Genomic DNA, 72,089 nt, shown 5'->3' with positions numbered 1-72,089 from the left:
TTGAAACAAGGTAAAGAGCACCTGGTCTATAAGTTGAATAGGTCTCTTTATGGTTTAAAGAAATCCCCTAGGTAATGGTATAAGAGGTTTGATTCTTATATGTTGAGGATTGGATATGTTAGAAGCAGTTATGACAGTTGTGTTTACTTCAAATTGCTTAACAATGGTGTATATGTGATCCTTATGCTATATGTGAATGACATGTTGATTGCCTCTAACAGTACTGATGAGTTGAATGTGTTGAAAGCCAAGTTACAGGATGAGTTTGAGATAAAGGATCTTGGTGCAACTAAAAAGATCCTTGGCATGGATATCATGAGGGACAGACAACAAAAGAAGCTATGGTTGTCACAGGGTAAGTATATTGAGAAGGTGTTGGAAAGGTTTAACATAGATAAGGCTAAACCGGTAAGCACACCTCTAGCTGCTCATTTTCAGTTGTCTACTAAACTGTGTCCTTCTACTAATGAGAATAAGTTGGATATAGCTAGTGTGCCTTATGCCAGTGTTGTAGGGAGTTTGATGTATGTTATGGTATGCAATAGACCAGACTTGTCATCTGCAATTAGTTTGGTAAGCAAATATATGACTAATCCATCTAGAATTCATTGGAATGCGGTGAAATGAATTTTCAGATATTTGCGTGGCACTTCTGATTATGGTATCCTATTTGAAAGCACTGATGATTGTAATGTTTAGGGTTATGTGGACTCTGATTATGCAGGTGATTTAGATAAGAGGAAGTCTACTTCTGGCTTCATTTTTACCATGGCTAGTGATTCCATTAGTTGGAAGGCTATGTTGCAACCTACTAAAGTTTTGTCTACTACAAAAGCTAAATACATAGTTTTGGCAAAGGCAGGTAAGGAGGCTTTGTGGTTAACTGGACTAATTCAAGAACTTGGTGTTATGCAGGATAGGTTACACATATTTTGTGATAGTCAGAGTGCGATCCACTTGGCAAGGAATCAAGTCTACCACTCTCGCACGAAGCATATTGACGTATGGTACCATGCAGTTAGAGGTTGGGTTGAAAGTGGTAAGTTCCAGTTGTTAAGATCCACACGAATGGAAATACTACAAATATGCTCATGAAACCTATATTACATTAGCTAAGTTCAAGCGTTGTCTAGGCTTAGTTAATGTAGTCTCTTATTGATTGTTGACAGAACATCCCAGAGCGTGGGGATGGAATGTTGTGTTTGGCTGTGATTAAAAGCCAAGGTGGAGATTGTTAAAAAATATGTTTATTTTTATTTATTTATTTATTGTGCCTTTTATCACAGCCATTGGATCGCCTCTAAATCCAACGGTTGTGTGGTGCATATACATGTTTGTAAGCCATGGGAAAATATAGGGATTGCTTAACATTTTGTGTAAGGAGAGCTAGAGGTGGGTTCTCTCTAGGAAGAACTTTTCTTCACAGGGTTGAAGGTGAAGGGGTGTACAGGGGATCTGAGATCAGGGAGAGACTGATCAAATCTTGTACTACCATACTTTCATAGTGAATTTTTCTCCAAGTATACGCTCTGTGGACGTAGGCAACCTTGCCAAACCACGTAAAATCTCTTGTCTCTATTTTTTTGTAAATGTTGATTTATTTTGTTGATTGAAAGATTAAAATCGTCAAGCATCTTCTGTCCCAAGCTTGTTTATTAACAATTAGAATATGTGCAGCAGATTGAATGACATATCAACGGTAGCATTTAGTTGTACCTTGATCCAAGATACATCAAAGACGGCATTACGGTGTGCAACCCACTCACAAAGCCGGGCTTTCTCTGAGTCAACCATACAAAGACCACTACTTAGAAATTTAATAGAAAAATATCAGAAGGGAACTGAATACCAAAAATGAAAACCTAAAACACAAACTCTTAAAAAATAGACCAAACCTGCATTTTCTTGGTAAGATGCAAAAGATGGAAACTTCCGACGACTGTCGAAAATGCTAACGTACCCATCCTCATCGGACACGGAAAGAATATGGGAATTTCTGCTAGACTGCAAAAATTGAAGCTTCGCAAATTTGTTTCCAAAAACAAAAACAAAAAAAAAAAAAAATTGAGGAAAGAAAACAGGCGGGCGTGTGCGTGTTTGGCAGATTGGGGAATTTTCCCTACCTTGCAGAATGAAATGGCTAGTGGGGGACCTGGGGGTGCATTGGGATCGACCCTGTTGTGCTCAACGGCAACAGCTCCAATCTGACAGAATCTGGATGAATCGTTGTCGAAATAGGGTCGTTTCCGAACTGAAAGCGCGACAGGCGTCAATGCGAATAATCTACGAACGAATTGAAAATAATTCATACATACGCATAAACAACCACACCCATAAACAAATACCTCTGAATCCGTTTAGCTCCCTCGAGTTGATGTCTTGGAAAAACGATCGAGGTCTGGAGCTCTCCATTAATGGCTATAGTTGCGGATCGAGAGAGAGAGAGAGAGAGAGAGAGAGAGAGAGAGTCGAGCTCTGCAGACACTTCTGGTTGGAAGTAGGTTTATTTGAAATTTTTGTTCTTTTCCTCTTGGCGCGAAAAATGGCGGGAAACTTTATTTCGTGCGCGTGTTCGAGGAATCACGGCTACTCGGTCAAATGACTACATTGTTGATAACCATTTATAGAACCTTTGGAGCCATAAATTATTTAAGGTAGTGTTTAAGAACATGTTAGATTTGAATTTAAATAAATTTAAATCTAATTTTATATTAGATCTTATCAAAATCCTATATAATTCTTGGGTAACAATAATGTAACGACCTGTTAATAAAATAAAATTTTTCCCTAATTTTAAATTCAATCAGTAAGCTAAACAGCGGAAAGTCAATCATATAAAATAAATCCACACATAAGACAATACCAAAGTATCAAATCATCACACAATGTATAAACATCATTATTCTCTCGAAACTACCCTTACTGATACTAAGGGTTTACAAAACATGTCACCCAAAAATAATATTCACTCTCAAAAATGGCAGTACAACGGCCCCTCTATCTGCAAGTCTACTTCGCTCGCTTAACTGATTCACCTGAAAAATAATTCAACACTGGGATGAATCAACGCTCAGTAAGACGAAACATGTTATTACTAGTGTGTGACTACTGAGTTATATTTTTATATTTATAATCTGATTTAGAATTAATATCATGGATAACTGAAATTGTAAATGTTAGTATAAATAACATATATTAAAAATTTATAAATTTAATTTTCATAATACTACTACTATTTCTGGAAATCTACTTATACCTATAATATTTGAGAAATTTTCCTTAGATGACTGTATGTCATGATTTAACCCCTCATGATAGGGTTGTGTGGCCTGAAGGCGGGACCTATCCTGACTGGCTGACCAGGGTAAGTCAACTGAACTCCGACAGTCTAATCGGCCCCCTCAATCCATATCTGATGGAGAGCTTCTCCCGACGTGAGCACAATCGACCTTTTACCACTTACTATCTGAGTAAAGTGGTTGCACTCTGAACTGAATATTTGTAGTTATGGTACCGTACTCTGCTGTATGATCAATCAAGATCTGATACTATATAGGTAACTGATATTTGTAATATACTGTTTTTACTGTGGTTTCTAAAATAACCATAACCCCATAGAATTTATATGAAATTCTAAATAAACTGATTGAAAATATGTTTTCTGTATAATTGAACTGTTGTCTGAATATCTGTATATTGGGGCGTTATGGTACTGATTAACGTGTTATTCTGAAATTACCAAAACTGCATATTTGTAAGTATAATGTACACTGAAAAATCTGTCATTCCATAAACATGCAAATATCATGGTATTTCTGTTAATAACTATAAACATGATATTCACAAATTCTATAAATATAGTACTGTTTATGTTATCAACTCAAGCCACAAAAGTAAATATTAATATTACCAGACTCTGAAAACTGTATATATAGTTTAAATAATAAGTTAATACAAGCATATAATTTGTACTGAAATCATATATGATTGCCTAGCATAGCATGTTTCCCTTACCTGACTACTGAAAAGCCCCTACGATATACTAGTCCAACACCCGCAGGGCTTCCTACTCAACACCCTAAAAACAACATTCCCTAAAATAGAATATCATTATTTATTTGTCTCCATCATTTCCTACAACTACCAGAAGGTCAAAAACTGAATAAAATGCCTTATTTTGATTCTGGGGAAAAATTCGACTCAATCCCACCAACGATCCGGCTCAGCAAATTTGAAGAGAACTTCGTCAAGAGCATCGTGGTGGCCTTAGATCGTTAATCTGGCGACTGACGGGACCGAAATCGAAGAGAGATGGAAGAGAGGCCGTAGAAGGGAGAGAGAGGAAAGTTGCGTTGATTTTTCTGCGATTAAACTGAGTTTAGGACTATTTATACTACAGGATTCTTCGACGAGCCACATCACCTCGTTAATGAGTCCTATAGAAAGTTCGTCGATGAATTTGCACCTTCGTCAACGAATTTCAAACTTCCCAAAAATCCTCTCTTGGTATCTTCTCGTCAACGAGATCCTTAAGAACCCTCGTCGATGAAACCCATGTGTTTGTCGACGAGTGTTTGGAAAATTTCTTGGGTTATTATATCCAAAATGCAATGTCGTCGACGAAATCTACTGCCTCCTTCTGTTTCCGTTTCCATTTTCCTCAATTTTTATTATTTAAATATCATTATTCTTCAGATTGTTACAAATAATATCAGATTTTATTACATTATTATGTAATACTCTTGTAACTACTCATAATTATCCTACAATGCCCTTATAATTTTTCATAATTATTTATTTAAATAAATTTAAATATCTTTCAACTTCTATTTTTTGTATAATTATTTTTTTAAATAAATATAAATAACACGCACATAGTGTCTACCCATTGTTACTTCTAATGAATTTAAGTTAATTTATAATTTTTTAAAAAAAATGGAATTAATTTTATTATTTTTAATGTATGTCAATAGAAGTGTAACCTAGTATATCTATATATTTATATATTTTTTAATAATATAAATTAAAATTTTAATTTGAGTGTATGTAAATATGAACAAAAGGTAAAGAAAGTACGAACCAATAATTTAGATTAATTTTATAATATAAAAGTATTAAGAAGGAAATTGGTTGAATTGGGATCCATTTTAAAATAAAAAAATAAAAATAAAAATAAAAATTATTCTAGTGAAACTCATTAACACAGGGAGCTTTTTAATTTTTCTTTAAGAGAGAGAGAGATAAGGGTTTTAAAAATGAAACATTTAATAGGATCAAACATGGAGAGAGAGGAATATAAAAAATAAATTTTAAAAATTTAGTGGCCCAAATGTAAAGAGAAATAGGAGTTTAGAAATTGTGAAATGCATCCTAAGGTTATGAATCATAAAAAATAGAGAAAATCAAAAGAAATAACAACAACTACAACAACAACAACAAATTTATGTGGTTCTATAACGTGCTTATGTCTAAAATCCTTACACAATTTTCACTATTATCAAATGAAAAATGTCTTCGGGTTCAACCTCGGACTAATACGCATATATAGTCTCATATGAAAATTTTCAAAATACCCTCGTACAATAATATAATTACACTACACCCTAACTCAAACGTACTGTAACGTACTACGGTTCACTTATAACAAGTTTCCAATGGATAACCTTATGAATCATAACTCAATAAACATTAATTTAAAATTTTTTAGTAGAACCCATAGGAGCTCTTGCTTATGACCTACCTAACATGAGAGTGGGGCGGGAGAAAGAGAGGTAAAATAACCACACACAAAAAAGAAAAAAAAAGAGTCATGCGTTAGTGCGAGAGGAGTTTAAAAATAAATTTAAAAATTTTAGTGGGATCCTTGCTTGCTAGCTCTCTTGAGGTGAGAGAGAGTGGAGTGGGATAGATAGGGGGTAAAATCTAGATGCAAAACAAAACAAAAAAAAAAAATGAGTGTCACATTTTAGCACTAAGTTTACTTGATGCTTCAGGATTAACATATAGTTTAGATGACTAAAATTCTTTTAGCAACAAATTCATATATATTGTGGGTTTTAAGAAAACATTTTTATTTGGCAAATATAAAGCATGAAGTGCACTTGAAATAAATTTTGGGGGGAAGGGGGTATATAGTAGTCTTGCTTTGGTAATTAAAATTTTAAATTGTATTTTTCAAAATCATATACTCTTTATGAAATTGAGTTTTCAAATTTTTGTCCAAGTATCATAACCGAGTTTCCGAACTTGGTTAAAATTCGAGTTTCTACGTACAATTAAGGTTGAGAACGCACAATTTTCTGTGTTATATTGAGTTTTTCAAATTCATTTTTATCTCAATGCAAGTGATTATCATGCGTTGACATCATATTTTGTTTAGGATTTTACAATAATGTAAGACATTTTTTAAGCATTAAAGCTCGAGATGTTGAATGTATTATCTTCTACATCTTCCTTTGTCTATATGTTTTCTCAAAACCACTTTTTTTTCTCTATATATTTCACCCTTAGGCAATAAGTACAAATGATCTAAAGTGATCTATGACATTTGGAGCTTCTATGTTTTTCTCTCACTCTATCTCCTCTTTTATTTCTTATTTTCTCGTATTTTTCATTATTTATTTGTGTAGCTTTTCTTTTTATTATTTTTCTTTCTATTTTGCTCATGTATTGTAACCTTGAGTCAAATGGAGTAGTTCAAATCATCTATAAGCCAATCAATAATCATTTAAGAAATCCCGAGGGTCAGGTTGGCCGAATGTCCAACTGATGCACGGAAGCCGTGTCTGCATTTCGGACTTTACCTGATCAGCGAGACCTAGTGGAAGGACGCTGATTCGTAGGTTTGGTGCCGCACTAGGGGGTCCGAAGGGCTTGTTGGTGGCTGGAGTTCTGACGTAATAAAAAAAATCATTTAAGAAATCCCTATAATTTTTTGTTATATATTATCTTTCCATTTATATTTGTCTATATAAGATATTTTTCTTATCGTTATTGTTAGAAAAGGTGTATTCCCAAGAGGGAGGGTGAATTGGAATTTTAAACTTTCTTCCTAGGGTCAACTAATCCTACAATCAGTATTACACAAGCCTAGGGTCTTTCTATGCAATTCCAAATGCGTAGATAAAAATGATGTAGAAATTAAATCAAATGCATCATTCATACCAAAACATACATGTGTGGTAAATATAAAGTACAGAAATATAAACAAGGCACACGATATGTTATCGGGGTTTGGCCAACTGCGCCTACGTCCCTGCCTCTAGCTCGCAAGCCCGATGATTCCACTAATAGCTCACTTAAGGGTGGAGCGGCACCGTTTACAACCCGGTCAAATTAACACAGGGTTGACCTCAACCTTAATCAGGTCAATTAGCGGGGCTGACCTCAACCTACACGCCTTAACAGGATGGCGCACCTAACTTTCCTAACCAAGTCTAAGCCAATCCGGGACTATTCCAGGGCTAGTCTCCCTCTTCAGGCCCGTGCCTAGATATACAGTAAATGTGTATATAATCAGATGGTACAGTGATTGTGCTTTCGTGTAAAGCAGATAAGTACCTAGATGTGCGCAATAACATATACCACAATATAATTTAATATGTAAGCTCAATGTGGTCTAGATGGTTCAACTCTCAAAAGTATTTTCTATCAGTGTAATGTGTACGTGAGAGTAACAAACAAGCAATCACTGTATCACAAGATATTCAGCAAATAAGTTTACACAAAGATGTCGAGTCTCAAGTATTTCAATCAGTAATATATCTTAAGCATGTAAGTATTAAATGATGTATATGCTTGGTTTGCAAAAGATGTGTAATCTTTGTATTCAGCAAGTAATGTATGGGTGAGTGAATATTGCAACAAAGATCACTATCACAAAAACAAATATCTTTTCACAAATATATCAATATAAATCACACAAGATATTTGAGTATGTTTTGAAAATGATTTTGCAACCCAAAGACAAATACAAGCTTCCTAAGATATTGTAACACAAATGCAATACTCAGAAGCTTAAGCAAGTCTTCTTAGGATAGGCTTATTAGCAAAAGCCCCTAAGAACACTTAGGTTTAGCTCTCGTAAAAATTGAATCAATCAATCAAAAGTGGGAGAGCAAACCTATTTAGACTAACACTCAATCAACTTACAAAGGGTTTACTCAGTATGAGAAGGTAAGTATGAGTGTAGGAGGCTCAAATATGAGTATTATAAGATTTGAAAATTTTAGAGAATTTCTCCTAATCAAAGTGGTTAATCCATCATCATTTTCACAAATGATCTCATATATATAGGCATGAAAGAAAATATGACCGTTGGGAACTTATTGGGTCTTATTAGGAAAGTTTAATGATTTTTAAAGCATTTTAATCCTGTTTAAAAATTATTTAACTGCAATAAAAATCAGGGCAACCCGAGAGGTCTGGTCGACCAAAACAAGTTCGGTCGACCAAGTCTCATATGCTTCGGTCGACCAGGGGACTTTTGAACTGAAGGTTTGGTCGACCAGGAGAGGGCGATTTCTCAATTTTCTAAGGTTCGGTCGACCAGACCGCTGGGATTTTTCCCGAGGACTCTCAGTCGACCAGGTAGTTAGAGTACAAAACTAGCTCGGTCGACCAGATGGTCAAAATGTTGACCCAGAGAGGTTTCGGTCGACCAGGGCTTTTTGAACTACTTGGTTAGGTCGACCAAATGGTCAAACTTTTGACCCAGGAAGATTTAGGTCGACCAGTCCAAAATGAACTGACTGTACTGGTCGACCGAAAGTGCATCATGTGTGCATTTCAGTCCAATCTTGAAGCATACAATCCCTAATGAAGTGCCTAACAAATATATGTGTAAATGTGTGTGTCCTAGGGTCACTTGAGTCCAAAATTAAGACACCAAAAAAGTCTAGTGTCGGTCGACCGAAAACCCTAAGGTCTTTCTAAGATCCTTTTTCATTCACGGTTTGTTTGAACTTACGTAATAAATCATACATGTGATGTGTGTGAGCTTATTACAAACCAAATACCTACTTACTATTACAGACCAATTAAATATATTACAATGCTGAATTATAAATTGGTCTTCAGGCTTTACTTGCATTGTACACATCTTGATCTTAACAGTCTTAGTTCTTGCACAAAAACTCAAACACTCATTAGATACAATGAGTATTTGTCATAATCAAAACCGGGTGTGACCAATAAGGTCAACAGTTATTCTCTCTATTTCACTTCTAAGCTAAGAAACCCCTCTCATTTTTTTGTCTCATATTATCTTTCCTCTTATATTTATCTATCTAAAATACTTTTCCTGTCGTCCTTCTCTTTATTCCACTTCTAAGTGGCAAGTTGGATGTAAATCAAAGTGACTTGAGCCAGCAATTTCCTATAATTATCTTTAGAAAATCTCTCTCCTATTCTTTAACACTTTTCTCTCTTTTCTATATAATAAATTCAAGTGTTATTCTTACGAAAAAACTATAATTGTCATTGATTGTGAACCAATAAGTTTAAAAAGTATACATTCTGTGGAAAATACATGTTTCAAATAAAATATAATTTGCTAATATGTTGAAAAACTAATAGTTTTTATTTTTAAAATAATCATATTATACATTTATGCAATAATTAATTGTAATATTCAATTGGTTTGATTTGGTTTCTCAACTCCACTTATTTTTTCACTTACCTATCGCCTCGTTGACATGGGAATATTTCATCATTATTTATGTGCTATTACTTGTGTTGTTGATACTTTGATTTGTAATACAATTTCTAGCCTTAATGGCATTCCAATTTGGTGCATATGAAATTTTATTGTGGGAATGATTTGTCTTTGTTTATGGTGGACTAATCGATCTTATTTTTCCTATTCTCTCACAGGTTTAGGTTGACTTGTACTTAACTCATCTAACCTTTTTGTTTTTGTTGGTTTAGTTTAGTAAATGTGAGTCCAACTATACCATATGTCTAACAACATTTAGCAGTTTAAACTAATATTTGCTTAATCTGCCCATCTATGATGGTTTAGCTCATTGTTTGATCATATTTTTGTTGACTACTCATCATGTTAGTCATTTAACTTCATACAGATCCTACCCAAATGAAAGCAATGCTAGAGTGTGATAGATGCATATCTTCACTCTTTGATGATTTTACAACAGTAAAAATCCCTCCCTCCCTCTCTCTCTGTCTCTCTCTCTCTCTCTCTCTCTCTCTCTCTCTCTCTCTCTCTCTCTCTCTCTCTCTCTCTCTCTCTCTCTCTCTCTCTCTCGTATGCATAGGTGTTTGGTGTCATGAATGGAGAATGTTGACGCGCAGCGATTTTAATCTCCCGATCAATAAAATAAATCACACAAAGAACATTCACAGAAAATTGGAGACAAGAGATTTTACGTGATTCGGCAAGGTTGCCTACGTCCATGGAGCGTGCACCTAGAGAAAAATCCACTATGAAACGATGGCAGTACAAGATCTGATCAGTCTCTCCCCGATCCCAGATCCCCTGTACACCCCTTCACCTTCAACCCATTGAAGAAAAGTTCTTCCTAGAGATAACCCCCCTCTACCTCTTCTTGCACAAAATGACAAAAAGTCCCTATATTTTCCCATGGCTTACAAACATATATATGACACCACACAACCGTTGGATTTAGAGACGATCCAACGTTTGTGATAAAAGCCACAATAAATAAATAAAAATAAACATATTTTTTAACAATCTCCACATTGGATTTTAATCACAGCCAATCACAACATTCCATCCCCACGCTCTTTGATGCTTTGTCAACAATCAACAAGAGACTACATTAACTAAGTCCAAACAGCGCTTGAACTTAGTTAATGTAACAGGCTTCATGAGCATATCTGCAGCATTTTCATCTATGTGGATCTTCAATAACTGGAACTTACCACTTTCAACCCAACCTCTAACCGCATGGTACTACACGTCAATATGCTTCGTGCGAGAGTGGTAGACCTAATTCCTTGCCAAGTGGATCGCACTCTGACTATCATAGAATACGTGTATTCTATCCTACATAACACCAAGTTCCCAAATCAGTTCAATTAACCACAAAGCCTCCTTACCTTGCTCTGCCAAAGCTATGTATTCAGCTTTTGTAGTGGACAAAGCTGTAGTAGGTTGTAACATAGCCTTCCAACTAATGGAACCACCAGCCATGGTAAAAATGAAACCAGAAGTAGACCTCCTCTTATCCAAATCACCTGCATAATTGGAGTCTACATAACCCTGAACATTACAATCATCAGTACTTTCAAACAGGATACCATAATCAGAAGTGCCACGCAAATATCTGAAAATCCATTTCACCGCATTTTAATGCATTCTACCTGGATTAGCCATATATTTGCTTACCAAACTAACTGCATATGACAAGTCTGTTCTACTACATACCATAACATACATCAGACTCCCTACTGCACTAGCATAAGGCACACTAGCCATATCCAACTTATCCTCATCAGTTGAAGAACACAGTTTAGCAGACAACTGAAAATGAGCAGCTAGAGGTGTACTTACCGGTTTAGCCTTATCTATGTTAAACCTTTCCAAAACCTTTTCAATATACTTACCCTGTGACAACCACAACTTCTTCTGTTGTTTGTCCCTCATGATTTCCATGCCAATGATCTTTTTAATTGCACCAAGATCTTTCATCTCAAATTCATCTTGTAACCCGACTTTCAACACATTCAACTCATCAATACTGTTAGAGGTAATCAACATGTCATCCGCATATAGCATAAGGATCACATATACACCACTGTTAAGCAATATGAAGTAAACACAGCTTTCATAACTGCTTCTAACATACCTAATCCTCAACATATAAGAATCAAACCTTTTATACCATTGCATAGAGGATTGCTTTAAACCATAAAGAGACCTATTCAACTTACATATCAAGTGTTTTTTACCTTGTTCCACGAACCCCTTCAGTTGCTCCATAAAGATATCTTCCTCCAACTCACCATGAAAGAAAGCTGACCTTCTTTCATGAAGCTTGAAAATATTTAATTAACAATACAAAATTGTAAAATTGTATTTACATTCAAGCTTCATACTATAATTATATTTACATCCATTTGTTCCAGATCTAAATCATGCATGACAATCAATGCTAACAAGGATCTAGTAGAAGCATGCTTAACAACAGGAGAAAATATTTCATTATAATATATACCTTCTTCCTGTTTGTATCCTTTCGCTACTAACCTAGTCTTATATTTTATCCCTTCTAATTCTCAAGTAGGTTCTTTCTTTCTGTGCCAGTGTCCCACACCTGGTATCCCTTCACTCCTTCTTGGAAACCAAGAAATACGCACGGTTTGGACTTAAAGTCCAACTTTGATCTATCATGTTCCTGCACATGCACATACGATGGACAACCAAATATTCTTAACACAGAGTAATCTACTAGCTTACCTATCCATACCTCCTCAGGAACCTTTACGTTAATAGCTGTAGAAGGAGACCTGTTTACCAGGTAGCATGCCATACTCACTGTGTCAACCCAAAATGACTTAGGCAGATTATCCTGAATCCTCATACACCTTGCCCTATTTAGTAATGCTCCGTTCATCCTTTTAGCCACCACATTCGGCTGTGGCCCATGTGAAACTATATAATGCCTAGTGATCCTCTCTTCCTTACAGAAGTCAATAAACTGGCTATTTTTGTACACCAGTCCATTGTCAGATCTCAGAAACTTCACTCGTTTCCCTGTTTACTTCTCTACCTGAGTTTTCCATTCCCTTAACTTATCGAATACCTCACTCGTATGCTTCAAAAAATGCACCGAGACTTTCCTGGAAAAGTCATTAATAAATGAGACAAAATAAATAGCACCACTGTGAGACTGTACCTGTACTGGACCCCATATATCTGAATGAATGTACTCCAGCACCTCCTTGCTCGTATGCTTTCCTGTTCTGAAACTCACCCTATGTTGTTTACCAAACAAACAGTATTTAGAGAACTTAAGCTTACAACAAGAATTACCTCCTAGTAAGTTCCGCCTATGCAGCTCCTGCAAACCACACTCACTCATGTGACCCAGCGTTATATGCCACAGAGTAGTATCATTTGTATCTATATCTGAAGAGGTACTAGCTGTAGCTCCACCTATCACTGTGCTACCCACAAGAGTGTACAAATTGTTCCTTATATGACCTTTCATTACTACCAATGAACCTTTAGCCACTTTCAGTACACCATCCCTAGCTGGAAAAAAGAAACCATTACTGTTCAAAGAGCCCAAGGAAATCAGATTCTTTTTCAGATATGGAACATGCCTCACATCCCTGATGGTTCTAACCACACCATCAAACATCCTAATTCTGACCATTCCAATACTAAGAATACCACTGGAAGCATCATTACCCATAAACACCGTCCCTCAAAAGATTAGTTTATAGGAGTCAAATTAGTCCCTATATAGACACATATGATATGAGCACGCCGAATCCAAAGTCTAGGTATCGACTAAGTATTGGAACCTGTAGTAACAGCCAAAAGATCTCTATCAAAAACTGATGAATTGCTCTCCACTATAGTATCCTACTCAGTCTTCTTCCTGTTCTTTTCCTCTAAATCTTTTTTTCTCATTAGACAGTCCTTCTTCATATGCCTTTCTTTCCCACAACAAAAATAACCACTCATCTAGTTCCCACTCATACCCTTGGACTTGGATCGAGATTTCCCTCTATTCCATTTACCCCTGCTAAAACTCCTGCCCCGTTGTTGGCTAGACTCATCCTTAGCCACCAACCATTCTCCATGTCCCGAATGATCTGGTTTGTGAAAATTCTCACTCTCCAAAATGATAGTAGTCACCTCAGTATCAAGTGAACTGGGAAGCAAATACAACAAAATCAGTGCTTTATCTTCCTCCTCAATTTTTACCTCAATACTCAGCAACTGCGTAATTATATTATTGAAATAATTGAGGTGGTCTTTGACTTTTGTGCCCTCACTCATCCTCAACTGATACAACTGTTTCTTCAAATACAGTCTATTAATTAGGGACTTGGACATATAAATATTTTCTAATTTTTTTCCAAAGCTTAGCTGGTGATGTTTCATTCAACACACTTTATTTAATTTCTAGAGCTAAACTCAAGCGAATGGTACTTACCACTTTAATTTTTAGCTCCTCCCACTGATCATCTAACATGGTCTTTAGCTTCTTGTCTTTCCCATACAGTGCCTTAATCAATCCCTGTTGGACCAACACATCCTTCACAGTGCTCTGCCACAAACTAAAATTATTTTTTCCATTAAAGGGCTCCACCTTGAACTTGGCTATCGAAGTACTCGCCATTAAAAAAAAAAATTATTTGTTCTTTTTTTTTTATCTTCTTTGATGTTAACAGTGACGTTAGCACCACTCGGGATGACGTCAGCAACGACGCCTAAGTCAGCTTCTGCGTCAGCGCTCCACGAGAAGGATCTGTGCCTTGACCTAGTGGGTTCCACTTGGATCCGACCTACAACCCGGCCTCTTGATCCGCATGTCAACCCGTTGCGCTCCATACCTAACCTGATTTTGAATCTGGGTCTGTCACCCAATTCAAGCACTGTTCATTATGTTCTTCATTCGCAAAATTTTTTATTCTTCCGAAATTTTTTTGTTCACACCTTCATTTGAAAAATGATCCTCTATTTGAAAAATTTTAGAATAATTTTTCGCCACCTAATCTAAATCTTCACGTGCCTCAATCCGATCTGAACGAATTGCTCTGATCTTAAGCACTCCCGCGAAAAAACTTCAGATCCAAAAAAATTCTTTTGATCTAATCAGATCTGCACCCAATCGAAATTGTGCTCTGATACCACTTGTTGACACGCATCGATTTTAATCTTCCGATCAATAAAATAAATCACACAAAGAGCATTAAAAAAAAAATGGAAACAAGAGATTTTATGTGGTTAGGCAAGACTGCCTACATCCACGGTGCATGCACCTTGAGAAAAATCCACTATGAAACGATGGCAATACAAAATCTGATTAGTCTCTCCCCGTTTCCAGATCCCCTGTACACCCCTTTACCTTCAACTCGTTGAAGAAAAGTTCTTCCTAGAGAGAACCCCCCTCCAACTTTTCTTGCACAAAATGACAAGCAATCCCTATATTTTCCTATGGCTTACAAATATATGTATGCCATCACACACTGTTGGATTTAGAGACGATCCAACGGTTGTGATAAAAGCTACAATAAATAAATAAAAATAAACATATTTTTTAATAGAGAATAAGAAAATATTAAGGAAGATGAGGAGGTGGAGCTTAATTTGCGTGTCTTTCTCATTACTTGGATTGTAATCAACGCTTGCGCAAAATCACAAAAATAGAGAAAATAAGCAACAACTAATTTAGTGAATCCATTTTCTGATTCTAAAGATACAACAATAATTAAAAAAAAAGTTGATATTAAAACCATTAGACACCAAAGCAAAATGAGTAATAAAGTTGTAATTTTAGACAATTTAGATGGGGATCGCAATTTTACCATCTAAAGAGACTATGGTTTTATTTGAAGTTGTGTTTCAAATTATTATTATTTTTCTAAATAACATGGAAATAACATTTGAGGATTTCATATTGAGTTTCACCCTTTCAATCATCACCATATAAATCTCAAGTCTTTATAGAGGTTGTGTCGTTTAAGAGGATCGTATTTATAGGATTTAATTGAATATATTGGGGGAAAAATGATTTCATACTTAATTTATTGTGCATAAGGCATGTAATAATTAGGTACGAATGTTAAATATTTATTTTTAATTATAACTCATGAACATGAAATAGGTCCAAATTAATATATTTTGTTATAGATGGATTTTAAATGATTGTTTTGTTGAAAATTTCACTTGTAATTTTGTTTCATGTTGGAAAAATACAATGGATGATGATAGTTGCCTATGTACATGGTTGGACCCAAAACCTAACAGACTTTAGTTTTTTTGGTCAAGTTGGTGTTCACTCATATATATATATATATATAACTTGTTCATGAGAATTCCCTTAATTATAACAAGTGGTATCAAAGTTGGCCGTTCATAAATTTAAGCAAGTTACATCATAAAGTCAGTAAGTGAAACTAATCCTATTGATATGCTAATAGTTGAAGGACTAGGTGTGTGATTAAGACCAATAACAATTATTTAGGTCTAAAAGATGATTTTGAATAGTATCAATATGTGGGAGGTATAATTGTTTTGAAGTCACCTGGAATACAATTAAAGACACATAAAACATAGGAGTAGCTAAGGTCCACTTAAGCAATTATTGGAGATTCAATTTGCTCCCATAAGGAGATATGATTTTCACTTAAGGGGGAAAGTTTGGATTGAATTTAAGTGTTCATGCATGTATTCCTACAAATGTAGACACATGGAACATGAGCAGTGATGAGTGGACTTCCATGGTTTCATGACCTTTTCCATGGTTTAGTAATGACTCATAGTTGATTGCAAGACAAATAATGACTTTTGTTCAATGGGAGTTTGTTGCATGATAAGTAATGACTTATGTTCAAGGATGTTAGATTACCACTTTATTTAGAAGGTTAAACTATTAGTTTGTGGACCAACAATGTATACCAAGCTTTAACACTCCTCTCGCACGTGCAACTCGATAGCACGTGGAGAGATAAATATACAATAAATTTTTAAATACCACAAAATAAATGCGGGCGACGAGACTATAACCTAGGACCTCTTGATAACCAACTTTGATACCATGTTAAATTACCACTTTACCTAAAAGCTTAAGCTATTGGATTGTGGACCAACAATATATATCAAGTTTTAACAAAGGAAAAGTGGTTGAAATTCACAAGTGAGAGAGAAATTGTTGAGAATTCTACTTATGAATTTATTTTGTGACGACTCGAAAATTTCATTACTCTGATACCACCTGTAATAAATATTTTCATACAACGGAAGACCTCAAATACAAATTATCAGAGTACTAAACTATCTCTTTATGACAATAATATTTCCAGACGACACAATTAACATTCCTAAAATTCTAAACTCTTTACAACACAATTAAATTAATAACAATTCTAAACAAAACCTTCTATCTTACCCACGTTTCCACTGCGCTACTCTGATTACTGTTATGCTCCTTATGACATCTGAAAAATATTAGATAATGATGGGGTGAGACACCTCTCAGTAAAATGGAATATATTATCATAAGTATGTGGCAAATGAGTTTTTAGGTGAGAACATAATACTCTCGCTTATTTAACTGTACATGAAATGATATTTGAAAACTGTACTCACCTGTATAACTGAAAATACCTAAGTTTTTGGATAACATACTTTCGACTCAATATAGCCCATTTACATAAGCAGAACATAATTATTAATTTAACTTTAACTGGAAAGACATTTGTATAAATCATGACCCATACCTATACAATTTAAAATACACATGTTCTACTCAAACATATTTTTAGCTAAATAAATAATTATGTTTTCGTAAATCTACGTATATACATAAAAAAATTTCCCCTGATGGAACTATCATATATCATCATGTATAATCCCCCATGATTGGGTTGTGCGGCTCAAAGGCTATACTTAGTCATGACTGGCCTACCAGGCGAAGTCAAAATTGTTATGTTTGTAGTACAATTGCCCACCCAACCTGGTCCGGACCCAGTGGGTAACCTGCTCCTGCTATACATCACTTCATGGGCCAATCAACTGCCATCCACCTACACTTTATCTAAAAGTGTGGTTGCACTGCATGTAATACTAGTTACGGTACTGTGCTTTAAATCATAACTAGTCCATCAGGGTTCTGATACCATATAATACAACTCATATAATAAAACTGTAACATGATCTCATTTTCATAAGTCTGTATAAAATTTGATATGTTCACAATTCTGTATAAAATCTGTTATATCATATCTATGTATAAAACTATCATTTTATATCTCGGTATAAGTCGTCTGAACTGAACTTGGCATAAATTCGTCTAAACTGAACTCGGCATAAGCTGTCTGAACTGAATTTGGCATAAAGCCATCTGAACTGTCATTTCATACTGAACTTAGCATAAAACCGGCTGAATTATCATATCATAATTCTTTATAAATCTGTCATATCATGATTTTGTATAAAACTATACTTTGTTGTATATTTTCATAAAATATTCTAACATGTTTATTTATGCAATAACATATTCATTACTCATGCCACACAATTTGAGTGATAATTCATATTATAATAATCTGCCTTGGATAACTATATTTTTCTGTTGAAAAATAATGGTATAATCATCTAATAATCTGCTTGGGATAACTATATTTTTCTGCTGAAAAAATAATGGTATAATCATCTAATAATCTGTCTGGGATAACTATATTTTTCTGCTGAAAAATAATGGTATAATCATCTCTAGGGTTTTACTTAAACTCAAATATCCGGTTTTTCTCAAAACATACATATAATAATTTAAAATTTCCATTTCCATATGCTTGAATACTCAGAAAAACATATATATTATTTCTAAAACCACATACTAAAATTTAATCAGTTAAATTTTTTAAAATAGCTAACATAATCTATTCCCCTTACCTTTAGCCCTGGTGCCTACGACACCCAAATGATAAATCCACTTTGATTAAAGTGTTGAGGAGCGGAGTTATGACCTGGATATGATATTTTTTTTTTGATTTGGCCAAGAAATAGCTCAAAATTTTAGAGAGAGAGAGAGAGAGAGCTCGCGGTTGCAGGGGGGTTCCAATCCAATTTCAATCCTAAAGCCAGAAGCTTTAGGATACATTCCTATATATATATATATATCCTATCACCTAATTTACATATATGCATACTATTTATTTTATTATCTTATTTAATTAATCACCTAATTAATTAATTAATTAATCATATTTATTTATTTTTATTTTATTTTTATTTTTTTACACTTACATGTATATTATTTTTGGGGTCTTTACATGTTTCATAATAAAAAAATATAGTGAAAGATTGATACCTATAACATGGTTGAATCCAATATCTAATAGGCTTAAACTTTTTGATCAAAGTGATGCTCACCCATGCATATCAAACTTGTTTATGAGAAAATTTCTTATCCTAATATACTTTGGTGCAAAAATAAAATATAATTATTTTGATAATTTTTTATATATTAGTTATACAAATTTTACATTTGACTCATATCTATACTAAATTTTTGAACTCCTTAACTCTTATCTTGACACCATTCTTGGAAACATGTGAATTTTGCTTGTGTGTTCGACTAGATGCAATTAGGCCTTTGTTTGTTGGGCAATACTATGTGTTGGGGATGTGGCTCATATTTGGAGTGGAACGCATGTACCGGGGAAAGCATCGTGAAGCGAGGGACAAAGAGAGAGACTTGTAGGGTGCAGCTTTGAAGGCAAGCTATCGACGGTTTGGGTGTAACCATCGACGGTCTCAGGCAGTGCTGCAAGTGATATTCTTCTCAACTTCAAACCGTCAACGGTTTCACTCGCGGACGTCACAAAATTTCAATTTGAAAATTAGTAGATTAGGAGTTTTTGGAGGAATTCCTCCGAGGGATCGCTTCATAAGTGTTTTAGATATACTATAGGTCTTTTGTATGCATTATATTAGTATATAAACATTATTATGTAACCCTAGTTGATTAAGTTTACTATAAGCTTCAAGGCTTTCTAAGTTTCATTGAGACATGAAAACAATGGCTACTCCCGTGGATGTAAGCAAATTGTCGAACCACATAAATTCTTGTATTTTGATTGTTGCTTTCATTGATTCTTATTGATTGAGTGATTGATTGGTTAGTATAATTCATCATCGAGTGCTTGCTTGTTTGTTCCATTAATTGTTTAGTGAGGTTGTGTGAGGTATTCCGCTTCTCACACTTGGCACGGACAATTGGTATCTGGAGTGCCAATTGTTGGCACAACAATTGGCATCAGAGTCAGGTAGTCGGGGAACATCAATTGGTATCAGAGCTATTGGTTCTTAATGGCTGAGATTTCTTCTGCGATGTTCAAGGTTGGTAAGTTCAATGGAATGGAGAACTTTGGGCTTTGACATAAGAGGGTGAAGGACTTGTTGGTGCCATAAAGGATGGTGAAGGGTTTATACGAAAATAAGCCGAAAGGCATAGACGATGCAAATTGGAAGAAGCTAGAAGCGAGAGATATATCCATTATCAGGTTATTTCTATCACGTCATGGATGAGGAATCGCCAGCAATGGTTTGGCTGAAACTGGAGCGCCAATACATGTCCAAGTCATTAACGAACAAGTTGTATCTTAAGAAAAAATTATATTGGCTTAAGATGGCAGAGGGTTCAGACTTAACTCAGCACATCAACACATTTAATCAGATCATTAGTGATTTGGGGCGAGTTGATGTGAAGTTTGAGGAAGAGGACAAAGTGTTGTTGCTGCGGAATTTCCTACTTACGTCGCCTACGTACGAGAATCTGGTTACGACACTAACTTAGGGAAAAGAAACCCTGGAGTTGGAGGATATCATGAGTGCATTATTGGGGTTCCATCAGAGGAAGAAGGTCAGCGATGAGGGTTCACATGGTGAAGGGCTTGTGGTGAAGGGTAATCGAGATCATGGGAAAGGCAAGTCTTGGAGCGGTTCGAGTGGTAATAAAACTTAATCGCAATCCAGGAGGAGGAAGGACGTTTGCTGTTTTAAGTGCGGGAAGCTAAGGCACATGAAATCGAATTGTTCGGGTTGGGAGAAGGGAAAGGCAAAAACTTAAGAGGGTTCGTCAAAATCTGCTAATGTAGTGAAAGAAGGGGACTCAGAGAGCAATGATTGTGAGATGCTTTCTGTTTCATCTAGTTTAGAATGCCTCACAAATTCTTAGATCCTAAACTCAGGATGTTATTTTCACATGACGCCTAACAAAGCCTGGTTCACCTCATATAGATTGGTGAGTCATGGTTCCATTATGATGGGAAACGATGCGGTCTGCAATGTTGTTGAAGTGGTGGATATTAGGACAAAATGTATGATGGTGTGGTAAGGACGTTATGTGGGGTAATGCATGTACCTGATCTACGGAATAATATGATATCATTAGATACTTTGGATTGTAACGGGTATAGTTACAAGTCTGAAGCTAAGATAATGTTGGTGTGTGAAGGCGCTTTTATGGTGATGAAAAGACAAAGGATACCAAGGAATCTCTATATACTGCATGGTAACACAGTTGTAGGTGGAGCAGCAGCTAAGAGTTATGAGTCAAATAATGTCGTTTTTTGTAATACAACCACACACAAAATGGAGGGTATTCTTAATTACATTGTTATAGATGTTTGGGGACCGGTGAAGGTAGCATCGCGAGTTGGACATGAGTACTTCATGAGGCTATCACGAAAGGTTTGGGGGTATCTCATGCGGCACAAGTTGGAGATGTTTGCCAGGTGTAACTTGTGGCTGACGTGGAGTACCAGACCGGGAGAGAGTTTCTTAGGTTAGATATTGTAGCTTAGTATGCTGGTGTTCAAGGAGATTTGTGAGCAAGACATGGTGTATGCAGGGCTTGTAAGGAACTTCTTGGTAAAGTCAGTGAGTATGATAGATTACTCAATTAATCGATCGCCAAATGTATTACTAGATGGGGGAGTTGTAGGAAAGGCTTGGACAGGCTATGCGTAGACTTCTTTGGTTTGAGAAAATTTGGAGGTCCAGCCATGCACATTTATAGTGAGGTGGGATCTATGATTGGTGTTAGACGGTACATTTTTATGGTATATAAGAAATATGGGTTCAAGCTGGGTGATCCAATGACAAACATGATGACGATTGGTGGAGACATGATTTTAGGTGTTAAAGCCATAGGACAACGTACTTAGATAGATGAAAAGAAATGGGTTCCAAAAAGCTACAGTAGTAGCAATAAACAAGTTGTGTAGGTGGATTTGGAGACTCAGAGCATAAGTGTAGGGAGTTCTAACTCAGGTGACTTGCAGTATCACAAGATAAACTGGAGCAAAAAGGAGATTGTGATGTAGGTAGAGTTATAAACTCGTGGCAGAGATGACATTGGTCATAATGCAGGGAGTTTAAGCTTGGGAGACCAGTAGGATCACAATGGGCTCAGGGGCACTATCATATCACTACCCAGGTATAAAGATTTGGTGTCTTATGCAACCATGACTACCTTTCAAGAGGCAGTGCACACCCGAGAAAAGGTTAGGTGGATAGGTGCCATGGTGGAGGAGATGTATGAGAATCAAACATAGGGGTTGGTGAAGCTCCTAGAGGGGGAGAGGGAGATGGGCTGTAAGTGGGCAAGTATTATGTTGTTTTGTGTGAGTGACATGCCAATTGCTGGGAAGATTCCAACTGAGGTAAATCAGTCAGGGACTCTATTGAGAAAGGAAGTTTACATTAAGGTTTTAAGTGGTACCAAGAGTATTCATGGGTTGGAGATTCGCAAGGATAAAGTTACAGGGAGATTGAGATTATCTTGGGGTGACTTTGTGGTCATAGTTGTAGGGGGATTTAAGTTATCTCAAGGTGACTCTGTGAATAAAACTACATGGAGATTGTGGTTATCTCGGGTGGATTTTTGGATCAAGTTTTGAAGAAGTTTAGCATGATTGATGTTAAATCGATCACCAGTACACTGTTGGCGAATCTAAGTAAACAGTTTACCGCTTAATACTCAAGGACGGATGGTGATATTCAGGATGTATCAAAGGTTTCCTACGTCACTGCAGTTGGGTACTTTAGCAGGCAACAGAGGGATCCGTCAGTTGTGAGGTTCGTGGATGGAGACTACACAGGGGGCTTGGATGACAAGAGGCTTGCAACAGAGCATGTTGTGGGAAGGCCTAATTGTTGGAAGTCCAAGATATAGTCTCAGGTTGCACTAGTTACAACTGGATCGGAGTACTTGATAGTAGCTAAGACTGCCAAGGTAGCATTGTGGTTTAAAGGATCGTTAAAGGAGCTGTGTGTTCAGTTAGGTGGAGTTCTTGTTACCATGGTCAAGTTCAAGCGTGGCTTGGACTTCATTTACGTCTCTAGGTGTTAAATGGGAGGTGGGTCCTAATATACTGGTCTGAGTGGAGTAGCGGGGTTATGCTTTCGAATTTCACGTTAGTGGTGAATATTCGCCAAGGTGAAGATTGTTGGGGATGTGACTCATGTTCTGAGTGGAATGCATGTATCGAGAAAAATATCATGAAGCGAGGGACAAAGAGAGAGGTTTGCAGGGTGCAGCTTCGAGGGCAAATCGTTGACGGTTTGGGTGTAATCATCGACGGTTTCAGACAATGCTACAAGGGATGTTCTTCTCGACTTCAACCATCGACGATTTCGCTCGCGAACGTCACAGAATTTTGATTCGAAGATTAGTAGATTGAGAGTTTTTGGAGGAATTCCTTCGCGGGATCACTGCAGAAGTGTTTTATATATACTATAGGTATTCTATACGCAGTAGATTAGTATATAATCATTATTATGTAATCCTTGTTGATTAAGCTTGGTATAAGCTTCAAGGCCTTTGTAAGCTTCATTAAGATAGTGAAAATAGTCGCTGCTCCCGTGGATGTAGGCAAATTGTCGAACCACGTAAATTCTTGTATTTTGATTGTTGCTTTTATTGTTTCTCATTGATTGAGTGATTGTTTGGTTAGTATAGTTCATTATAAAGTGTTTGCTTGCTTGTTCCATTGATTGTTTTGTGAGGTTGTGTGAGGCCTTTTACTGCGCACACTCGGCACCGACTATTGGTATCTGAAACGCCGATTGTTGGCACAACAATTGGCATCAGAGCCAGGTAGTCAAGGAACAACACTATTGAATTTAGCATGCATTTTTTTGTGCCGGGAGAGTTGAAGTTATTGTTAGCCCCACCTACAACTTAAGGTTCATCGCTAATGAAAGACATTTTTTATTTTTCATTTAGTTTTATTTAATTGTTTTTCTTTATATGGGTGGCTATGACTTCTCCCTCGACTTTGGTCTTGGATATAGTTAATTTGTCTACAATCTACCCTTTTGAATGTTCCATCTTCTCCTTTTTTGTTTTTTAAACCTTTTCTTTAACTTCTTAACTCTCATTGGACAGTTATTTTGTTTTGTTTATTCTTGCGCTCAGAAATTGAATAAATACTTTAATTTTGATCTTCTTAATTCTCATCTTGATACCTATCTTGAAAGCACATGTGAGCTTGTTGAGCTTGACGAGGTCTTTATTTATTGACCAATACTGTTATATTCAGCATACATGTTTAGTAGAGACAGTTGAAGTAGTTGTTTGTTTCGCGCACAATATTTCCCAAAATTCATCATTAATAAAGGTATTTTTGATTTCTCATTTAATTTTATTTAAAAGTTTTTTTTTCTCCGACACTGGCCGTGACCCGTCTGCGAAGTCCGCTCATTTTCCGGGTTGGCTCGATCATCTCGTGATCATGCATGCGCCTGGGACACACTGCGTCGGACGGACCGGCCCGGCCCCAACCCGTTCGTTGGCCGGCGCGCCGTCTTCCTTCTCCCAACTCCCATCTTAAACCCTTTTAAACCTTTTGAATTCAAAATTCACAGTAGCTTCTATTCAGTTCTCGCTCTCTCCGTACAGCCAAGGCGAAGCATTACAGGCCTCCTGTAAGTTCCAACCGACCGCCATGACTAGAAATTTTTCATATTTTTCGCACGATCAAATTTAGTGCATTGCATGCACCCTTGTTCTCCCTTTTTTGTTTATGTTTTCCCACTTATTTTCTTTCCGTGTTTTCCAGGGAAAGTAAAAGGAAGGGGATCGCAAGCTATTAAATAACTCCAAGTTAGTCTGCCCCTTTTCGGCTCCCTACCCCACCCTCACTGTCTTTTAGTTTCATATTATGCCCATGTTACCCTATTTAATTTTCTGATTGTTTAAGCTCTCATTTTGGGTGTTTATGATAGTAAATTTGTTGGTGGTATTTTTAGTTTTCTAGCTTACCTTACCCAACTGTGATCCGTTTGGCTGCCGGGAAAATATGCAGGAGAAGAAATAAGACTAATTAATTGTTAGTCTATCAACAGATGCTGTTGCACAAGGGGAAACGGAGAATTGATCAAATGGTTGGCTGAGAATTGAAGTTGCTAGTTTTACTTGAATTAGACAATAACCAACACATTGCGGGAGTGTACTTTCTCTACTTCTAAATTTAAAAAACCCACCAATGAGAAGCTACAAACTGTTATGGCTCTTTTGTTTTGCAAAATGGAATTGAAATAGGAGTGTAGCTTGAAGAAGTTATAGAATCGAGACAAGAATATGATCAAATAAGTGGGTAGTTCCGGTGTTTGATTGGAGCATGGAATACCAACTCCACAATGGAATGCTAATTACATTGTAAATATTGTAGTAGTTTTCAATACCCATTTTGACTCAGGGGTTTCTTACTTGGGTAAGTGGGCTTAGGAGACGTCAAAGACTTTGATTGCAATTCAGAGGCCCTTCAAGGGCCTTATGAAATTTTGTGTGTGTTTTGTAGGTTTTAAGAGAGCCCTTAGGATTTTTGGAGCCTCTCAGGGCCCCTCTAGGTCTTTCGTAAGGCCCCTTGTAGCTCTATTAGGCCTAGTTGGGCTCACAGGGCCTCTTTAGGCTTCTCTAGGCTTCTTTAAGGCTCTCAACGAGGCTCCTTGCTTCCTTTGGGAGCTCAATTGGGCTCCAAGGACCCAAGAGCATGCTACTTAAGCTTTAGGGGCAAGGCTGTATTAACTTTACCCCTAGGGATACTGTTGTCCCTTTAATTTTTTGGAGAAACCCTAGCTCCTCCTCTTTGCCTATAAATAAAAGCAAGGAGAGAGTTAGAAAAGGGGGGGACCTCACTTGGGGTGAGCAGAGAGAGTGAGATAGCGAGAGAGTTTGGAGGGGAGTGAGCTAGAGAGGGGGAAAATTTTGGAGAGTTGAGAGAGAGAGAAAAATGAGAGAGTTAAAAAAGAGAGAGAGAATGGGGTGAGAAAAAAAAATAAAGAAATAAAAAAGAGAGAGAGAGTGGGGAGGATATGGCCAAAAAAAAAAAAAAAAAAAGATGAAGGAGAAAAAAATAAAAAGAGAGCTAGGGTTAGAAAAAAAAGGGAGGGATAGAAAGAAAAAGGAGAGAGTGAGGAGGGAGGAGTCTACATCCATAAGAGAGAACAAAAAGAAGAAGAGATAGAGGCCTAGGGCTGCGGCCAAGGAAGGAGAAAGGAAGAGAAAGAGAAAAAGAGAAGAGGAAGAGAGTAGCCCTATGGCCACACCAAAAGGGGAGACTCACAGCACACCAAAAAAACCCTAACGCACCCACGGCCAAAGAAGGAGTAAGGAGGGCCTTCATTCATGTAAAAGTGGCCATCCTAAAGGTAGTTTTTTTTTCTTGGCTTCTCTTCCTTTTGTGCTATGGTATCTTCTTGTTCTTGTTCTTATTGGTTTGATTTCTTTTGTGTTAGATAAATGGAATCATGTTAAGAATGGTTAGAGTAGCAATAGGAGGGCTAGGGGGTTGTTAGGGTTCCCTTTCTAGCTTTGTTTACGTGAATATACTTGGGTTTACCTGCAGCAGCAGCAGATGTGGTGGCTGCTAGGGTTCCTTTTTCTGCTTTCTGCGTGATTTCTAGAGGGGACAGCAACTAAAGTCTTCTTCTTTGCTGTGTTTACGTGAAGGACAACAGCAGCAGGTGTATTGGTGGGTTGCTGCGCTAGATTCAGGCAGCTGTGTTGCTGTGTGGATGGCTGAAGGTAGTGCATGCTGCTGTGTAGGGGCTGGAAAATATGGTTTATGCACACAGCAGCAGCAACGGCTGGAGGTAAAAGCCTTGGCATTGGGGGTTAGGAAGGAGGGGTCTTAAGCTATTCTTAGGGTCGGGATCTGCTGCAAACTTTTGTGGCAGCAGCAGATAGGTCTCTTTTGCTGTAGGGCTGAAAGCTAGGGTTCATGTGAGAACCTTAGCATGCGATGGAGCAAGGGTGAGGTTTGATATAAACCCGGAAGTTAGGATTTTATGCCCTTTAAAATTTTTGTCTTTTTTGATTTGTTTGTTCTTGTTTAAGATTAGTGGTCTATATTCGGAAGTTATGAATGTTGCAGTGAGCTGGTAGGCTGTTCCAATGGGAGGAAACAACCCTGATTTTCTTTTTGTAGCTATGGACAGCATCTGCTGTAATTGGGGATGGCCGAGGTTGGGGTTTGTTGTATTAGGGGGTTAGCTATTTCCTTTGTTTTGTAAAAGATTTGAAAATAGCATGCATATGTTTGCTCATCCATTAATGCTTATGTTAAAAGCTCGTTCATGTATATTGGCTACTTGAATGTTAATTAGAGTCTTTTTATTTTAATACATATGATATGGCTTGAAAAAAATGCTTGTTCTAGTGGAGATTTGTGGTTAGCATGTACATGTTTGCTCATTTATTCATGCTTGTTTTAGAGGCCCATTCATGCATATTGGTTATTTAAATGTTTAACTTGGGTCTTTTACATTTTGATACATATGATATGATATGAAAATGCTTGGAAGGTAGTTCCTTATCATGTATTGGTTTGCCTCTCAATCCATGTCTGTGTTAAAAGCTACTCCATACATATCATTATTTGAATGGTTAATGTGGTTTCAATGTGTCATACATTGAACTGTGTATAGTAGTTTTCTTGGGGTGAGTAATTTTGATTTGACAATGCTCAATATCCCATGGTAAGTGGAATGCCTCTCTTGGAATTTATCTTTTCCATAAGGTGTGTAGTTGCATTATTATGTAAGGACCATGGCAAACATTGAAGGTGTGCTCAAGTTTGATTATGCTTAGGATCATTACCCCCTAATGCTAATTATATTTCCTTACTTATGTATGCATGCATGTTGTTAATTTACCCTATTTACTCCATACCCATTAGGGTTCCCTTGTGTCTCTTGTAGTGTCTCCAAGCTTTGTTTAGGGCCTCTCAACCTAGCTAATGATGGGATGATAGGGGAGATTTCACCATATGGTATCCTCTCCCTTTTCAATCCTAAGCAAGGGACAAGTGTTCTTCATTAAGCCCGTATGGGTGAATTGGAGTCAACGCTTGCACCATGGGACTGAGAAGCCAAGGATAAACTTCGAAATTCCTTTTTTTTTTTTTTCAAAACTTTCTGTTTTAAAAAAAAAATTCCATTCAAATTGTTTCTCTTTATGGCCGATGATGAGTTCAGTAATTTTTCAAAAATCTTCCTTCTTTGTCAAAGCATCTTTCTTCAAATTGGAAACTCTCTTTTTAAAAAAATGTCCAATCCTTTTTCATAAATGATGATTGCCTTAATCAAGGATACTTAATCCAATCAAAGACCATCAAAGGTTTCAAAGCCTTCAATTAGAGAGTTTACTTAATCCTGAGCATTAAACTCTAAACCTTAATTATCAATTAGGGATTTTCAGATCCTCCATCAAGGGTTGACTCTATTTTTGCATTTAAACCCTGATTGTCAATCAGGAATTTCCCAAATCTTCAATTAAGAGTTGACTCTATCTTTGCATTAAAACCCCGATAGTCAATTAGGGATTTTCAAATCCTCCATCAACAATTAACTTTATTTTTGCATTAAAACCTTGATTGTCAATCAGGAATTACCAAAATCCTCCATTAAGAATTGGCTTTATCTTTGCATTAAAACCTTGATAGTCAATTAGAGATTTTCAAAATCCTTAATTAAGAGTTGACTCTATCTTAGCATTAAAACCCCGATTGACTATCAGGGATTTTCAAATCCTTAATTAAGGGTTGACTTTATCCTAGCATCAAAACCTAATTGACAATCAAATGTTTTTTCAAATCTTCAATTAATGATTGACTCAATTAGAATATTAAAGCCATGATTTTTAATTAGGATTTGTTTTTTTCCAAATCTTCTAGAGTTGATTCAATCAGAGGATTTTCAAACCATTCATCATTAATGATTGATCTCAATAACTTTCAAATCCCTATTGCTAGTTAGAGTACTTTGCAAAATTCATTAATGATTGATTTATTTCAACTCTTCATTAAGGCTTGATGTCCATCACAAGAGATTTTCTACTCCATCAACATTGAATTCTCTAAATTTCAATCATGAGATTAGGACCACATTTCCTATTTGTTCAAAATTCAATAAAAAATTCCATCCACCTCATCGAGTCCATGATTGAAATTAGATATTTTGATGTTGAGTTTTTCTAAACCATAATTTGAAAGGAAAGAGTCATCTTTGAATCTAAGGGAACCAATCAAAACATTTTTCATCATCTCTTCCAATTTACCTCTGTTTTTCAAAATTTAGGATAATTTGAGGTCAATTTTCCTTTTCAAACAAGAGTATGTCAGGGCTTTCAGCTTTGTTGTTTGAACTCTTGGACAGTGATCCTTCATTATATGACCCAAAAGGGGACTTTTCTTCCTTTCTTTCTATTCTTTTTTATTTCTCAGTTAGGACACACACACACATAGAGGTAACCATTCTTGGAACGGGTGTTGGCAGACTGACCCCCCTTAGAATGGTTAGTCTACCACCTTCCCTATGCACAAATGTCCTCCCGAACCCATGATCTCTATGTCATATACCTTTTTAGGATTTTTTACTTTATTTTCCCTATAAAAAAAATAATAAAGATGGCGACTCCACATTTTCTATTTTTTGTATTTTCTTGAGTCCATTCCACCCCTGATTTAACTATCTTATTTGGGGGATTGCCATGCCAACACTATCCCATCCGTCGGCATATCTCCTGGAGTAGAATTCGGTGTTGACAGTAGTAAAAGTAGACAAATGGAATAAATCTTTGTCAGAGAGACCAACTATTAGACACTTTTTTTTTTGGGATCAGTAATGATAGTATATATTAAGAAGGCATCAAGGAGATGCCAACCTGAAATACAAGAAATCAACTACTCTGAAGGGTGTAACAAAAATAATAAAGTACATTGAATTTCATTTGCTACAAGTCCACTATGCCAACTAGTAATGGAGTAAATCACAACTCTTTGTTGAGGTTGAGATATTGTGATTGAATTTTAAATACTCTTCTGTTCCTCTCTTTTGAAACACACCAAAAAATTGCGAGAGGATGAGAGACAAAGCCTTCCTTTTTTCTTTTGTTGCTTGAATCCCTATCTAGAACCCATAGCTCCCCTCCAACAGATCTACCGGTAACTTGCTGTTGTCTAATTAGAGTTAAAGCATCATTCCAAAGATTTCTGGTCTAGGGGCAAAGGAGAAGGATGTGGTTTAATGATTCTGCCTCAGCCATGCAAAGGGCACGTTTGTTGGCAATGGGGAACCTCCTTCTCTGCAAGTTGTCTAGGGTCAAGATCTTACTTTGAGCTACTCCCCAGGTAAAAAAGACAACCTTTGAAGGAGTAGCTTGTCTTCCATATTTGAGACGAAGTGAGTGTTGTTCGACTCCCAAAGAAAAAAAGTTTCCCATGGAAGGATTTGACAATCAAGACCCCTAAATAGTAAGGTCAAGAGTGTTTTGAATTGGAACTTGTAAAGATAACTATAGAAATTGGTGAGTTGGTGGAGTTCCCAATCTCCCACATTTTTATTGGTAAAGCTTGATATATAGTATTGGCCCACAACCTAACAATTTAAGCTTTTAGGTAAAGTGGTAATCTAATATGGTGTCAAAGTTGGTTACTAGGAGGTCTAGGGTTCTAGTCTTGCGTTTATTGTGTGGTAGTTAAAAAACTATTGTATTCCCTGTAATGGTTGTTTATGATTGTGTGTTTATCTCTCTATGTGCTATTAGGCTGCACATGCAGGAGAGTATTAAATCTTGATATACATTGTTGGCCCACAACCTAACAACTTGAGCTTTTAGGTAAAGTGGTAATCTAACATCTATAAAAGGGAATGTTCCAAGAAAACCCTTGATATGTTTGAAGGTGTTGGCTTATGCAGGCATCTTTATCACAAGCCATGTTGTAACTTGTAAATGGTTGGAAATAGACACTAGAGGCCTCCATATTACTCCACACATCATGCCAAAAAATAAAGGATAAAAAATATTCCAGCCTTTCCTAATGTTTATCCACACCCCTATGCTGCGTGGTCCTTTGCCAGCCAGGGAGATCCACTCATTGTGCTCAAGCTCTTATTTCATGGCCGTGATTTCCCTCAGAAGATGATCTTTCTTAATCATGAATCTCCACAACCGTTTCCTAAGAAGGGCTTTATTGAAGGCATGAAGGGGCTTTAAACTCAAGCTTCTTGAGCAAATTGGCTGTTTCACCATGCCCCATTTGACTAGGTGGAATTTGAATTCTGTCCCCAAGCTCCGCCGTTGGAACCTCCTTTGAATCCTTTCTAGTCTTTTGGCAACAGAAACTAGGAGTGGGAGGAGTGACATGAGTAAACCAGAAGATTTGTCAAGGTGCTTTTAGTAAGAGTAAGTCTACCACCTTTTGACAAAAAATTCCTTTTCGATCTTGCTAGCCTTTTCTCGAACTTCTCTATAATGGGGTCCCAAACACCTTTATCTTTGAATCTGGCTCCAAGAGGTAGGTGGCTTATAGGGAAAGATCCTATTTGCATCCCAAAAGACCAACTAAGAAAGGTCCTCCTAAACTGTCACCAATTGGAATAATTTCACTTTTTTCCAATATTAACTTCAAACCTGAGACAGCCTTAAACGCTATTCGACAATTGATTTGCATTCAGCAGGAAATGTGGAAAACAGTAGAATTAAGAATCCTGCACACTCGGCAAAATTGATCACCTATTTTATCACAATTTCCATGTAAATCAAGCTACTCATATCTATATTTTGAAATACTGAAATCAATTGAAAGTGGAAAAAGAGGAACACACAAAACTGTGCAGTTACTTGTCAGTATTTCTTATAAATGTTGCAAATAATTAACTTAAGAAAGTGAAATTATTGAAGAAATTACAGTAAGGGGAAAAAAAAAACTCAAGCTTCAACCTTTAATAAAGACATTTTTTTTTTTCTTTTGTTTTGTGAGAACCAAAAGACAAGTTGCTATTCAAGGAGTGGTTGCTTGGGCATATGGGACTTGCAGATGCTGATGGATATAGCTACGGTGTAGTAACTGGTAGCTGTAGAGGTCTTAGTGGAGTAACAGCAGCAGTTTGGCATCTGTTGTGGGTGTGTGGTGGGGGAGGGGGTTGTGCAGTGGAATGGGGCGAGGACAAAGTGGTGTAATAGAAATTGTTGAGGGACCTTTTTGTCTGTAGGAAAAAGAATACTGGAATAGAATGATGATTGAAGCTTTGTTGGGGGGGGGGGGGGGGACGGGTGGACAAGATGTTGGCAAAGTATCAATTCCTTTAGAAATAAATGAATGTTTATTTCATGGAATGGCAATTCCAGAGTCTTTTTGGGTGACCAAAATATGGGTAGGTATTTAAACTAGAATCATGGTTTCATTTCAGCCTCAATTAAATTTGATACCCAAAAATTTAAAGGAATGGAATTGGTTTTTACATGTTTACATGCTCATCATATAATTTTTCATTCAATTTCACTCCCAAACTATTTCAGTCAGTTCTGCGTTGTTCTATTACCTTGCTTATATAGATTAAACAAGTCAGCTGTCTGTTGGTTTGGAATGGTGTTCCCCTTACAGGTGCTTCTGTGTTTGCAACAGTATTTTTCTTGGTCTCCAGGGCTGTCCATTGCTGGGCTTGTTTGGGATCAGCTTGTGCAGGCTGATTTTTCATCAATGGACTCTCAACTGGATGACCATACACCAGCCATCGAATTCTTTGCAGAACTCCCATGTTATTTTCTTGTTTTGCCCCTTCCCTGTGGCTGAGAAATTATGGAGGTTGTTTGGGCTAATCTGATTTCTCAATGATTTCTCTGCTTTTAATCTAAAACATCTACCAAAGAGAAACTATGAACTGTTATGGCTCTTTTGATTTGCAAAATGGAATTGAGACAGGAGCGTAATTGAGGGTGTGATGGAGTTGAGACAGCAACAGAAATTTGCAGGATGGTTCTGGTGTTTGGTTGGAGCATGGAATATTGCCCGCTTGGAATGCTAATTCCATTCTCAACTTTGAAGGAGTAAAACTGGATAAATGGAATAAAGTCTTCGTAGAAGAGACCAACCATCAGAAAATTCTTTTTCCATCCAGCATGAATTGTGGAACACAGTAGGATTAAGAATCCTTCAAATCTCAGAAAAATTGATCACCTTGTTTACCACAATTGCCACATAAATCAAACCATGTATATCTGTGTTTTGAAATACTGATATCAATTGAAGCGAAAAAAAGGAACACACAGAAGTGTCTAGTTGTCTTCCAGGATTTCTATCAGATGCTGCAAATATCCAATACTATCAACTTTGATGATGAAGAAAGTGAAATTACTGTGGAAATCATAGCCAAAAAAGGATCAAGCTTCAAGCCTTCACCCTTAATAAACAACCATTTATTTCTCTTTTCAAGTTGTGTGGGAACCAAAAGAAAAGTTGATATTAAAGGAGGGGTTGCATGGGTATATGGGACTTGCAGATTCTGATGGATATAACTATGGTGGCTTAGGCACAGTAGCAACTAGTAGCAGTGGAAGCCTCAACAGAGTAGCAGCACAGTTTGGCATCTGTTGTCAGTGCGTGAGGGGTGGGGGGTCATGGTTTGGTTGTGCATAGAGATGAAGTTGAGGATGAAGTCGTGTATTAGAACTTGTTGAGGGACATTGTTATCTGTAAAGAAACTTAATGCTGGAATAGAGTGATGATTGAAGGTTGGGTGAGTGGGCGACATAGTAGCAACTCCTTTAGTTAAATGAATGTTCAAGAAATGGAAATTCTCAAGTACTTCTAACCAAATGATGGGAAGGAATTGAAAGATTCCATTCCAGCCTCAATTACAGTAATAATACTAGAAAGCAATCAAACCCTTCAACAAAAAACAAAATTTAGTTAGATCTACCTTGTCCATTCATCTCACTCAGATAGTAAACTAAGTCAGCTGCCTGCTCTGCTGTGCAGAATGGTATTTCTCCTTAGCGGCTTCTGTGTTTGCAACAGTATTTATATGTTCATTATATAATTTTTCGTTCCATTCCACTCCAAACCATTTCATTCTATAGGACCAAACAGTTAGCAGTCAAACTCTTCAACAAATAACAGATTTAGTCAGCTCTGCATTGTTCAATTACCTTGCTTATATAGATTAAATAAGTTAGCTGTCTGTTGGTATGGAATGGTGTTTCCCCTTCTAGGTCCTTTTGTGTTGCAGAAATTAAGTCAGCTCTGCCTTGTTCTATTATCTTGCTTATATAGATTAAATAAGTCAGCTTGCTGTTGGTATGGAATGGTGTTTCCCTTTCTAGGTGCTTCTGTGTTTGCCACAATATTTTTCTTGCTCTCCAGGGTTGTCCATTGCTGGGCTTGTTTGGGATCAGCTTGTGCTGATTTTTCATCAACGGACTCTGTCGGCCCAAGAGTGCGTCTAGAAGGCGGGTGAATAGACACCTTTTGCAGATAATGCAATTTTCTACAAAAACAAAATATCTTGGCAAGATACAAGTGATTTTTATCACAATAAATAGCAAGGTAAATAACACAAACAAATAAAGTAAACGAGAGAGAGAGAAGAGCTTAACACCGAGATATTAACGTGGTTCGGCACCCAGCCGACGTCCACGCCTTGAGACCAACTCAAGGATTGCCAAATCCACTAAACAATCTCCTTTCAAGACGGAGAAACCTTTACAAATTGGGTACCAAACCCAGCTGCTCACCAAGAGCTGAAAACAAGGAGTTCACCAAGAACCTCCTTACAAATGGCTCACCAAGAACCTTCAATCCCACAATGAATCAACAAGAAGAAATGTAGAGAATACAGAACAATGCTCCTTCTTGAGCTGATAATACAAATAAAATCCTCACACTACTCTCTTGAGCAAATGATGGATAACTAGAATAAGATGGCAAGAGAGCTTTGAGCAAGTTTAAACCTAGAATGAATGCACAAATCAAATAATGCTCCAAAAGGTTGTTAAATTCATTTTAATAGCTCATATTTATAGCCAAGAACCCCAGGTAATCGCTATCTGTCCATTGGGTGTGAAAGCTATTTGTTGGCTTGAGAACTAGCCGTTAAATGCCCGTTGTTTTCAGGTGCTTGAGGCCAGTTGTTGACGAGTGCCATCAATTCGTCGACGAAACTCCATCAGTCGTCGACGAGTCACCTGCTTTCGTCGACGAGTCACTTGGGCTGACAAAATATATTTAGCTATTGGAATTTTTTGTCGACGAGCCAAGCCCGCTCGTTGACAAGTCAGCCGCTTTCGTCGACGAATTACATCCATTCGTCGACGAGTCACCTGGGCAGAAATTTAGAAAGGCTATTGGATTTTTCAGTCGACGATTGCACTGCATTAGTCGACGAATCTCCTGTCTTTCATACTTAACCAGCCTTCAAATGAAGTAGCCCATGCTAGGGCAAGTGCATATGAAATATATTTGTTCTAATGAAAATTTAAGCTTGTCCTAATGAGATTTTAACTGAGTATTAGATGTCTTGTTAAGAAATCATGTTTGAAAGCTCATTTTGACATCTTCTGCACTAGCATGACTCGGTATGCATTTCAAGAATTATTTTTGTGTTCTATACTAATCATGAACTATGTGCACATGCATTTGCACAGCTCTTGCAAGGTATTCTTGCTAACATCGCAAGCACAGGAGTTACAAGAAGTTTCCTACCTCACACACAACCCATTATATATAAAACATATACAAGACTTCACACAAGCTCCAGTTGGTTGTGGTTTGGGTATTCCATGTGTAGGCTTTTGCTCATTGCTTTCATCATAGTTTGTCTGATCCTTTATCCTTATGCTTGCTTTGGTATCATCCTGTTTACTTGAATTGAACTTGAGTATATAGATTAATTAACCTGAGGGTCACTAATGGGTTGTTATCATCAATAGCCACCAAGGCTAACAGACTCTTTAATTAGAAACTATGCACCAACCATCTAATCCTTATAAATCTCCCATGTTAATTGCTTGTTTTGCCCCCTTTCCTGAAATAGTGGGTCCTCAAGTTTTCTTTGTTGGTACCCCTATGGGCGGGGAAGGGGGTGGGGTGTCGGCCTGTTCACATAGAATCATTCACAGCACCAGAAGTCAACAAAATCAGAAGTCTTCTACAAATTGATTTCTGTTAGTCCATGGATATCTTACTTGGTTATTGTCTGCGGTCCAGTCTGTGTCCTTCTAGTTCGGCTTGTTGCTGAGAAATTATGGAGGGGTAATCAACCTGTGGCTTGTCATTAAATTCTATCTATTGACTATTGTATCTGTACTTCTGGCTGCTAAAAGGGCAGTTTAACACATCAGTTTTTTTATTTATTTTTATTTTATATATATATATATATATTTTTTTTTTGGGACCAGGGATTCTCTTCCAAGGGATGATGGTGGCTGATTGACTGCAGGATTGGGGGATTCATTGCCAATTTTTAGTGCTTGTGGTTAATGAAAAGTTTGCTTAGAATTTTTAAAAGAAAAAAATTGACAGATTGTATGTGAAAATGATGCCGAAGGAGCTATTCAAATGCTTAAGTTAGCTGAAATAAACCTGTACTAGAATGGTGCATTGCTAGATGATTATCATCGGTGATTCATAAAGAATGTGATTCTAGGCTCTTCCTCATCAAGAGAGGGCGCAGCTCATGTGCTAACAACTTTGCTAGAATGGGCTAGATAAGTATGAGGATATTACTAGCTCTACTCTTTCTCTCTCTCTCTCTCTCATCAGGGAAAATAAGATGCACTGCAGCCAGAAATACAAATGAGTTGCTTCAGAGATGATGGCATCTCATCAACACTTGAGAGATCCCTTTGTGCCAATATTTAAATGTTTGTTGGCTGCAATGTGGCAATCCTATTTTGTCCCTGGTAATTGTACAAAAAATAATTGGTTTATCACTTCATCTCATATCAACAGTTCATCTTTAATTAATGGATAATAGAGTTCATTTTGGGTCCAACTCAATTTTTTTTTAGAGAGGAGTCTTTTGGTGCTGGATTTTTTCGAGTATCATTTGGGTTGGATAGCTTGGATGATTGATGAGAATCTTGAAAGAGGATTTGTTAATATGATAATTCTTTCACAATGTAATACTCAGTTTCTTTATGCATGTTTTTGTCTTCTGCGGTCAATACAAACAATGTTTTCAGCTTAAAAATGCACTAGTGTCTTTAAAATTTTTTAGTGTACAAGTGTATTGAGTCGCTTTTTGTTTTGTGGAGATTGTTAACAGACCAACACAGGGTCATATGTTTCTCTCTAGAGAATATGTTCAGCCGCAGTGGGTTTATGATTGTGTAAGTGCGGATTATATTGCCAACATAGGGTTATTTGGTGGGGAGGTATTTCGTCTTCTTCTTTTGTTTTTTATGGAACTTATTAATCTATTCATATTTCTTGTTTTTCAAATGCCCATGAGAGAGAGAGAGAGAGAGAGAGGAGAGAGAGAAGGCTCACCTATTTTAGGTGGCTTTGACTTAGGAAATTAAGAATTTTATTTTAATTTGGAAGTTTAACTGTTCTAGGAATTTAGTTATTTTGGTGTATCTTGTTATATCCATTACAGTTTAGCCAGCAGATGTAATTCAAATTGCCAGTTTATTTTTAATTCTCCCCCTTGCATTCACTACACTTTTAATGTGGAGATTTGTTTTGCAGTGTTGTTTTGTATGACACATACAAGTATTTGATACATTCATTGGCTATTCAGGGTTCTTTTTCTGCACTTGTCACCATTTGTTGACAATGAGGCAGAAGGTTATGTTCCAGAATAAGCAGAGACCATCAAATGGTTGCAGGTTGCTGCAAGAAAACAAATCCTTCCACTACCAGATATTGGGAAAGAAGATTTAGAGGATACTCAGTATTTCTGGCTGAAGCTATTATCAGTAGAACAGAAGCTAATGAAGCTGCCGAGAGAAAGTGGAAGGTATATACCATAGTTCTAACAAATGGACCGGACTGCCAGTTGGACCGGAACTGGTCAACTCACGGGTCGGGATAGAACGGTTAAACCGGATTTGGTGTGGACTGGTATCAACTCGGTCAAACTCGGCTGACTCGATCTCATCTGGCGAGTCGACTGGGTTGACCCGGGTGTCATTAAAACTGAAAAAAATTTGGGATTTGAGAGGCACCTGGGATAGAATTATATGTTAAAAATACAGAATTTGCAAAAATTTGAAATCATATTTTTTTTTTTAAATTCAAAGCTTTAAAATATTAAGAATGCCAAATATAATAATATTGAAGTTTCTACTTAGTTTTCTTTTATTTTTTTTTTTGTAAATAAAATTCTAGATCCAAACAAAATGATAATAATTTATTAATATCAACATCACCATTAAAGCTTCTCTGTAATTCACAAATATAATGTATTTATACATAATATTACCAGTTCGACCTACCAGTCTGACCGGGGGTCGATGACTGGTCTGGGTTTTAAAACCATGGTATATACTGTTTTATTCAAATTTACATAATTAGGTTGTGGTTGCGTGCAGCCAAATAGAGGAGAATATTTTTCGAAGGCAGCCTACTGATTGAATTAAAAGTGGGAGACTGGGCTGAACAGATGACTGAACTGGATGGTCGTGATATGAAATATTTATTACAATAGCAATATGACCAGAACTTTCAAAGAATACCTGATGTCAGAAGTACTGCTCTTATTTTTAACGAAGTAAACTAAACAGCATGATTCTACGAGTAAATTCTTGTTGGATGCTAAAATATAGCACACTATGAAAAAGCATAGTATTTATTCTATATATAATTTTGTATAAATGATTTATGATCGAAGTAGTAGACAGCTCACATGCATGAGCCTGTGTGGGCAGTGGGCACTGCTGATCAAACAATGAGCAATTACACAAAATTGACGAGCTTCTTGCAGTAGTTTGCTTTTTCTGCTTGTTTTATACTTTTTTTGTTCCCAACAACTAATTTAGAATCTATCCCATACTGTTATGAAAACCTTTTAAATGGAATTAGTAACTACTGAACTGTCAAATGTGGTATGGATGCAGATGCCAGTTCTGGAGACACGGTATCATGATGGATTAGAAATGGAGCTTCAGGGCAGGCAGTATACCACATCTGTGTCAAATATGCACAATGCCGAATGGGAAATCGGGTAGAGAAGAATCTGGTTCTGATCTGCAACAAATTGCTGAGGGTATTGCTGCCATGTCCAACATTGCCATGTCTCGCAAAGAGGGGGCTTTTAGAAGCTATGGAGTTTATTTTCTGGCCTTATTATGCTCCTTTCAGTGGACTAATTCTCACTGGCAATTTCTAGAAAAGCTAATGTAGGATTTATCTCTTTGTTTGTTATAAGTTTGATTCCTGCTATTTCAGATTGGCAAAGAACGCAAGCGAGCTCGTGTCACTCTTTTAAAGGAAAGGAAGAAAAACATTAAAGCCCAGAAATCAGAGAAACATTGAAACAACAGTTTCCTAAACCAGCTGCATAACCTGAATGTTTATTTTTTGGCTGCTAATTCTTGTAGTTTTGGGTAGTAAATTTTGCTTTTGTTAGTGTTAAAACTTGATATACACTGTTGGTCCACAACTTAGTAGTTTAAGCTTTTGGGTAAAGTGATATTCTAATATGGTACAAGCCTAAAAGCTAGATATACATTTTTGCTCACAATCTAATAGCTTAAGCTTTTAGATTACCACCGTTAGGATTTGAGTAATGACTTGAGCTGCTAAAGCTTTAATAATGTTGAGTGTATTGGCTGAAATTATTTAATTTAAATATTATTTGATTTTGAAATAATACATTTATCAAATAGTAGGAAAGAGAAGTCATTTAAATGAACTTTATCATCGTTTGTTTTTAGATAGTTCTAACTACTAGTTATTTATTTGAGTCATTTTTTCATTTTCATCGAAAATTCCATGAATGTAATAAAATTTGATGTGGTTAGAAAGTCTAAATTAATAATTTTTTTTGCTAACTTTCTATTCCAATTGCCACCAATATCAAACAATGAGTTAAGAAATTGGCTTAGCCATAATTGCTGCAACTTAACTGTCATATGTTATGATTACAAACATGTTATTGAAAAGTCAAATCTTGTTATTGGATTTGCATCTAACGAGTATGCGTGTTCATGATTACGAACCTTTTATGTTTCTTTTGCGACCGATAATTTCAATGTCTAGAACAATTAAATGCAAGTACAGAATACAGATAGAGATAGAGATACAATATACATGAATTAAAAGGCACTATAAATCTAAAAAATATAGGCCATGATATAAGATAAACATGAAACTAAAAATTAACTAATATTGCAATTTAAGAACCGTGTGATCCCCATATGCATCTATTCATCAACGCCTTCCCTCTTGAAGAACCGCGTTCTAACATGAGGTGTGAATTTTTGCACCGAAAAAGGAGTATTTGTTGGTGGCTATGCGTTGCTTCAATGAAGTGAACGAATGAAGCTTTTCTAGTGAATGCATTTTCATGTATTGTGCTTCCAATCAAAATACTCGGCCACAAAAAATCTCAAGTGAGGAAATGTAATGTAAATGTATTGAGCTCTGCGACAAATGTGGTCCTCAAGGAGATCAGATTTCCTTCGGCATGAGTCAACATCTGTTTGGAGGGCATACCTTTGTGCAGCTTTTGCTCAAATTTCTTAACGGAAGATAATTTGTTTTCTACTGAGTCGAATGGACAATGTAACGCTTAAAGTGCTCAAAAAACTTGGGTCCGAAGGATGAAACTTACTTTTAAATCTGAAACGCAGACTATTGGCATAATGTGAGGCAAGCTTTGAGATTAGCGAAGAATTTAGGAACTCATATTTCATTTTCCAAGGTGACGCCATTTTTTTTTCAAGAACTTGAGAATTTGTTTGAAGCTGGGATTCTAAGACAAGAAAAGAGATATGATAATGTTGCAAAGATGTCAAGTTGTGAATCACATGGAAATGTACTCAGCAAGCATATTGAAATTGTTGGCCATCTAGGTTACTTGGATGCATATTGTGTTATGTTGGGATGAGTGTTGAAAATTTTTCTATATGAATGATTAGAGGAATCTTTAATTCTCTTTTGTCAAGTGTCAAGCAATGAATTTCCAATGTTTTCCTGATATAATTGTCGACTTACTCCTTAACAGCTCATGGTTTTGATGCCAGGTTGTGCCATAACATCATATTAGGGTTCTAACTCTAAGAAATATTGTTGCCCCATTCCTTGCCTAACCTCCATTCCATCTAAGCTTGTTACAATTATAAAGCTGATAACTTGAATTTGCATTTTTTTACAAACAAATTTGTAGTTACAGTTTATATTGCATTGCATTTATTTGGGCTCCTTGTCCAATCTGATGTTGCATGTTTATCTTGCAATACTCTAAAGTTTTGGATTCAATGTCAAAATGTCTTCTACTTTGTGGCGCAGTTATAGTTATTCTGCTGATCTGATAAACATTTTTAGCAGATGTTCACCCTTTTTAATTTATGTTGATATCTTCTGGCATTGTAGTTGTCCGCACATCCGGCTGCCTTTTTATTAGTTTAATGGAAATGAGCATTTTTAAAGATCAAAACAAGAGTCTTATTGGATTCTTACTTCTTTTGCATTAATAATTGCACTGCGGTAAATCGCAATCTTTAGGGTTACATTTGACATTCTAACCTTCTCCATCTACAGATCTGATTATCATAATGGCTTTTTAAACATGTATGAACATATTATCCGCAATATTGACATTGAAAATATGCGGAGTCATGTAACTTCTTAAACTAACTCTATACAGATAATGGCCCTGAGTTTGATTCATAGTTCTACAAGCACTAATCACTTTCAAACCAACTGACTTTATGCACAAATAATGACTAACTATATAATTTACATACAAATGACTCTAACTTGATTCATACTGTAGGAAAAACACATCACACTCAAACCAATCATCAGAACACTAAACTACTAAGTGAATGATTTAACATCAAATTGCCCTCCGAACTGCTTCTAACATTTTTAATTTGATTTTGTTGACGCTGTCTTTGTGTGGGAAGATTTACCAGTGATGACTTTCTTCACTTTGGCAATTGAATGCTTGACTTTTGATCCTACACCTGAGAGTAAATTATGGGATTTCTTATGTGCAACCTTAACATCCTTGTCTCTAGAAGCTTCTACGATAATGGGGGCTTCAGAGCCTGGGTCTACCTTTTGGCCATCATTTCCTTCCTCTTCGTCATCTGTCTGTGCTTCTTCAACTTGGTAAGTTTCTGCATCTTTAGTTTGCATTTCTTCTTTGGTGTCTGTTGGTTTTCTGTCTTCAACAATGTGTCCAGCTGCTTGCTGGGATTCATTTTTTGATTCCTGTAGGAGTTCAGATAATGAAATTCCAGCCAAATCTACTGATGCGGACTCGGCTATTTCTTCATTTGTATCATACATTCTTTTCTGTTCTCTAAATTCTACTTCTTTGAGTTCTGGTTCAATCTGTGAAGCATTTCTTTGTTCCAGCTCTTCTACTCCAATGTTCTGCGCCAGTGGTTGAACTTCTGTATGGCTCATTGTGGCCATTTCATTTGGATTTGCTTCCATTGGAATTGAATTTCCTGATTCTGCATTAGTGATTTTATCTATCTGCTTGATGTCTCGAGTGATTTCATTGACTATAACAGTGTCCACAGTGCCTCTTTCTTGTACTATCCCTATGCTCGAATCCTGGATTTGAGATAAAGTACTAGACTTCTCTTTTTGATCTTCAGTTCCTCCATATTCATTAGTGTGTATTGCACTGGGATTTTCAGCTTCATCATGCCTCCTCTTGTTTTCCCCAGTTGAAAGCTGTATCATTCCCTGCATTAATGATCAAAAGTCAAGTTTTCTTTGGGGGAGCTTATTATTTGAGTTTCTGATTGCTATGATATTTATGCTTACCTCATCCTTATCTTTAGCATCCTTTACTTCTGCTGCTGCACTTACTTCAGTTGTTATTTGCTTGTCTGAATCCCATTCATGTTGTTTCTCATCCTCTGTGATCTTGCTTTCTTTGTCTGATATTTTCTTTTGTGAGCTTTCAGTGAGAGAAGTGCCTGATTCATGGCTTTGAATGGCTTGACCTTTCAGGTCTGAACTTCCTGTAGCACCAGTTCTGTCAGATGGCGACAGAGGAGATACATGCTTATGATTCTTATCTTCCACAAGGATCTCTGATTTATCAGTGACTATGGTATCAATTTTTATGTTCTCTTCATATGTTTTGACGGCTTCATGGACCAGCTTCTCTGGAGCAGGTTCAGAGGGTTCCTTGATTTTATCAACTCCTTTTTCATGTGGTGCTTCTTTAGCTGCGGCATCAGTAGTTGGAGTGTTGGGGTTTGTGTTTGGCTTTTCCCCATTGCTTGTGCTGACAATTTCCTTGTCATTGGTTACTGTTGTGCTTGGGTCATGCACAATGAATAGCATGTTGCTGTTGACCTGCATAATGGATAAAATTTTACATGAGAGAAATAATAGCAGACTAAAGAATTCAGCCTTCATCATCATTATCATCATCATCATATTGATGCGATTACTGTTAATTCTTGATTTAGATAAAACTTAAGAAAATTTTCTAGCGAAGAATAGGTAGTAGAGGAAGCCCATTCTTGAAAAGAGCATGGAGATGGCAATTAAGGGCTTGGCTTCCATAAACTGTGAGCTTGGTTGTCTGGATGTCATTGGCGTCTCATTCCCTGATTATGTTGATCTACTTGCATTTATGCAGGATAGTCTATTGGAGAAATAAATTACAGTTGTTTTATACCACTCTTGACTAGAAAGGAAATTATTTTGTACGCCTAACTGTAGTGCATATCACATGAAGATGATCCTATGCTATTGGTTGAATATTGATTGGGCTTGAGTGAAGCTTGAGCTTGCATCAAGCCCAAATTTAGTCATTTGGCAATCAGCATTGCTTTATATGGGTTTTTCCAAGCTCAAGCTTGTTCATGAGCTTACTTGAGCTTGGCAACAGGCTTTGGCTAATGCAGCATCTTATTTCTGTATCACATTCTGACACTTCTAATTTATTTATTTTGTTTGGGTTTGCAAGATCCTTCAAAAATTCAGTTAATATTCATTTGCCTCATTACATTCATACTACTTTTATGTTCAATTGGTTATGTGACTATAGCAGCATGAAGCCTGCCTCAACTATAAAAAAGGGCAGCCTGGTGCACAAGGCTCTTGCGTATGCGGGGTCCAGAGAAGGGGCGGACCACAATGGGTCTATAGTATGCAGCCTTACCTTGGATTTTTGAAAGGGGCTGTTTCCACGCCTCGAACCCGTGACCTCTAGGTCACACGGAGACAACCTTACCGTTGCGCCTAACCTACCTCAACTGTCCGTTGACTAAATCAAGGTATGAATAATGTTACCCAATCTAAGCTTGTTGAGCAATCTAGCTTGAAATTTAAAGTTGAGTTTGGCATGTGTGATTGGTTAGTATTATTTCCATTGAAACAAATGAAGGTTTTAGGAAAATAAAAGCAGTATATATCCAACACATCAACCTTCTTGAAGATTATTTCCAAATTTCAACTGCAGGTGAGGAGGATATAATGCAATCTGACCTCTTCACATAAAGTTGCGGTTTCTGTAGTGGCATCTCCACATACAACAACCTGGTTTTCAAGATCCAATTTAATCGCTGCCTTCTCATCATTCAATCCATCTACTACTTCTTTAGGAAGGCTCTTTTTGACCATCTCATTCCCATTGAAGACCGTGTAAGGAGCGTTGACAGCTTTATCTTCACCTATCATTGTCAGCACCGGGGGAGTCCTTATTAGCACTTGATATACATGGACGAGCACCAACTTGACCCAAAAGCTTAAGCATATTGGATCTTGGATCCAACCATGTATATAAACACTCATCATTCACTCTATTTTTCCAATGTGGGACAAACTTACAAGTAGAATCTCAACAATCTCCCCCTCACTTGTGAATTCCAACCACTCCCGTGAACTAAAGTCAATACTTGTTATGCAACCAACTAGGAGCCGCCGTTACTCAACCATGGGAAGGGCACGAAATCATGGGAGTCCCCTCATCACCGCTCCTCTTCCATGGCGTCTACACCTGTAGGGACACATGCATGAACACTCGAGCCCAATTTGAATTTTCACCCTTGAGTGGGAACCATATCCTTTGTGGAAGCAAGCTCAATTCTCTAGCAGTTGCTCAAGTGAGCCTTACCCTATGTCTTATGTGCCTTGGATTGCAATCCACATGCCTCCAAATCAATCCTCCCTCCGACGTCTTGACTTTATTCTGATCCATCTTTCAGGTTTGGATGATCCTTATTGGCCTCGATCACATACTTAGTCTTCCAACTATTAGCACGTCAAGAGAATTAGCTTCACACCAAGACTTTACGGTGTTACTCACCCAGAGTTACGAGCTATCGGGTCTAAAACCACTTGTTAGCACTGGGGGAGTCCTTATGGGCACTTGAGATACATGGGTGAACACCAACTTGATCCAAAAGTTTTATTGGGTCTTGGGTACATCCATATATATAAGCATATATAAGTACCTATCATCCTCTCTATATCCAATGTGGGACAAACTCAATAGTAGAATTCTTAGCAATCATCTGTTTTTGACTATTCTCACACACACCAGTGATTTTGATTTCCTCACATAACTGTATTATGGATAAATGGTTCAAATTTACAAGAAGAAAGATTTTAGGAATGAAGAAACTTATTGTCGTTTAGTACTTATTTCCTGACCTCTTTGATTTGGATTCCATTATTAGCAATCTTGAATGTTCCACTTGTCTTTCCTCCTTGATGTTCTTCAGTTGTTAGTTCATCCCCTTGGTGGCTCTTTTTGGCTGTTTCTTCACCAAGCACTGGGTGAGAGTCCTTGGCAACCACCTTTTCCTCTGCAATCTGTTTTACTCCAATTCAGTTTACAGTTTGTAAATACAAAACAAATAATTGCAGGAAAAGATGGGGAAAGGAATAAAAAATTATGGGACGATAAAAGATTGTCTTGTTCTTTATGTTACCTCTTCATTTGAAAGTTTGTTCTCAATGACATCTTTTGTATCAGTTGCTTCCTCTAGCCAATTTTCTTCAGCTCTCGACTCAGCTGTAGCTGTCTTGGAATTCTCTTCCTCGAATTTTTTTTCTTCAAATTTGGTGAGTACCTCAGGGCTTTCAACATGAGAAACATAGTCAGAATTCTTTCCTGTCTTCTCCTGCCTAAGACTTGGTGTTTCGTCAAGCTTTTCGCCCACTTCTGATAAAATTTCTTCAACTGACGATTGAGTAATAACTAAAGATTGTCCTGGAATATTCTCACTTTCTGATGGAATAAGCTCAGCAAACTTTGCCCCAGAGATACTCTCACTTTCATGAGGCTCAGGTCTTGATGTCCCATCAAAGGTCTTTTCTTCTTTCATTTGCTCTTCATTTGGGTTGTTCTTTATGTCTTCAATGACATCAGATGCCTCTGTTGAGGGTTTGAGCTCCCCAGGCTCTTCCTTTGGCAACAATATCTCTTCTATTGTCTTTGTGGACATGGAATCTTCTAGATTCTCATTTTCTCTGGTTTCATTTTCCTTTGTGTCATCTTCTGCATCCTCCTCTTTGGTTATACTTCTGTGCTTCTGTTCTTTGGTAAGCAATGCAGAGGATGCTTTTTGAAGTTGATCTTCTGATTTTTCAGCTGGGAGAGCATGTTCAATTGTGGCTGTAGTGATCTCATCTTCAGTTCTTGTTTCAACACCTTGATGCTGGGATTTTAACAATGTTTCATTAACTTCCTTTATTTCTTCTTCAAAGTTCTCCATGCTTGACTTTTCCATTGTCATGATTTTCTCAGCTCGGTCGATATTTTTTGCATTCAGATCTCTGGACTCCAACACTGCGTCAAAAGTTCTTTTGGTTTTTTCTGTATCTACATCTGGGTTTTCCACTGCTATACTCTCCTGGTCTGAATTTGCCAAGTCAGAGGTTGCTTTAAGCTTTATGCCGTCAATTTCTTCTCCCTGCGGACTAGTTTTGGTTGTTTCAATTGTTTTCAGGGTCTTTTCTTCTGAAATAATGCCAAAGGCCTTTGCTGTCTTTTCATCTAGCTGATATTCCTGCAAGCTTGCCTCTTCTGTTATTTCCTTTATGGATGTAGTATCAATCTTTTCATGAAAATTACTTGTTTCCTCTATGACCTCCTCTTTCATGCTTGCCTCTGAGATTTCCAATGCCAAGGTAGAGTCATTGAAAGATTGATTGTTACTACCTTTCTGTGTCTGTTTCTCTTCTGGTGCATCTGTAACTAGAGAAGTTTCCCGCACCCTGTTTGAATCTTCTGCAGGCTCTGAGGTTGCTGCTTCTGTCTCGGCACTGTATTCTGTTGCTTTAAGATTCTCAAAGGAAACAAGATCTGAATCCTTTACCTGCTCAAGAGATAATGCTTTATCTTAATATCATAAACAGATGAAAAGCTACCACTTTTATATTAATGTTCAGCTGACCTCATTGACTGTTTTATATTCAATGGTGACCATGTGTAGTTCCTTGCTGTCACTCCTCTCTTCTTGTATGATCTGTCTTTTGATGTTTTCACTTTCATCAGCTTTCTCGACTTTGTGAAGCACCTGTTAAGTTGATATAATTTCAGTATAGCAGACAGATTTCATAGCATATTTGTAAGAGATAAATTAAAGATAATTCCAAGTTTATTTCTTGATGAACCTCTTCAGTTGAAATGACATTCTTGATTGTCTCCTGTTTGGCCTCTGGCGCCTCATATGTTTCCTTTCCACCTTGTCGAACTGTTTGCCCAATAGTTTGTTCTTCAACAGGCGCAACATTCAGACCCTCAGCACCATTGCTGTCTTCAATATTATTGCTTTTGTCATGTGTTTCAACATGTTTCTCTTCAGCCATCAATTCAGAGGTATGTTGAAGCTTTGCATCAGGATGCAATGATTTATGATTCTTTACCTGTATAATGAGGCTCAATTTAGTCTATGATGGAAAATTAAAAATTTTAGATGGTGGCAGGGTGTTTTATAGAACTGATATCAGTATGTTGGTATGTGTTAAATTGCATTTCGCACAAAACTGGCCATCTATAATGGAAATGTCACGCATCAGCATAATGACGAATTGATAGATAACACAAGTATGGGATGTAAACTTTGCCTCATACTTTTTTGTAGAGACACCAAATCTTGCATATTGTTTTCACAGAAGACCTAATAATGAAGACATCAGGTAAAGTAGTTGAGTTAAAATGGAGAGGGTTCACGAGCTGACTGATACTAAGTCTTCTTGATGTAGTATTAGAGGTGGGAGTGGGGATGGGCAGGTATGAAGGCCACCAGCTAAAAATATCTCTCATGGGAAGGATGAGCAGAGAGCCGGTGGGGCACACTGGGTGTGGGAAGGTGCTGCACAGCAGCCAAAAAAAAAAGTATATTGCTTTTGAAATACTTCATAAAAACAATAGGGATTATTCTATTTTCATGGGACATCTGAATTCCTCCTAATTTGAAGTATCTGCTTGCTTCAAGCACGTGAGAGAGTGAGATCATAAAATAGATATTTAGAGAATTTTGCGAGCTCATTGCTTAAGTTACTAATATGGTGTAATAGAGTGAAAATGTTTTGCTTCTCTTACCTCTTCCATAACAGAAGCTTTGCATCCATGGCTATGACTTCCTGCCTCCAATTCATCTGCTGCTTTCCCGACTCCAACACCTTCATTTAAGCCACCTTCAAAGCTCTTAGAAGAGTTCTCTTCTTCTTGTGTTGCCTTATCAGTATCTGGGGATGTTGTAATTGCTTCAATTGATACAGAGGATACCTCAGATGGCTTTTTATCTTCAAATTTGTCCTCTTCAAATTCTAGTTTCAATATACCTTCATATTTTGAATCCTCTGATTTGTTAATCTCGTTGGGATTTGCTAGTTCACTAGTCTTCTGCCTCTTTGGACTTTCTGTGCTTTTTGATTCATTGCTATTATTTCTGGTGTGTGGCTCCAGACTATGCTTCTCTTTCTCCCCATATTTCTGGAATTCTTCACTTGCTCTCTTTTTCCTAGTAGATCTCGATATAGAGACATCATCTAGGTTTGTGAGCATATCTTCCTTCGACAGTGTTGTTGCTTCTGTTGTTTGTTCAGCTTCTCCGTTTTCTGCGGGCAGAGTCATCTCTATTGTTTCACTCACTTCAGTTATCAATGGCCCATGTTCTTTTGATGTCAGTGTGGAAGATTCCTTTCTTTCGTCATCTCTTTCTGTTGTTGAAGTCTCCTCATCTTTACATTCAGAGAAGCTGGAGGTTTCTTCAACTGTTTCACCATCTATGGTAGTCCCACTTGTTTCAGCTAGGTCCTCCTCATCATGTGGACCAGAACTTTCTATCTGCCTTTTGTCTTCTGGTTCAACATGGCTTGTTTCTTCTGTCGTTGCTGCAACATCTGCAGTTTCAGAATCATCACTAATAGCCTCTTCTTTCTTCAAGAGTTCCACTTTTATTTTTTCCTGGGAGCCCTCAAAAACTAATGAAGAGTTCTCAAAGAAGTCTTCATTGCCGCATTTTGGCCTTGTTTCTTCAGCTGTGGTATTTGAGGCATTTAGGTACTTAATTAACTCTGTGCTGTCCTTTAGGGTTTCAGTTTTTATTTCCTCTGCAAAACCTGTTGCCTCAGTCATTTTGATAAATTCTAGCTTTGAGTCTTCAACCTGTAAACAGATAAAATTATTTATTTAATCATCAAGAAAAAAATTATAAAGTTTAGAAGCCAATTCAAAATTTGTATATAAGCTGATATTTTCTTCAAAATTTGCACATCCTCTATGTTCATTTTACTTCATTCGTACTTCCTACTGATCCTTTGAATGCCTTTATAACACAAGAAAGTTTAACTTATGAATCAGAAAGAAAAGAATTAAGCTAGGAACTAAAAGGAGACTAAAGAAAGATAAGGCTAAAGAGAGATAAGTCCAATTGTTAAGCTCTAATTTAATATTTTCTTTTAAAAAAATCTCAATTTGACATTTAAGTTGACCTCATTTTCCTGGGAGCTCTCTCGAACTGTTTCTTTTTCACTGAACTCTATAGAGTTGTCCTTATTGTCAATCTCCTTCACGATCTGTTCCTTGGTGTCTTTGCATGCACTGGTTGTCTCAAACACCTACATGGTTGACCGAGTATCCACTTAGGCTCCATTTGCTTTGATTGGAAATTAAATCAGGAAAACAAGTGCACTGGATGTCGGGTGGGCGGGCACCAGTTCAAGCTAATAATTTTGTGTTAATGTAGTTCTGGAGCATAGTATACACTAAGGTGAACAGGATATATAGGTAGCCTGTGTTTTGAAAAATGAGTTATTATACTTTGTTTAGTTGTGGAGAAGAGCCGCCAGATTTATATGTACGGTTCTTGAGTACTAAAGGAAGCTCAAGAACAAGCATAAAGTTTGAAAAAGGAGAACAAAATAAATATATGTTTAATTTTAGAATTTTGAGAAAATAGAGATGAAGATGCTATGCATGAAGCTCCAAATTCCTATCTGTCTAACCTCTTTGTCAAATCCTTTATCCTCTTTCTCTTCTACAGGCTTTTTTTCTTCTTTATGTTCTTGAACAGATGCCTCAAAGTCATCCTTTGCTGTGTCATTTTCCTCCATTATCTGTTTTACAATGTCCTCACCTTTGTCAACTGTCTGAACTATCTTGGGTACCTGCATAGAGAGTGATTCTTCAGACTAGTGGAGTGGAATGGGAGAAAAAGATGTATAGGGCAAACTGGTAGTTGTAAAATAACAAGAAATTCCAGAGATTTATGTGAGTCTTATAGTCTGATTTACTTCTTGTTTGGGCATCTTTGCTGCAACTTCTTCTTTAGAGCTTTTGTCAATTATTTCTGCTCCAGTATAGTTTTCCTCCTCTGAAATCTGTTTTCCAATTACGCTGGTTATCTCAAGTTCCTTGCTCATCTGTATAATAGATTAAGTTTTACTTTGTGAAAGAGAATCAAAGGTTGGCGCTAGGGAGTTGGGAGTAAGACTTGGTTTAGTTGGTTAAATTTAAAAAATTGGAGAGATAGCAAGAAAACCAGGATATACATTGAACTAAACCCTATTAGACAGACCAGTTAAGTTTTTGAAATTTATTGTTAGTATAACCTCTATGCTGTGCTTCTCTTCCTCCTTTTCATTTTTTTGAGGGCTCTGACATGTCTCATTTTCAGTGGATTCTAGTGAATTATCTGTAACAACATGCTCTTTTTTAATGATATTCTCTTCAATTTCCTCACTGGTGCCAGCAATAGGATTCTCATTTACCTGCACAACAGACAAGTTTTTAACTTGTGAGCAAGAATAGAAGACTACTAAAAAAAAGTAAAAAGGGAAATTTTAATGGAAGTATCCACACTGAACAAACAAACCTCTTTGTTTATAATGTGATTTTTCCAATTCATTGCCTCGTTATCTCTACGGCATCCTTGTTCCCCATTCAGGTTAGCAGCTGCTACTGTGGTACTGCTATTTCTTCCTTCATCATCTTGGCACCTCAGCTCAGCTGCTGCTTCTCCAATGCATTCACTCATGTTGTGCTTGTCAGGAGGATTATCCTCTATCATACTTTTCTTGGCATCATCACCTGCTTTAGATGTTCTAAAGCTATAAGAGTCTGCATGTGCATGCATGTTTTGCATTTTTTATTTTGTTTATTATAGACATTGCTTCCTACCAAAAGCCTGAAGGGGCAAGTACATGAATCACACGGGCCTAGCAACTCTGTAGTCCCTCCTGTTAACATCTAATTCCTTTCTTCTAAGTTCCTAACTGTAAGCTCGCTGCTAAAAACTCCTAGCTGATAGCTGCTACATGTGTAGGTGAGTGCAAGTGTGTTTTTATTAATAAATAATAACAATACATAATTGCTGGATCCAGGTAGCGTTAGGTAGTTTTGGGGGTTATGCACTTGTGCTATATACAACTAGTATATAGCTTTTCTCTCTCTAATACCCTTCACTAGTATGATTAATATAGTACCTACAGTCTAGAGGTCTTGCAGTGGTAGGGCTGAGTTCCCTACCACTGTTTTGCATCTGGCCTCTAGCATTACTGCCCTAACAACTAGTTAGTCTCTTGCTGCTGACTAAGAGTTCCTAGGAGTTATGTTGTTCCTCTGGGTTCAGGATTCTCAAGTATGGATTATTGTAATATGGAAGCATTCACAGGTGTAAATGCTAGCGTAGGACAGTAGATGGTTTGCACTTCCTTCTGAAGATATAAAGAGCAGAATGATGAAAATGGATTCATATAACCATTCCCACCTAGACGCATGCAAGACTTTGCTGTTGTTGTAGTGACAGAGTCATTTCAACTACTGAAAGAAAACCTTTTTGTTCTTGTGTGAATGATGCTGCCAACAAGGACAACATGTTGTAGCTATACACATTACCTTGTGGGGTCACTGATGATAGAACAGAACATTTTTCAAGGAAGTTTCTTTATGCCTAAACATAACTGATATCCCCTGATATATATATATATATATATATATTTTAAATATTGTTGAGATTGGTTAATATCTATATCGCGTGGAAAGTAGAGAAGGGTAAAATTTCTGCTAAAACGAACCAGTCTATGTTAGCTCTATTTGTTGTCTCATCTGGTTGCATTTGGCTCTAGTAAAATTTTACATTGTGCTTAATAATGCCTGGCCTGTACTTCCTGTAGGACCTGTACAAACCTCCATGTCCTGACAAAAATGAACGTAATTATCCTCTATATTATTATCCTCACTTTTAAATCTATATTATATGGTATATTTTGGATCTCTCCCTTTTATGTTCCCAAGGATTGTTATGGATTTTCAGATTGATTATATTATCTTCCATTAAGAGAGTCAGCTTGGAACAGATAAGAATGTTGTAGGCATTTGGAACTACTCACATTGTATTTCAATTTTATGCCATTCTGTTTGTACCACCTTTATATCTTCTCCTACAATTTCCCCCACGTTCATGCCCTCTAGTTTCTTTATAGAGTCCAAGTCTGCACTCTTTACGCTTTTGCTTGCCTCAAATGTTTCTGCTTCTGGTTTGCGATCCTGCAGCAGAGTTATAATTCAGTGACTTAATTGGTATGGTTTGGAAAGTGAGACTTGAGAGCGTGAAAAGAAGGGAAGTCTCTAGAAAAGATCTTATTGATTGTATCCTACCTCGTCTTTTGCTACTGTATTCTTGTTGGTATTATCAGTTCTTTCTGTTTCCTCTTCTTTTTCCTGTTCTTTTTCTAAGGTTTCTTCAAGGTTATGAATGATTCCTAGCCCTTTCACAGAGGTGATTTTTTCAGCATGTTCACTTAAATCAGCTGCCTCAGTTTCCTCAGGCATTATGTTCACCTTTTCTTTGGAATTCTTTATTTCTTTTCTGCCAGCTTCAATGTTCTTGACTAGATCTAAGCCTTCTTCAAGGTTTTCTGTGATTCCTTTCTCTTTCACATGCATGATTTCTTCAGCATCTTCACTTGAATCAGCTGCCTCCCTTTCCATGGGCATTGCACTCAACTTGTCTATGAGCTCTTCTCCCGGTTCATCTTTATGCAACATTTCTTTTGAATCTTCCTCATCTTTTGATAATTTGTATTCCTTGTTCTTTTCAACCTTTACCAGTGCAGTATTGTCTTTGTTGTCCTCAGTGACAATGATACGAGATGCATTCTCATCAGTCTCCTCCATTGAATCTTGCATTGAAATTTCATCTGGGGTTTCATCATTCTGATTTTTTTCACATGCAATGGTCTCACCCACTGCAGCCATCTCAAATTTCTCAGAAATCTGCAAGAAATATTTTTTTATCAATTTAATGAAAAATGTGCAAGCTAAGTTTTGACTTTTGACAAACAACCAAAATTAATCTTAAATCTTAGTTAATCTAACCTCTTCTTTGGGCTTCTTAACTTCCTTTTTGTCAGATTCAGTGTTCTTAACTAGATCCAAGGCTTCTTTAAGATTTTCAGTGGCTCCCTCCTCTTTCACATGTATGATTTTTTCAGTATCTTCACTTGAATTAGTTGGCTTACTTTCCTCGGGCATCACATTAAACATGTGTCCAAGCTCCTCTCCTGATTCATATTTCTCCAATACTTCTTTTGAATCTTCATCATATATTGATATTTTATCTTCCTTGTTCTTTTCAACTTTAACCAGTGCAGTATCGTCGCTGTCTTCAGAGACAGTGGTGTAAGGTCCATTCTCATCCCTCTCCTCCATTGAAGCTTCCATTGGAATTCTTTCTAGAATTTCATCATTCTGATTTGTTTCACATGCAATGCTCTCAGCCACTGTAACTGATTCAGACTCTGAAATCTGCATGAAATATTTGTTTTGAATTTAATTAATAATTGTGCAAACTAAATTTTGACAAAGCAACCAAAACTAATCCTAAATTTTGAAGTCAACCTTACCTCTCCTTTGGGCTTCTTTACTTCTTTTTCTTCATCTTCAACATTCAGATCCAAGGCTTCTTTAAGGTTTTCAGTGGATGCTTTCTCTTCCACATGTATGATTTCTTCAGCATTTTCACTTGAATCAGCTGCCTGACTTTGTTTGGGCATCACATTCAACTTGTGTGCGGGCTCCTCCCCTGATTCATCGTTCTGCAATATTTCTTTTGAATCTTCCTCATGTTTTAATATTTTATCCTCCCCGTTCTTTTCAACCTTCACCAGTGTAGTATTGCCATTGTTGTTTTCAGTGACAGTGATACAAGGTCCATTCTCATCCTTCTCCTCCACTGAAGCTTCCCTTGAAATTCTTTCTGGAATTTCATCATTCTGAATTGATTCACAGGCAATGCTCTCATCCATTGTAGCTGTCTCCATCTCCTCGGAAATCTGAATAAAATATTTGTTTTCAATTTAATGTATTAGTGTGCAAGTCAAGTTTTGTGTTTGATAAGGCAATCAAAATTAATCTTAAATTTCTGTCAAACTAATATCTCCTTTGGAATTCTTTACCTCCTTTTCACCAGCTTTAGTGTTCTGAATGAGATCCAAGGCTTCTGCAAGGTTTTCAGTAGTTCCTTCCTCTTTCACATGAATGGTTTCTTCAGCCTCTTCACTTGAAACAACTGCCTTATTTTCTTTGGGCATGTGTACGTGCACCTTTCCTGATTCATCATCCTGCACTACTACTTTTGAATCTTCCTTGATGTATTCAACCTTGACCGGTGTAGTATTGTCATTGTTGTCTGAGGCACTGGTACAAGGTTTAATCTCATTCTTGTCCTCCACTGAAATTCTTTCTGGGATTTTGTCAGTTTGATCTGTTTCATGTACAATAGTCTCATCCACTCTAGCCGTCTTGGACCACTCAGAAACCTGCGTGAAATATTCATTTTCAGTTTACTGAATAAATTTCCCAGGTAAGCTTTGATGAAGCAACTAAAATTAATTTCAAATTTCTCAGTCAAGCTAACCTCTCCTTTGGACTTCTTTGCTTCCTTTTCGTCAGCTTCAATAATCTTAACTAGGTCTAAGGTTTCTTGAACGTTTTCAGTGGTTCCTTTCTCTTCCACATTTATGATTTTATCTTCACTTGAATCAGCTGCTTCCCTTTCCTTGGGCATTGCATTCAACTTGTCTATGAGCTCCTGTCCTGATTCATCTTTCTGCGAAATTTCTTTTGAATCTTCCTCATCTTTTGATAGTTTGTCTTCCTTGCTCTTTTCAACCTCGACCAAGGCAGTAATTTCATTTTCATCTTCAGTGACAGTGATACAGGATCCATTCTCATCCTTCTTGTCCATGGAAGGTTCCATTGACTTTCTTTCTGGGATCTCATCAGTCTGATTTGTTTCACAAGCAATGCTCTCATCTACTGTAGCTGTCTCTGTCTCCTCGGAAATCTGCATGAAAAATTTGGTTTCAATTTTATGAATGTGTGCAATCTAAGTTTTTAATTTTAATAAAACAACCAAAATTAATCTTAAATTTCACAGAGAAGGTAACTTATCCTTTGGACTTTTTTTTACCATCTTTTCATCTGCTTTGATGTTAACAATATCTAGGACTTTTTCAAGGTTTCCAGTGGTCTCTTTGTTTTTCGCATGAATGGTTTCTTCAGCATCTTCACTTGAACCAAATGCGTTACTTTCCTTGGGTATCATATTCAACATTTGTACAAGATCATCTCGTGATTCATCTTTCTGCAATATTTCTTTTGAATCTTCCTCATCTTTTGATATTTTATCTTCCGTGTTATTCTCATCCTTGTCCTCCATTGAAGCATCCATTGAAATTCTTTCTGGGATTTCATCATTCTGATTTGTTTCACATCCAACATTCACATCCACTCTAGCTGTCTCGGATTCCTCAGAAGTCTGCATCAAATATTTATTTTCAATTAAATGAACTAAGTTAGCCAGCTAAGTTTTGACAAAGCAGCTTAAATTAATCTCATAGTTCAGAGTCAATCTAACCTCTCCTTTGGACTTCTTTACTTCCTTTTCATCAACTTCAATGTTATTAGCTGGATCTAAGGCTTCTTCAAGGTTTTCAATGGTTGCTTTCTCTTCCACATGTATGATTTCTTCAGCATTTTCACTTGAATCAGCTGCTGCATTTTCCTCAGGTGTAGCATTAAACTTGTGCACAGGTCCCTCTTCTGATTCATCTTTCTGTAATATTTCTTTTGAACCTTCCTTATCCTTCAATATTTTGTCTTCCCTGTTCTTTTCAACATTGACCAGTGAAGTATCATTGTTGTTTTCTTCAGTGACAGAAGGCCCATTCTCATCCTTCTCCTCCATTGAAGCTTCCATGGAAATTCTTTCTGGGACTTCATCATTCTGATTTGTTTCATGGACAATGCTCTCCACTGTATCTGTCTCTGTCTCCTCATAAATCTGCATGAAATATTTGTTTTCAAATTAATAAATGTGCATGCAAGCTAAGTTTTGAGTTTTGATAAAACAATCAAAATCAACATTAAAGTTCAGAGTCAAGCTAACCTCTCCTTTGGACTTTTTTACATCCTCTTCATCAACTTCAATGTTCTTAGCTAGATCTAAGGCTTCTTCAAGATTTTCAGTGATTGCCCTCTCATCCACATGTATGATTCCTTCAGCATTTTCACTTGAATCAGCTGCCGCACTATCCTTGGAGATAGCATTCAACTTGTGCGCAGGCTTCTCTCCTGATTCATCTTTCTGCAATATTTCTTTTGAATCTTCCTCATCTTTCAACATTTTATCTTCCTGGTTCTTCTCAACCTTGACCGGTGTGGTGCTGTAATTGTTCTCTTCAGTGAGAGTGATACAAGGTCCATTCCCATCCTTCTCCTCCATTGAAGCTTCTATTGAAATTCTTTCTGGCATTTCGTCATTCTGATTTGTCTCACAGGCAATGCTCTCAACCACTGTGTCTGTCTCTGTCTCATCAGAAATCTGCATGAATTATTTGTTTTCAATTTAATGAATAAGTGTGCAAGCCAAGTTTTGAATTTTCATAAAAAAAAATTAATCTCAAAATTCTGTGCCAAGCTAACCTCTGCTTTGGACTTCTTTACTTCCTTTTCATTAACTTCAATGTTCTTAGGTAGATCTAAGGCTTCTTCACAGTTTTCAATGGTTGCCTTCTTGTCCACATGTATGATTTCTTCAGAATTTTCACTTGAATCGGCTGACATACTTTCTTCGGGCGTAGCATTCAACTTGTGCACAGGCTCCTCTCTTGATTCATCTTTCTGCAATATTTCTTTTGAATCTTCCTTGTCTTTTAAAATTTTGTCTTCCCTGCTCTTTTCAACCTTGACCAGTGTAGTATCATCATTGTTCTCTTCAGTGACAATGATACAAGGTCCATTCTCATGCTTCTCCATTGAATCCTCCATTGAAACTCTCTCTGGGATTTCATCATTCTGATTTATTTCACGGGCAATGCTCTCAACCACTGTTTCTGTCTTTGTTTCATCAGAAATCTGCATGAAATATTTGTTTTCACTTTAATGAATAACTGTGCAAGCAAAGTTTTGAGTTTTGATAAAGCAATCAAAATTAATCCTAGATTTCACAGTCAAGCTAACCTCTCCTTTTGACTTCTTCTCCTCATTTTTGTCAGTTTCAAAGTTCTTAGCAATATTTACAGCTTCTTCAAGGTTTTCAGTGGTTCCTTCCTCTTTCACATTTATGATTTCTTCAGCATCTTCACTTGAAGCAGCTGCCTCACTTTCCTTTGGCCTCACATCCAACATGTGTACAAGCTCCTCTCCTGATTCATTTTTCTGCAATATTTCTTTTGAGTCTTCCTTGTATTTTGATATTTTGTCTTCCTGGTTCTTTTCAACCTTGACCAGCACTGTATTGTCATTGTTTTTAGTGACAATGATGCGGGATTCTTTCTCATCCTTCTCCTCCAACGAAGCTTCAATGGAATTTCCTTCTTGGATTTCATCATTTTGATTTGTTTCACATGCAATGCTCTCACCCGCTGTAGCTGTCTCGAATTCAGAAATCTGCATGAAATATTTGTTTGAAATTTAATGAATAAGTATGCAAGTTAAGTTGTGAGTTTTGATCAAGTAACCAAAATTAATGCCAAATTTCACTCATGCTAACCTCTCCTCTTGACATTACTTCATTTTCGCCAGATTCAATGTTTGTAACTAGATCTAAATCTTCTTCAAGGTTTTGAATTGTTCTTTTCCCTTTCACACAGATGATTGTTTCAGCAGTTGCATTTGAATCGGTTGCCTTACTTTCCTCAGGCATAACATTCACCTTGTCTTCAAGATTCTTAGTTGTTTCATTCTTGTGTAATATTTCTGCTGAATCTTCATTTTCTTCTGATGTATTCTCTGCAGTCTTGACTTGCCTAGTATTGTCATCCTTGTTGTCATTGACTATGGTACAAGATCCATTCTCATCCCTATCATTCTGATATTTCTCCCACGCAATGTTTTCACTAGCCTCTGGTGTGTTAGAAGCCTCAAAAATCTGCATGAAAGATTAATTTTCAATTCAAAGAATAAGCATGCAAACTATTTTTTGATAAAGAGACTGAAGTTAAATATTAATGTTGATCAAGTTAACCTCTCCTTTGGACTTCTCTAATTCCTTTTTATCATCGTGATGGGTTTTGGGCAAATCTTCTCCAATGGGTTCTGGTGAGAGTTGTTCAGTGTGATCTTCGGTGTCCTCCCCTCCTGACTTCTGTGCCTCCTTTTCGTCATGTTGAATGCTCTTGACTGTTTCTTCAATAGCTTCTGGTTGAAGGCCTGTAACATTGCTATATTTTATGATCTGCCCTTGAAAAGCCTTGTCAATGCCAGTAGTGCTAGGTTTGTCATGTACCTGCATAACATATGAATCTTCACCATAATGAGAAAACACTGAAGAAAAGGAGAAAAAATGAGGTTTCTATGTGTGGATGTGTGTGTATGTGTATACATGTATTTGCTTGCATTGATTTCCATGGTAAATCAGACCTCATCATCTATATTGTTATTTTTTTCTGCTTTGTGACTATGATCTCCACTGCGTAATTCAGGAGCTGTCTCCTCCAGACTTTGCTCAATTGTCTCTTCTTCAATACTAACAGTGCTCCTAATTTTAACTGGCCCATCTTCCTCTCCTGCACCACATGTTTCATAACCATCACTTAGCAGATAGAGTATACTTCAGGTACTGGAAACAATAGAAAATAAATTTTAAATGATTTCAAATTATTATTTTTATCTGATTCTAGGTATTTTGGACCTTGGACAGTATCAAGGTAGCGTTGGTGTGAGTTGCAACCATGTCCTAGTTTGGGGTTTTGGACTTAGGTTAGTTAGGCCTAGCATGTGCATGCAGTATTTCTAGTATTGAGATATTTATTGTGAAGTTTATTCTATTGAAAGAGGTTTTTAATTTTTGGTAATCTTGGAAGCTTGGTTTGTTCATGAATAGTATATAAGATATGTAACTTTCTATTACTTACACATTGTTTTAAACATTATTCCTGAATAAAAGTATTTGGAAAATATTCTCTGCAATGCTTTTTTGTAGTCAAAAAATGAAATTTTCATTAAAATCTTAGGCCAAGTATGGAATGGGTTTGTGCGATTTAAATAAAATGATTTATTATCCATTTAAAATATGATTTGGGCATTAGTCAGTGGTGGTCAAACATTTACAAGAGACTACTTTCCTTTGGGTTTTGATCACAAAGCAAATTGCGATTTTGGAGTTATCATGGAGCCAATCATGGTTGTAGTCAACTAGGACTTTACTTAATGTATTTGGACTACTTTTACTGAATATGTGATTGTTCTTATTTATCAGGTTATCAATAATAAATTGAATCGATTTATTGAAATTTAAATTGAAATTGATTCATTTGTTTGCTATTGAATTTGGATAATCAAAATATTTTGACTTCATGTATTGTTTGAAAGACTTATTTAAATGCATTTGAGTTGGTAATTGCTTGTTCTGATTTTAACTTCAAGAGATAATCTAAATCAGTGTTCTATGCATGTTTGGCCCTGCTTGTTGTGGTAGACTCTTTAGTGAGCTGTGGCTACTGTTTGTTTAACACTTCTGTAGATACTTAGGAATGGGTTTGCATAGGACTCTTTGAGTAGTGTAATGAGAATGTGATTCATCTTATGATTTTTAAATTATTTGAGGAGTTTAATTCTTTGATTCATTATTAGGTTTGTTTCTCTGTGGTTGATATTAGGATTGTTGTTGGTGAATATTTCTCTCGTTGATATTTTTAGAGTTACACTGTGTTCTTTTGGAATTTGAGGTTTTATGCATTCTTGCAGACATTTTCAAAATAATAAATGGATAATCCTGCTATTTGTGATTTTTTTTTTTTTAAAAACCATTTGTTAGAAGGTTAGCTGTATATGCACGACTTGCTGTGTAGATCTCTTTTTTATTGAGTGTAGTAGCTGGCCATATATTGTGTGGAAGAGTGCTTCAGTGGTTGAATTCCCTTTTTCAGTATGTTGATGTCATTTCCAAGTAGTAAATTATTTTCAAGACATTACCGTCCGTGTTACTGGTTAGACCATATGATCCCTCCATATTGTTTTGGACTTAGGCTTGCTTCAGTTTTATCTGTGATGAGCATCTATTATACATGCAAAAAATAAAAAAATCAAAGTTTGAATTACTTACTTTTTGCCGTAATTTTATCCCCCTCCATATCAGCAGCATCATCCTTATTTTGTACCTCCCTTGCATCCTCGACCTCTAATTTCTTTTTGGTGTCCAATTCATAAAGCTGCACAAGTTTCTCCATCTCCACTTTGCTTTTATTTGAGATCAATTCCATAGTTTTCACACTTCTTGTAGACATATGCTCTGAAATGGTCTCTGCAATTTTGCACACTTCAGGTGGATCGTCAATCTGCTTTTCCTCTACTGTAGAGGATGTGGTTGTATCATCAACTTGTTTTTTGCTTTCTGATTTCGACACTTCATTTTTCTCTTCACCTTGCCCTTGTTCTGTTTCTTCAGTCAATAAAAGTTGCAAATCATTGCTATACCTCTTTGGGACCTCAACTTCTGCATTTTGAATCTTGTTATTCATATCAATGTGGGGGAGATCCTGCAACAAGGTTACCAAGAATTTAATTCTAAGGCAATTGTAGAGAGCACTGTCCACTTTAATGATAAAAATACAAAAATACTATAAAAATAAAACTGAAACAATATAAAAATATTTTTTTGTTAACCTTTTTTATTGGAGTTGCATTCTTAATGAAATCATCTGCATTGGTTGGTTTTTCAGCCTTCTCTATTCCCTTGAAGCTTTCTTCATTATTCTCGGCGGGTTCCTGCTCTCTAACATGTGCTATTTTTTCATCATATTCACTGGAAGCAGCTGTTTCAATCTCCTCGGAATTCACATTCAATGATCTTTCAAACTTCTCAATTTCTAGTTCATCTTGCTCGCTCTGCGCTGGGCCTTCCCCGTGTTTTGAAATACCCTGTTTACCATGCCCTTCTGCAATGATAGGTTCTGTATTACTGTTGTTGTCTTCTGCTTCTGTGACAGTAAATCCTTCCCCATCTCTGTTATCCTCATTTGAGGCCTCTGTTAAGGTCAGCTCCGCACCATCTCTCTGCAAACATGCCTTGTGTTTTATGAATGAATCATCAAGCTTTTGTTCAAGGTCTTTCACAACCTTGACCATTTCACTAGTGGTGCTATCAGCTTGGGTAGTTCTTTCAAGGACCTCATTTTGGATTTCTACTTCTTTTGGACTCTCAACAATTTCCTCTGAACCAATTACAGAACCATCTTTGAATGTCTCTTCTTTGTATGCATTCTGGAAGCTTACATCTTCCTTGACAAGAGGAGTATCTAAGCTTTTTTCTTTGTTTTCATCTTTGACTGGAATAATGTCTTCCATCTTCTCGATTGATTTAAACTTGTCAGTGGAGGTCTCTTCAAGCCTCCCTTCTACTTCAAGTCCAGCTTTTTGCAACCTTACTTCTTCTATTATCTTTGGAATATATGGGCTGTCAAGCTGGCCTTCAGCATCATTCCCAACCTCCATGGTTGCTTCTTCATCATTTTGAATGCCTGAATGACTCTTCACATTGCTCATTGAGGACTCATCTGATTCCTTGTATTTTTCCCCTCCAGAGCTCGTTTCTGCAAATTCATCTTGAATTGATGTGGGGTTGGTACTACAGGTATTGTCTATGCTTTCTTCTTTGTTGGGAGCCTCTGGTACTATACCATTATGCATGTTCAAGCTGTCTACTCTCAAATCAGTGGTCAGAACTGGAGCTTCTTCATTTTGACCTGGGGATGCCTCTTGTCTTTCTAGAACTTGCTTCCTGCATTCAAAAGCAGTATTGATATCTGTGTTTGTGCCATCTGTTTGCTCCTCCTGTGAGCAACTACTTGCTTCATCCGTACTTGGTGGCTTTTCTTCAATGGATAATTTAACATTGGTAATTTCATCAGATTGGTCAAAGATTTTCTCTTTCTCAAGAGTTTCCTCTCTTTTAACCATCACGGTACTTATCATGTCATGGTTGGTCTCACTCTTTTCTGTGCCATCTCTTTTCTCTTCTTTAAATTCAATTTTTTGCTCCTTCTGCAACTGGGTTTTGTTATCCACCGTCTCTTTCTCAGCTTGATTTGGTTTTTCATCAGCTAGATAATCTTCTGGTACTCTGCTGGGTTCTGTGTCAGCAACCTTGGCAACCAACGGTGATTCCAAAAACTTATCACCTTCTGAGGCTCCAACATTGCCTTCGAAGACAGTACTCACATTTTCTCCAAGATAACTTGCTGGTTCTGCATTTTCCTTTTTAACCATGTATGTAACAGTTTCAAGAGGTTGGTTAGGCCCACTATCTATTATCTTCAGTTCCCCAGGAGGAAATTGATCAACAGTAGTGTCCGAGTGCCCTTTTGTCAAGTCTTTGTCTTCCTTTTCTCTTTTCTGCATGGAAAAAAATTTGCAGTTACAAAAGAATATTCAAGATTATTGATCTGCAACTTGTCGAAAGCCTTCTATGACAATCATCAATGAAAATGTTTGTGCAGAAATAAGAGAGGAAATAAGCTATAATATAGTTGGTAAGTTTTCTTTCTTGTTTCTCTTTTGTTTTGCTTTGTACTGAAGCAGTTTCATAAAATGTATGGGAAACCAGAATGCAGTATAGAAGACCATGTTATGATAACCGGACCAAACCAGCTGGTTCAGCTGGTATTCTAGTCATCTGGTCCATTGTCTGGGTTGGTTTAAATTTTTAAACAGTGTATGACTTTATGCAGATGAACTTGACAAAATCTATGTAAATCTTTTCAATTTTTGTTGGCTTTAAGCAAGAGTGACAGCCAATTGAACGAGGTGCTTGCCATTCAATAGAAGTGTAAATATTATTGAAATCCTATGAATGTTAACTCTTCAAATGGATATATGTTCTATTCAATACTTTTGTGATGTCTCTGAAGACTGATTATTGAATTCTTATTTGCAATTTTCTCCCATTTAATACTTTCCTGCCTTTTTTGTTATGTAGACATGACAACTATCAGGCTTATTAAAAATATCTTATATTTATGTGTGCTTCGGCAAGTTAACCTACTGGTTGAACCAACATTGACCTACTTTCAAGTGGTGAACTTCAATATAAAATATATGCTTCTTTTTCATCTTGTTAGTACATGAATAGTGTAAGAGCGCATACATTCATAAGAATGATAAGATAAATTTTCTTATTTGATTTTTTAGAACCACCTCTAGTTAGTTCCTTTATTTCAGTAAATGTGCATGCTGCACTTATAATCAACTACTTGGCAAACTTTCTACTTTGCAGGCTTGGTGAATTGGGATTTTAATGCTGATTTCACTCCCCAAAGATCAAATGGTGATTACAGAGGAATTTTTAGCCGATCTTGAACAAGCAGTGAAGTGAAAATGAAGCTAAACATGGTGTAAGCTCAAACGTGTGGGCTAAAATTTTCAGAGAATAGATAGTTAATAAGATGTGCTCATTCATTCATGGTTGGATTGACAATCATTTGGCAAAATATTGTCTGATTGCTCTGCTATTATTAGCATTGATGATCTATGGAGATGAAACAACTGCACTTTTAGGAGCTATTTGCTATCACTTTGTTTTTTGCTTTCTTTTTCTGTTGCACTAAATGGGTTATGGCAAAGCATTTGTTCGTATTTGCTAGTTCTTTAGTTTATGTTGTCATTTTTCAAGTGTTGCATTAACAACTAAAAATTAGATTTTATTTTTGTTCACTTCTGTGTTCAATCACTGCGTACACAACCTTTTTAGTGAAGAAAAAATAAAATAGAAGTATTACTAATATTTCTAATTTTTTTAATAAATAAAATTGTCCAAAAAAATTATTTTCACCTTTTCGTTCTTCATATACAATAATCGTTCTTAGAATACTAAAGAGTTAATTTAAATATATAATCATTAAGGAAAATATTTCTGAAGAATTATTTTTATTATGATATACTTTATGTTATAATATTTTGCATTTTCATTTCAAATCATAATTTGACTAGTTCAGATTTTTTAAAATTTATTTTATTGTTTGATTTATTAAAGTTAGTGGTGCCATTAAAATGGTTGGTACCTGATAGTAAAACAATTTTTGGTGATCCAAGGATGATACTATATATAATTATTATTTTATCAGAGAATTAAAAAATTAACGTGGGTTCGATAAATGTTTTAGTTTATTTCCGTTTTGGGAATATAACCAAATAAGCTGCCGATTTCAGTTTTAGTTTCTGGTTGTTTATAAATTTTGTATGCTGATACCAAACAGATCCTTCATATATTTTTGTTGGTTTTTGGTTTTTGTTTCTCATATTCAGAACCTTTGGTGGTGATACTAAATGGCTCCTTACTATATTTATTTGATTTGCATGCTGCAAAATTGGTAATAAACTAATAATCAAAGTGTTAGTTTATTGATATCGATTATGAATATCAATTTACGTCAAAAAAAAATTCAATAGTTAAATTCTTCATCATAAAACCTCTAGATAGTTAAAAATTAAACTATTAAAGATTGAATAGGCAACAAAATTTCTTTATGTATTTATTATAATTTTCAATCTTAGTTTTATCTTAGTAGAGAGCACCTGAATACAGCATCAGACACACGTGGAGCATATGGATTCTTATAATTTTTTATTAGTTTTCTCAGGAAAATGAGTGATACTAACAATGATTTTTGTTTCCTTCAGATATCCAGGCTAGCAGCGGATCAAAGCCTATACTCTGCTCCCCAGTGACTTTGGTAAGGGCCTATATCTTTAAAAAGAGAAGAAAAAAAGAGCACAATAATTGTGGATACCTTTTTTTTTTTTTTTTAAAGATGGAAAAGGTTGCATCCCTTTCCTCTACTCTTTTAAAAGTGCTTTACTCTAGATCACTGCTTTCCGAAAGTCCATTTTGAAGAATTCTGATATTAGACTGGACGAAATTTGACATCCTAGATTCACAATTCTGCAGATCAACATTAGGTTTGCTTAAACTTAATTCAGGATATACTTCAAGATACTCACATGATATCTCTTAATCCATTATCCTTTCTCATACATGGTGTTAGTATTTGATGGTTTCATTTGAACCCCACCATGCAGAAAACAATTGTGAACTACACTGAACCAAAATCATCATAGCGTGATTCTCATTCTGATCTCAAAAGTGATTCAAAATTGTGATGCCTGCACTGCAGTGATAATGAAAAGCAGCAGCAGCAGCAGCAGAACCACTGATAAAAACTACGTGACAAAGGAAAGGTGATCTCACTTACCGTTATCGGTATGGGTTCTTGATCGTCACCCTCGGTAGCCATTTGTGTGCTGGGGAAGGGTTGAAACCAGAGAGAAGTGGCTTCAGCTTTCTCTCATTACAAGCTTCTGAAGATTAGTTGATCTTTCTTGGTCATCAACTCATGTACATGTACATGAGGATGCAAGTCCGTGAGGCTTTGAGCTTTTGAATCTGGGAATTAGATGTATATGTGACATTCTCTTTCTCTCCTCTCTTGATGGGTATGTTCCTAAAGGTGGTCAGTAGGTGACAAAATGCCACTTGTAACATGGGATTATTTGGTAAGTTGGTCCTACTGATTGGTCTTATCACATGCCCTCGAAGAACAACACAGGTATACACAATTTATGCCTCATAATTAATTAATTCAATTAATTATTTTATTGTGAGACCCTTTTTCTACCAATGCTTCCACTCACAGAGAAATGACAACCTTTAATGGTACTTACTTTTTGTCTGCAGGGTCATAAGTTGTGTTGTGGGGTATAGTTCTTCTGCAAGATATGAAATGGCCGGAAATGATATTGCCCAGGGAAGCTTTTGATGGATGGCTAAAGGGTAGTTTTCCCTTGAGGGCAATTTTGGAGAAGTAATCTCTAAGTTATGCTGCCATTATGCCCTTGGAGAAGGTATCTTTGCTTGCACAACACAACAAATATCCTTAATAAAAATAATCCTGTTTTGGTAATATCTTTGGTGTTATGGAAGTGTGCCTGAGTTTACTATTTTTCGTATTTCGTCGACCGAGAGGAATGTTAAACATCTTCCACGAAAAAGAGTTAATTTTCTTGTTGCTTCTTTTTGGATGCAAAAAAAAGAGAAGGAAAATAAAAAGGAAATGTATTTTCCGTTATTTTATTTTCTATCCACTTCAAGTAATATAAAAAATTAAAATTTATTCTAATTTAATTTAAAATTAAATAAATAAATGTTAATATATGTGTAAAATCAAAATTTTATTTATTTATTTACTATATATTTTATTTTCTTTTTTACTTTCTTTAATAGCTAAACATGAAATAGTAAATTTTTTTATATTTTCCTTGACATTTTTTAAGTTTGAAACAGGCTCTTGCGCTATGTTTTGGAGCATGAATTTCAGACTTTAGACTTGAATTTAGATAAATTTAAATATATATATATATATATATATTTATTTATTTCAAGCTCACACAAATTCAAATCTAAAATCTCTTGGTGTTATAGTTTTGTTGCTTTAACTTGCAAAGGGATTGAAGCATGACATTATTGTAACTTTTTATTGGGTTCTTTTAGAAGGATGGCTCATCTACGGCTCTATGTAATTCCTTTTCCATTCCATTAATTCTATTTTTTTCTATCACCCAAACAGAAAACTTGTTCTAGCATGGAATTTCTTTTCTTTTCTTTTCTTTTTTGGGTCATTCAAGTCATACTCAGTGTCATTTTGAATTAGTGGAGAATATCAAATCAGAGGGAAGGAGGGGTTTCCATGGTCCAAACACAATGAATCGAGAGAAAGAAAAGAGGAATTTCAACCGACGAGAATTGGTTAATTTTCTAGACGAGTCCAAAGATCATATCCTTTCATGATGATGACATTTGATGGCTAATGCCCATCTAAAATAGAGGCCTTGCTGGAATCTTGTGCATTGCCATATACCTCTACATCTCTTATTTTATGTATGATGAGAGCTGGCCACCCAAAAAAGGGTCCTTTGATTTGATCTCTCTCTCTCTCTCTCTCTCTCTCTCTCTCTCTCTCTCAAAAGTACTATTAGATTTTGATGTAAAAAATTCCAAGAGGAAGAATATTAGTTGTGAATGGTAGCCTTAAAAAAGGTAAGACATGTTTTGATAAATTTAAAAAAAGTAAAAATAAAATCTTGATAAATTGGGATTCAAATCAACTACACAACCTTGTCATATCAAAATTTTAATTTTAATTTTTTAAAAATCTAGATTGATTATTGAACCAATTGACGGACTGGTTCATTGGGTCGATCCTCATTAATTGATTCTAATTTACCTATTAATTTATTTTATGAACTATTATTATATATAGTATACGCAAGAGATAACATCATAGGATTTTGACCCTATTTTGTTAGCCTTCGGGATCGAACTGATGACTAATAGGGATAGTCGGGCAATTCGTATTTTATAGTTAGAGGTGAAATTCTTAAATTTATGAAAGACGAACAATTATGAAAACATTTGTTAAAAATGTTTTTAATATGGAACATTAAGGTTTGATTAGATTTCAAAGATCCCAAATTTTTAATTTTTTATATTTTAAAAGAAATTCTTACTCGTTAAAAATATTTATAAGTCAATGTTATTGATTGTTTGTTAAAATTATTATTTTTCTTTTATGGCACATCACCATACCTTATGAATAAATCTTACATTAAATTTGGTCTTCTATCTTTCCATTAAATGTAATAATTAATATATTTATAATTATTTTATTATTATTTTTATTATTGTTATGTTCATTATATTTAATTAATTTCAAATTTAAGAATTATGCTTAATTTAAGATGATTCCAAAATATCATATGTGATCATTAATTGAAAAATTTACATGTTCAAACTTTTATCAAACAAAGTTTTTCATATGGTCACAAAAAATATCTATATATTTATGAAAAGATTACACATTTTTAATTATTATTTTTAATATATAAAAATAAGTACCTCACAATAGTTTTAAAAATATGAAAATATAAATAACAAGTAATTTAAAAACTTAATTTTAGTATTGAATTTTAAGGATATCTCCATAACTACTTATCTTTTTTTGGAAAAGAAATAAATAAGTTAATTTAAATTTTGAATCTGTGTGACAGCTCTACAACCTTTTCTTGAAGAATTATTGCTATATTAATTTTTTTTTTTTGTAAAATACTTAAAAAAAATTTTAAAGGTTAAAAGTATGTAAAGATGGTCAAATATTGAGATGCATGTAATAATTTTAGTAGCACATATGTAGGAATGTTATTTAAATTTAGAATCCCACGTATAAAGTCATATGTCGTATATAGAACAGGTTTTCTCTTGGCATCACATCTTATGTAAAATTAAATAATTAAATAAAAAGCTAAATTATATTTAATAATAAAATAAATATAGGACATATATATATATATTTTATATTTTAAATTAAAATAATAAATTTTAGTCAAAAGACACTGATTTCTCTTGAAATTTGATAAAAAATAAAATAAAAACTTCTTTAATATTTAAAATTTTTAGAGTCTCGGATATATGATTTTAGGGGAAACTAGTTAGACAACAAAAGGTAGGGGCTCCTGTTAGGGTTTATCCCATATCGGTTGTGGAAGGCGCTGGTGGTCAATTATTAAGTGTGAGAGAACATCTCACCCCTTGAGTTAGCTTTTGGGATTGAGAAGGCTCTAGACTACCCAACATTGGTATCAGAGTCAGGTTCACCAACATTCTCCCTAGTGTGTCTTGCCGGGAGAGACCCCGATGTGTAAGGGGGAGATTGTTAGGGTTTATCCCACAGCAGTTGTGGAATGGGCTAGTGGTCAGTTATTAAGTGTGAGGAAAAACCTGACCCTTTGAGCTAACTTTTAGGGTTGAGAAGGCCTTGAACCACCCAACAACCCCACATATGCCCCACTATGTTTTTTTACATTCAATTTTTTTTTTCTCCTCTACGTTAGAGGCAGCGGCCCCATCTAGTCCTACTAAATTTTAAACTATTTTTAATTTATTTTAAACTACTTTTTCTCTCTCATCTGTTTATATTTGGCCCCAATTAATTTTTTATTATTTTTTAAAATCTTTTTTCTCTTTTATGAGACAAAATTTAAAAACTCCAAAATGAATTACACGAAAAATAAAAATAAAAATAAAAATAAAAATGGGTCTCAATTCAACCATTTTCTTTCTCAATACTTTTATGTTATAAAATTAACCTAATTTATTACTATCTAATTTGTTTATCTTTAGTTTATATTGGCATCCACTAAAATTATAAAATTAATTTTAATTTATAATATTCAAAAATATAGAAATATGTTTACATACATAATACATATTAAAAATAGAAAAGTGATTACTGGAGCTCCAGACAGGCCCTATTAACATGAATATTTAATAATTTTTTTAATAAATGATGTAAAATAATGTTCTAAATTCTCATATTATTATTAGTTAGTATATATATATATACACAACACACTTTTTCAAAGCAATCCAAATCAAGCCGCCCAAAACAAAAACACTCTTCTCCTTCTTCGCCGCCCATGCGTCGCAATTGGCATAGCATAGGTGTCTCCAACTTGGCTTCTCTTTTTCAATTAAAAGCTATCATTTCTTAACTTTAACCCATTGCCATTTGGTGGCCCTCTTAAATGCTCAATCCAATAAGTATATTTTAAAAATATTGTACCTTATGTTTGAACGTTTAAAATTGTAATAGATTTAGATAAAATGGTGTATAAATTGTATTAAAATTTGTCTACATCTGTCTAAATTCAAATTTAAAGTTCGAAAGTCGTGCCCTAAACATAGCGTTGGAGTCCGTCCTACTGTATAGCTCTTGAGTCCTCATTTGAATTCCTCATCGAGCCAATATACTGAGGGTTTATTTTACACCCATTGTATACTCTCTAGTCATTGGCCTAAAAAGGCTGTTCAAGGTTTAAGAGTATTTTCTCGTGGGCTGATTTAAGAAAATTTTCTCTCCTTCAAACTACAACATAATTATTCTAAGTCTATGTTTTTGAAATTATTCCTCGGATGCTTGGGTCAGGATGACTTTTGAGTCATTCTTTTATATCTTGAATACTTGGACCGAGGTGGCCTGTGGGGGTGCCTGCTGCAATGTCCTGGAGGGTCATCTCCTACTGGATGTGAACCTATGAACTGCATTGACTCGAATAACAAGCTCAAATCAATGAAAATGTATATGGGATGAGGAATGTGTCAAATATATTTAAAGTGAACACACAATGCAATTTTGAGATAGACGCGTGGTAGAAGCATTTTTAGTTGTTGTAGAAATTGTATTCATTATTTTGTATTCACGGTTGAGGTTGTGAACCGGGGTTGAAGGGGAAGCTACGCCTCTTGTAAGCAGCGGATTGTAAGAGAAGCTCAGTCCCAGTTAAAGCAGCGAATTTTTAGTGGAATCCTTGAGTGGGTTGCTTAAGGCGAGGACGTAGGCTAGGGTAGGCCGAACCTCGTAAAAATCGAGTTTGCATCTCTCTTACCCTTACCTCTATTTAATTTCCGCGTAATCTTATTTGTGTGAATATTGTGAATATTTTAAATAGATAGTAGGTCATCAAAGTAATTGGGTAAATTAGGTTGATTGATAAAATCACTCATTAGGTTAATTAATTGAAAAACATTGTGTTGACCTTATAGGTCACGCCCTGGTTTTGATAATGACAAATACTCTTACATTTAACGAATATCTAGTTCATGTGCAGGTTCATATTAGCAGGTCATTAATTGCACGTAAAATATCAAAAGCTTGAAGACAAATTCATATTCTTAATTGTAATATTTTTAGTAAAATCTGTCTGTAATTGTAATTAAGGTATTTGGTTTGTAATAAGCACACACATCACATGCATGGTTAATCTTGTAAGCTCAAAACAAATCATAATGCAAAATCACCTTATACCCTTTGGTCGAGTCGACCGACACCGGATTTTTTCGGTGTCTCTATTTTGGACCCAAGTGCCC

General features: G+C 36.2%; 2 protein-coding genes and 1 long non-coding RNA gene across 14 annotated transcripts in view; 1 reads left to right on the top strand and 2 right to left on the bottom strand.

Moving 5' to 3' along the window:
* The window catches only part of LOC131168188 (uncharacterized), a 9,446-nt gene extending 6,965 nt beyond the window's left edge, over positions 1-2,481 (bottom strand). The window contains exons 1-4 of the mRNA XM_058127467.1: positions 2,346-2,481; positions 2,124-2,251; positions 1,896-2,004; positions 1,717-1,781 (exon numbers count right to left, since the gene is read on the bottom strand). Coding sequence (XP_057983450.1) covers positions 1,717-1,781; positions 1,896-2,004; positions 2,124-2,251; positions 2,346-2,412 — 369 coding nt within the window. The 5' untranslated portion in view covers positions 2,413-2,481. The remainder of the gene's footprint in view (positions 1-1,716; positions 1,782-1,895; positions 2,005-2,123; positions 2,252-2,345) is intronic.
* Positions 2,482-24,254: 21,773 nt separating this feature from the next.
* On the top strand, positions 24,255-67,072 carry LOC131168146 (uncharacterized). Its single transcript, XR_009140226.1, has 8 exons — positions 24,255-24,655; positions 24,790-24,833; positions 37,754-37,972; positions 39,072-43,255; positions 44,204-44,432; positions 64,389-65,844; positions 66,191-66,717; positions 66,846-67,072. It is a non-coding gene; the product is annotated as an uncharacterized LOC131168146 (long non-coding RNA).
* On the bottom strand, positions 41,607-66,655 carry LOC131168145 (uncharacterized). Of its 12 annotated transcripts, none has more exons than XM_058127382.1 (29): positions 66,364-66,655; positions 61,781-63,508; positions 61,221-61,653; positions 59,537-59,682; positions 59,142-59,402; positions 58,668-59,045; positions 58,136-58,564; positions 57,599-58,030; positions 57,063-57,497; positions 56,532-56,957; positions 56,085-56,432; positions 55,530-55,958; positions 55,069-55,431; positions 54,517-54,945; positions 53,990-54,418; positions 53,270-53,887; positions 53,002-53,158; positions 51,486-51,703; positions 51,223-51,381; positions 50,905-51,033; positions 50,617-50,778; positions 50,104-50,229; positions 48,710-49,777; positions 47,779-48,030; positions 47,559-47,681; positions 46,092-47,480; positions 45,811-45,972; positions 42,964-43,503; positions 41,607-42,882 (listed from the first exon to the last, which is right to left on the bottom strand). In XM_058127382.1, exons 1-29 carry the CDS (start codon positions 66,403-66,405, stop codon positions 42,049-42,051), a joined length of 12,645 nt encoding a protein of 4,214 aa, XP_057983365.1. In that variant the 5' UTR covers positions 66,406-66,655; the 3' UTR covers positions 41,607-42,048. The 12 variants fall into 12 exon arrangements, with proteins under 12 accessions (XP_057983365.1, XP_057983367.1, XP_057983366.1 ...); XM_058127384.1 differs by having other exon boundaries at positions 41,607-42,870; XM_058127383.1 differs by having other exon boundaries at positions 51,486-51,700.
* Positions 67,073-72,089: the final 5,017 nt, after the last annotated feature.

Source organism: Malania oleifera, chromosome 11 (genome assembly GCF_029873635.1).
Source record: "Malania oleifera isolate guangnan ecotype guangnan chromosome 11, ASM2987363v1, whole genome shotgun sequence".
In the NCBI taxonomy this organism is placed as follows: Eukaryota; Viridiplantae; Streptophyta; class Magnoliopsida; order Santalales; family Ximeniaceae; genus Malania; species Malania oleifera.
This window is presented reverse-complemented; position numbering and strand designations above follow the sequence as displayed.

Bases quoted from the DNA above. Each gene is read 5' to 3' on its own strand.
- LOC131168145 (XM_058127382.1), bottom strand. From the start codon at position 66,405: ATGGCTACCGAGGGTGACGATCAAGAACCCATACCGATAACG. The intron at 59,403-59,536 runs GTCTGATTTACC...TATGTTATGCAG, and splicing joins ATAACAATATAGATGATGAG to GTACATGACAAACCTAGCAC. The intron at 43,504-45,810 runs GTCAGGAAATAA...TCCATTATGCAG, and splicing joins ATGGAATCCAAATCAAAGAG to GTCAACAGCAACATGCTATT.